This window comes from Cololabis saira, chromosome 19 (genome assembly GCF_033807715.1).
Source record: "Cololabis saira isolate AMF1-May2022 chromosome 19, fColSai1.1, whole genome shotgun sequence".
In the NCBI taxonomy this organism is placed as follows: domain Eukaryota; kingdom Metazoa; phylum Chordata; class Actinopteri; order Beloniformes; family Belonidae; genus Cololabis; species Cololabis saira.
Genome location: NC_084605.1, coordinates 3,797,610 through 3,869,698, shown reverse-complemented (window position 1 = coordinate 3,869,698; position 72,089 = coordinate 3,797,610). Strand labels below are relative to the sequence as shown.

The 72,089-nt window shown below is 40.0% G+C and overlaps 3 protein-coding genes across 6 annotated transcripts; all 3 read left to right on the top strand.

The window, feature by feature from the left end:
- Positions 1–3,338: 3,338 nt before the first annotated feature.
- On the top strand, positions 3,339–13,119 carry gpr142 (G protein-coupled receptor 142). Its single transcript, XM_061708326.1, has 3 exons — positions 3,339–3,486; positions 10,709–10,862; positions 11,986–13,119. The coding sequence occupies exons 2-3, from the start codon at positions 10,724–10,726 to the stop codon at positions 12,990–12,992; spliced, it is 1,146 nt and encodes a 381-aa protein (XP_061564310.1). The 5' UTR covers positions 3,339–3,486; positions 10,709–10,723; the 3' UTR covers positions 12,993–13,119.
- A 14,230-nt stretch (positions 13,120–27,349) lies between these two features.
- LOC133419525 (G-protein coupled receptor family C group 5 member C-like) lies at positions 27,350–54,094 on the top strand. 4 transcript variants are annotated; one of them, XM_061708739.1, is made up of 6 exons: positions 27,350–27,509; positions 35,584–36,089; positions 37,449–38,001; positions 44,671–44,771; positions 48,676–48,795; positions 51,744–54,094. In XM_061708739.1, the coding sequence occupies exons 2-6, from the start codon at positions 35,619–35,621 to the stop codon at positions 51,774–51,776; spliced, it is 1,278 nt and encodes a 425-aa protein (XP_061564723.1). In that variant the 5' UTR covers positions 27,350–27,509; positions 35,584–35,618; the 3' UTR covers positions 51,777–54,094. The 4 variants fall into 4 exon arrangements, with proteins under 4 accessions (XP_061564723.1, XP_061564722.1, XP_061564724.1 ...); XM_061708738.1 differs by having other exon boundaries at positions 27,350–27,612; positions 35,611–36,089; XM_061708740.1 differs by having other exon boundaries at positions 27,350–27,612; positions 48,679–48,795.
- Positions 54,095–62,298: 8,204 nt separating this feature from the next.
- On the top strand, positions 62,299–70,790 carry LOC133419220 (oxidoreductase-like domain-containing protein 1). Its single transcript, XM_061708263.1, has 2 exons — positions 62,299–62,533; positions 69,881–70,790. Exons 1-2 carry the CDS (start codon positions 62,483–62,485, stop codon positions 70,343–70,345), a joined length of 516 nt encoding a protein of 171 aa, XP_061564247.1. The 5' UTR covers positions 62,299–62,482; the 3' UTR covers positions 70,346–70,790.
- Positions 70,791–72,089: the final 1,299 nt, after the last annotated feature.

Sequence of the window (72,089 nt, the reverse complement as noted above, 5' to 3'; positions counted from 1 at the left end):
GAACATGTAGGAACATGCAGGAACACGTACAAACATGTAGGAACACGTACGAACACGTACGAACACGTACAAACATGTAGGAACATGCAGGAACACGTACAAACATGTAGGAACATGCAGGATCACGTACGGACATGTACGAACACATACGAACACGTACGGACATGTACGAACACGTACGGACACGTAGGAACAGGTACGAACACGTACGGATACGTACAGACACGTACAAACACGTACGGACACGTACGGACATGTACGAACACGTACGAACACGTACGAACACGTACGAACACGTACGAACATTTAAGAACACGTACGGACATGTACGGAAACGTACAATCATGTATGAACACGTATGAACGTGTACGAACACGTACCAACATGCAGGAACATGTACGAACACGTACGAACATGTACGAACAGATGAACACGTACGAACGTGTACAAACACGTACAAACACGTACGGACACGTACAAACACGTACGAACACGTACGGACACGTACGGACACGTACGAACACGTACGAACACGTACGGACACGTACGAACCCGTAGGAACATGTAGGAACACGTACGGACACGTACGGACATGTATGAACGTGTACGAACATTTACGAACGTGTACAAACGGGTACGAACATGTACGAACACGTACTAACTTTGAAATGACTTTAGTTCAGTCAGGGGCGGATCTAGGGGTGGGGCCATGGGGGCCGAGGCCCCGCCTGTAATCTGATTGGCCCCTGAAGTGCCCCTGTTCTGTCAATCAACGGGCAAGCTGAGAATTTGATGATCATTACTGCAGTTCCACCCCCAAACTAGTGGTGACGCCTGTTGCGTCAATACAAGTGAATAGAAGAAGAAACAGCTCGGTGCACTCTAGGTGGGACAAACCAAACATGTGTGTGCTGCCGCGGCACAAGAGACTCGCGGTCCACTCTTTTAAGAGCGGACCGCTCTGCCGCCGAGCTCCGCGGCGCGCAAGAGGGCGCCTGCCACGGGGTTTGTGCTGCACTTGCCTGCCCAAATTGAAAATTTTTTGATTTCACCGCTTAGAGCTGCTTTGTTTGCGCCGCGCACACGGCCGGGTGGGCGCAGAATCAACACAGAGTTGGCGCAGAGCAAGGCGTGCATATTTGTTGCCAGTACTCAAGTTGTAAAAAAAAAATCAGGGGGGATGGTGGATTTTATCATATGGGGACAGATAATTTGTGCTGATTACAAATAATATATTACAAACAATAGCAGTGACCAAAACACCTGCAGAAATACTGCAGGAATGACATAGCAGCAGTTAAATGCAGCCTTCTGTAAGCTTTAAATATCCACTGGGCTTACATCAAATACATCAAAACACAACAATAAAAAACACTTTTCTGAACTTATCAATATGACTCTGTCCTTCACAGGATAAGTAAAATGGATCACTGCAAAAACTCACAATCTTAACAAGAATATTTGTCTTATTTCTAGTTAAAATGTCTCATTTTAGTAAAAAAATCTCATTAGACTTAAAACAAGACTCATCACTGGAAAAAACTACAATTTTTCTCCTGTTTCAAGTAGATTTTCACTTGAAATAAGTAGAAAAATCTGCCAGTGGAAATCTGCTTGTTCCACTGGCAGATTTTTCTACTTATTTCAAGTGAAAATTTACTTGAAACAGGTGAAAATTGTCAAATAAGTTATTTTTCTGGTGTTATTTTTCTGGTGATGACTCTAAATGTTGAAATAGCAGTAAAACCACATTCATTGATGAAATGACATAAGGGATGGAAAGGAGGGATGGCAGTTTTACAGGGGGGATGATTTGGACCGTTTTTATTTCAGGGGGGAGTTTTTCCGAACTGGCGCCCTTTTCCCACTGGTTTGGACGTACAGTAGCTACAGCTCAATTTGCAAAATGTATTTGTCCCTGCTTCAAAGAAAAGCCCTGGCTTTAGTTCTTCTGAGGAGGAGACGAGCAGCAGCAGCAAGGAGGGTCCATGAAATCCTCATGAGAAGACGGGATTTGGGGGAATCCAGGCTCGTTGGAGCTACAGCTCCATGATGACCAGGTCTACTTCAGATTGAACAGGGAGCAGTTTGACAGCCTGTTGGGGAGTGGGTCCTCAGCAGGATGACAACCACCTTCTCTCCTATTGGTCGCACCGAGATGCCCTCACAGCGCGGTGAAATTAAAAAATGTTCAATTCAGGCGCAGGCAGGTGAAACGCCCGTGTCAGGTGGCCTCTCCTGCGCTGCCAAGCTCGCCAGCAGAGCGGCCCACTCTTGCGCTGCGGCAGCACATACACGATGAATGGGAAAGCCGGCGGCGGTCCCGCTTTGCGCCCTCTATGTGAAAGGGACTTAATACTGTTGGCCCCTGAAGGTTACATTTGGCCCCATAATGGCCCCTGTTTCAGAAAAATCCTAGAACCGCCAGTGAGTTCAGTTATTCTGCTCCTCACCGGTGGAACAAACTTCCTGTAGACCTGAGGTCTGCTCCAACTGTAGATCCTTTAAATCAGGGTTAAAAACATTACTGTTTACTGAAGCGTACTCCTGCTGTATTCTACTGCCCTTATTTTTAACAGCTTGTGCTTTTTATTATTTTACTTCTTTTCTTATCATCTTATTCATAATTTTATTCAATCTTATTTGTTATTTACTGTCTAATTATGTATTGCCGCTTTTAATGTCAATGTAAAGCACTTTGAATTACCTTGTGTTGAACTGTGCTCTATAAATAAACTTGCCTTGCCTTGCCTTTAGATCAAATATATTTCTCGATAACAAACCGGGCTGTGAAATAACTTTGTGCAATATTACACAACACTTTTTTTATCCTTATTATTCTTTTTATAGCACCGCAGTTTCTATTTTATTTTTATTTTTTTAATTTTATTTTTACCTTTTACTTTATTTTGAATTTTCTTATCTTTTTTATCTTTATATGTTTATATGTGTTTGGCTTTTTGTGTGTGATGGATGGAGATATACGTAAATATATATTTTATGATAATGTGACGTTCCAATCGTTCAAAAAGTTATTTATTTATCTATTAGGTGACATCTTTTTAGAGAATAACTGTATATACACCCCGAACCCCGAGGTGGGGGGCCCCTCCTCATCGTGTCCCTTCTGTCTGTTTTCTCATGTTCACATATTTCAGGCTGACCTCCCCCTCAGATCCTCAGATCCTCCCCCGACCAGGATTCACCCCCCGTCAGACTCCCAGCATGCACTCTGCTCCTCCTCCTCCCTGATCTACACCAGTCTCCTCCCCCAGCCCATCCCTCGTTTCTCCCTCTCCTCCTCCTCTCCTCTTCTCTCCTCTGTTCCTGCAGGATGAGCCGGCGGTCTGGAGGGTCCGGTCTCCCTCTCTTCTCCTCCTCTTCTTCTGGGTGGGTGTCCAGGATAATGACCCCCCCCCCCAGCCCGGGGGCAGCTGGGGGCAGAACCGCTGAACTGGACCTGCTGACCCGGGTCTGGATGTGAAGGTGAGACCTGACCAGAGCTGCTAGAGGAGCCAAAGATTGTACTCCAGTAAAAGTACTGTTACTTCAGAATAATATGAATCTAGTACAGGGATCAGCAACCCAACATGTTTTAGAGCCATATTGGACCAAAAACAAAAAACAAATATGTCTGGAGCCGCAAAAAATGTCTTGTATCAGCCTTAGAATGAAGGCAACACATGCTGCATGTATCTAGTTATAACTGGGGGGAGATTTTTTTTTCATTATGCACTCGAGATTAATGTTGAAGTACAATCAACAGAGAGAAAAAAGTCAAAATGTTGAGAAAAAAAAGTCGAAATTTCGAGAAAAAAGTCAAAATGTTGAGAAAAAAGTCGAAATGTCGAGAAAAAGTCGAAATGTCGAGATTAATGTTGAAGTACAATCTCGAGAAAAAAGTCGAAATGTGGAGAAAAAAGTCGAAATGTGGAGAAAAAAGTTGAAATGTCGAGATTAAAAAGGAAGAAAATCTCATGGATCTCAGATCCAGCTGCAGATCCAGCTGCAGATCCAGATCCAGCTGCAGATCCAGATCCAGCTGCAGATCCAGCTGCAGATCCAGCTGCAGATCCAGCTGCAGATCCAGCTGCAGATCCAGATCCTGGACTCTTTAACCCTTCACAGGGCGACAGTTAGGGATGGGCGGTATGGACTAAAAAATGTATCACAGTAATTTCTGGCATTTATCCTGATAACGATAAAAATGACGATTAAAAAAATACCAATTAAACTCCACCTTTGTAACTATAAATATATCACCACATTCAGTCTTTGGAGCCAAATCACTGCTCTAAAAGAATAATAAATGCTACTAAACTACAACAATTACATTTAATTAATAAAAACCAATTAAATGAGTCCACCAAGTCCAATTTATCCTTCTTTCTTTCTTTCTTTCTTTCTTTCTTTCTTTCTTTCTTTCTTTCTTTCTTTCTTTCTTTCTTTCTTTCTTTCTTTCTTTCTTTCTTTCTTTCTTTCTTTCTTTCTTTCTTTCTTTCTTTCTTTCTTTCTTTCTTTCTTTCTTTCTTTCTTTCTTTCTTTCTTTCTTTCTTTCTTTCTTTTAGGCTCATATCTTTCCATCCATCCTTCCTTCCTTCCTCCCTTCCTCCTTCCTTCCTCCTTCCTTCCTTCCTTCCTTCTTTCCTTCCATCATTCCTTCCTTCCTTCCATCTTTCCTTCCTTCCTTCCTTCCTTCCTTCCTTCCTTCCTTCCTTCCTTCCTTCCTTCCTTCCTTCCTTCCTTCCTTCCTTCCTTCCTTCTTTCCTTCCATCATTCCTTCCTTCCTTCCATCTTTCCTTCCTTCCTTCCTTCCTTCCTTCCTTCCTTCCTTCCTTCCTTCCTTCCTTCCTTCCTTCCTTCCTTCCTTCCTTCCTTCCTTCCTTCCTTCACGTACGTTGTGCGTGGATTTAACACAGAATCATAAATCAGTTTTACACAAAAACATCATCAACAGGAATTTATCATTTTTACCGTGAGATACAAATTCTTACTGTGGGGAATTTTTTTGACGGTTTATCGTGAACGGTAAAATATCACCCATTCCTAGCGATAGTCCATATCAGGGGGTTATTGCATAAGTTTTAGTCAGAGGTCGGTCCAGTATTTGATTGACTGCCCTGAAGCGGGCGACGCCTCACACGGGTCCTTGGCCGGTCCGATATCTGCAGGACAAACATGCTAAAGAACAAAAAACAAAGTTCTTTATGCGTTTAGAAATGCCAATTTTTTTTCTTCTTAATTTTTCTTCTCAGCCTCTCTTGACTCTGAATAGTTTTGACTATTGACATAAATACTCAGTTAAGATAAAGTTTAACACCAGATCTCACCCCTGAACACACCAGAGGACGTATTAATGCCTGTTAGGATCTGCTGCTTCAGCATGTGGAGCTCTGTTACCCAGGAAGAGCGAAATATTAGAAGAGTTTTATCGATAAACAAAGTTTTTTTTAAGGACAGAAAGCTCCCGTTTCCTTCAAAGTCAAAGGATTTGATTTCTAGGCTGAATAACAGTCTCTGAAGGTCCAGTCGTGATCTCGTCTCAGGTGACACAGCGGCCGGTTCATAGAGCCGCTTCTCTTGTTTTCAAGCAGTTTTGCCCAAGGATTTATACCTTTTTCTGTTTTTGACTGCTGATGAGCGTAAAAGGATTTAAAAGTTGAGAGTAATAACTGTATTTTAGTGTATCTTAAAGTCTTCAGACGACAGGATATCTGTGGTGGGGTTTGAAACTGCTCCAAGGTCAAAGCCGAGTCACCCCCGAAGGTTTGTGAGAGAATCCTCTGTCATGGTGGCTCCTACAAAACCGCAGGATTCGGCTCAGCGATACTATTGTCACGGGTGTGGTTTGTTGAGAACCCAAATGCAGGAGAGCAGGAGCCAGGAGTAGCAAAAAACTGGGTTTATTAATCAAAAAAACAAGAACCCAGGCCAACACACGGCCAAAGTTCCGGGGGACGCCCACGGGGCCGGGCCGACCGGCGAGGCTTGGGCTGTGGCGTGGGACTTGGCTGTGGCGTGGGACTTGGAACTTGGCTGTGGTGTGGGACGTGGAACTTGGCTGTGGCGTGGAACTTAACTGTGGCGTGGGACTTGGCTGTGGCGTGGGACGTGGAACTTGGCTGTGGTGTGGAACTTGGCTGTGGCGTGGAACTTGGAACTTGGCTGTGGTGTGGAACTTGGCTGTGGCGTGGGACTTGGAACTTGGCTGTGGTGTGGAACTTGGCTGTGGCGTGGAACTTGGAACTTGACTGTGGTGTGGGACGTGGAACTTGGCTGTTGTGTGGAACTTGGCTGTGGCGTGGGACGTGGAACTTGGCTGTGGTGTGGGACTTGGAACTTGGCTGTGGCGTGGAACTTGGACTTAGCTGTGGCGTGGAACTTGGCTGTGGCGTGGGACGTGGAACTTGGCTGTGGCGTGGAACTTGGCTGTGGCGTGGGACTTGGCTGTGGCGTGGAACTTGGCTGTGGCGTGGGACGTGGAACTTGGCTGTGGCGTGGAACTTGGCTGTGGCGTGGGACTTGGCTGTGGCGTGGAACTTGGCTGTGGCGTGGGACGTGGAACTTGGCTGTGGCGTGGAACTTGGCTGTGGCGTGGGACTTGGCTGTGGCGTGGGACTTGGGACTTGGCTGTGGCGTGGGACGTGGAACTTGGCTGTGGCGTGGAACTTGGCTGTGGCGTGGGACGTGGAACTTGGCTGTGGCGTGGAACTTGGCTGTGGCGTGGGACGTGGAACTTGGCTGTGGCGTGGAACTTGGCTGTGGCGTGGGACGTGGAACTTGGCTGTGGTGTGAGACTTGGAACTTGGCTGTGGCGTGGAACTTGGCTGTGGCATGGGACGTGGAACTTGGCTGTGGCGTGGGACGTGGAACTTGGCAGTGGTGTGGGACTTGGCTGTGGCGTGGAACTTGGAACTTGGCTGTGGTGTGGGACTTGGCTGTGGCGTGGGACGTGGAACTTGGCAGTGGCGTGGGACGTGGAACTTGGCTGTGGCGTGGGACTTGGCTATGGCGTGGGACTTGGACTTGGCTGTGGTGTGGGACTTGGCTGTGGCGTGGGACTTGGAACTTGGTTGTGGCGTGGGACGTGGAACTTGGCTGTGGCGTGGGACGTGGAACTTGGCTGTGGCGTGGAACTTGGCTGTGGCGTGGAATTTGGCTTGGGGGCAGACAGGATACGAGGAGCAGGTTTCGGGAGGCAAAGGCTCCTCGGAGCTGGCTGAGGGGGAACCCGGGGCCTTGGCGCTGGCTGCGGGGGGTCCGGGACCATCACCGGAGCAGGGGCTGATGCGTCCGGGACCACCGCCGGGACAGGAGCAAGCTGGGGCTTCTCCGCCTCCCGGCAGAGAAACTCCCAGAGGGAAATGAGCTCTCCCGCTGGGTCCATCTTGGTCGGTCCGTTCTGTCACGGGTGTGGTGAGGACCCAAACGCAGGAGAGCAGGAGGCAGGAGTTACAAAAAAACTGGGTTTATTAATCAAAAAAACAAGAACAAAAAACGCTGCAGAGCAGGGTTAACAAAACACGAGAGCAGAAACCATAAACCTGACATGGAGGAAGCAAACAGTACTGGATCATAGCGGTCTCTGTGAAACCCTCCGGTAACGTTAGAGGTTCCCGTTAAAACTGAACCGTCTGAATCGTATCATCAGATACTTCACGTTTCTTCTTCCCCCAGGTGTTTATTCTCCTTCATGCTGCACAGGTGACCTAAACAAACTAAGCTCTGAGCTCTGTGATGCTTCTCCGTCTCATAATCGAGTCCCTACAGACCATAATATGTCATTCTAACCACAAGGTGACTGAAATAATGTAACTGCACTCTAAAAAAGAGACTTGGCAGTGCGACCCGACCTCATTAATTATTTATTTATCTTTGGCATTTACACGGCCGGACGGACGGCTCAAGTTTCACTGCAGCAGTGACAGTTTTCGGTGGAGCAGCTTTGCAGGACCGAGCCTGGGGGCGTGTGGGGGGACGGGGGCTTTTGGGGGGGGTTTAGTTCTCATAACATCTGTGCAGCTGCGTGAGGCGGCTAACATCGGTTTAGCCCAGGGGTCGGCAAACCAAAATGTTTTAGATCCTTATTGGACCAAAAACACAAAAACAAATATGTCTGGATCCGCAAAAAAATGAGTCTTGTATCAGCCTTAGAATGAATTAGTTATAACTGGGGGAGATTTATTTTTTCATTATGCACTTAGAGAAAAAAGTCGAAATGTTGAGAAAAAAGTCAAAATGTCGAGAAAAAAGTCGAAAAGTCGAGATTAATGTTGAAGTACAATCTTGAGAAAAAAGTCGAAATGTCGAGAAATAAGTCCAAATCTCGAGAAAAAAGTTGAAATGTCAAGAAAAAAGTTGAAATGTCGAGAAAAAAGTCAAAATTTCGGAGAAAAAAGTCAAAATGTCGAGATTAAAAAAGGAAAAACGAAGAAAAGAAGAAAAACAGGAAAAAAAGAGAAAAAAAGAAAAAAGAAGAATAAAAGAAAAAAAAGAAGAAGAAAAGAGAAAAAAAGAAAACGAAAAGGAAAAAAGAAGAAAATAGTAAAAAAAAAAAAAGTAAAAAAAAGGTGAAACATTTTTGAAAAAGCTCCAGGAGCCACTAGGGCGGCGCTAAAGAGCCGCATGCGGCTCTAGAGCCGCAGGTTGTTGACAGCCGGTTTAGCCTGAGTGGACTCACCGCGACCCCCTCAGGGGGTCGGAGAGTTTCCATCACAGATCCACTAACGCGTCGCTGAAGGCCGGAGTCATAAGAGTTCCACAAACACGGCCGGCGTGATGGAGGGAGCGAGGAGGGAGGGAGGGAGGGGTGGAGGAGGGAGGAGGGAAGGGTGGAGGAGGAGAGGAGGAGGGACGGCACCCAGGTGAAGCAGGAGGAGGATAAGTGCGTGGAGGTCGACTGGGTCGCGGCTGTTGTTGACCCATCTGTTGTTGTGAACCTTCGGTTTAATCAACTGAGTTTCAGCAGGACGGACGGATGGATGGATGGTTGATGGATGGATGGATGGATGGATGATGGATGGATGGATGGATGGATGGATGGATGGATGGATGGACGGACAGATGGACGGACGGACGGACGGACGGACGGATGGATGGATGGTTGATGGATGGATGGATGGATGGATGATGGATGGATGGATGGATGCATGATGGATGGATGGATGGATGGACGGACGGACGGACGGACGGATGGACGGATGGATGGATGGATGCATGATGGATGCATGGATGGATGAATGGATGCATGATGGATGAATGGATGGGTGAATGGATGGATGGATGGATGGATGGATGAATGATGGATGGATGGATGGATGCATGATGGATGGATGGATGGATGGATGGATGGATGGATGGATGAACGGACGGACAGACGGATGGATGAATGAATGTCAGAATGGATGGATGGATGGATGGATGGTTGATGGGTGGATGGATGCATGATGGATGGATGGATGGATGGATGGATGGATGGATGGATGGATGGATGGATGAACGGACGGACGGACGGACAGACGGATGGATGAATGAATGTCAGAATGGATGGATGGATGGATGGATGGACCTTCTTCCGGCTCTCGACGAATGCGGACGCTTTTTCTGCTCCTCTCCCTTATCAATCTGCCTGCTGCTGCTTTTTGTCTTCAGAGTCTCTCCTTTTCACTCCTCCGAAATTCTACAATCATGGAATTGATTAACTGGTCTCTCAGCACAATTGACCAAATTTTTGCGACGAGAAGTGAGGGGGTAAGGGAGCCCTCCTGCCCCGATGGGACATTTTTTGCTGGATACACAATGGATTCCTACAAATATTGGAAACCGTTGTGTTTGGTGATCCTGTCTGTCGAGGACGTTGAAGATGCTTCATAATTGGATTTCTGATAGCAGGATTTCTCCTAATTGGAGGGGGGGGATTCCTGGTCTACCGACAAACACGTAAGTCGTCGACAGCTGTTTTGGCCCTTTCAGAGCTGCCGGACGTGGCTGAGGGGATAAGCACGGCTACCAACACTCAGACTTTAACGCTGGGGGAGCAAAGCCGAAAGCTGGATGCGATTCTCGAACAGAATTGCAGGCTAGCGGCGGTGTTTGAGCTCATTGGCAAGATGGAGAAGACCTTGGAGAAGTTGGAAGCTCGGCTTGGCAGGAATTGATCGCAAATTCGTCTGTTTGGAGTCGCCATTGATGAACCAGAGACTAAAGGCAAGATGGAAAATTACTGAGTCTGTCTGTTTGCAATATAATTGTTGATTCTATAATCTGGCCTTGACAGAGCGACTTGGCCGATCGCTCCAGTCACAATCTCCCTGGTGGAATGTAAACAAGGGACTCTGCCCCCACTAACCCTCCCCTCTCCAGGAACATCTGTGGACCTGTTTTCAGAACTGACCGAGCCGCCTGATAACATCAAGGATATGGGCTGAGGAGCAGCTCTGAGCGAAGTTCACGGACGCTTACACACACACAATGATAAATACACCTCCCTCATTCTCAACGCCTTCCTCGGCTCCCCCTCTTATCGGCCCCCCCAACGCAGTCTCTGGGTTTCGAGCGCCACGAAGTCGCGGCCCTCACTTGGCTGAACTGTGCATCATCCTCGCCTGTCTCACACGTCTTTACTCAGACCTTTCCTAAACAGCTGAACAAAAGTTCTTTATTTGACCACTACCAACCTTTTCCCATCTCTTCTCCGTTGGTCCCCCAGATCAGGCGCCGGGTCATGACCGACTGGCCCAACGTGACGGGGGCCGGGCCCCTGGAGCTGGTTCTGAGGCGGGAGGAGCTGCAGAAGTCCAGGTGTGTCCTGGGCTTCTTCCCGGTGGTCTACTACAGCATCCTGCTCTGCGTGGGAGTCCCAGGTACCACCAACACCTGCCATGACCTCCCAGAATCCCTCTGGTTGCTCTGGCAACCACATCCCCCGTCTGGCTGCAGTGCTGAAATGCTGTGACCCACCAATGTTTTACCCCCCCCTTCCGGAGCAATAACAGGCTTTTTGTGGAGTATTGTGTTGTTTCACTTTTTCTTGTACTGCAGAAACATTAAGAGTCAGACTATTGATCCTGCTGCCACCATATTTATGTCTCTTTGGTAGATAGATAGATAGATAGATAGATAGATAGATAGATAGATAGATAGATAGATAGATAGATAGATAGATAGATAGATAGATAGATAGATAGATAGATAGATAGATAGATAGATAGATAGATAGATAGATAGATAGATAGATAGATAGATAGATAGATAGATAGATAGATAGATAGATAGATGAAGTTGTAAATTACCCCATAGGGCAGGGGTCGGCAACCCAAAATGTTGAAAGAGCCATATTGGACCAAAAACGCAAAAAAACAAATGTCTGGAGCCGCAAAAAATGAAAAGTCTTTTATAAGCCTTAGAATGAAGAAACACATGCTGCATGTATCTAGTTATAACTGAGGGAAGATTTTTTTTCATTATGCACTTATGCAAAAAGTTGAAATGTTGAGAAAAAAGTCGAAATGTCGAGATTAATGTTGAAGTACAATCTCGAGAAAAAAGTCGAAATATTGAGAAAAAAGTCGAAATTTCGAGAAAAAAGTCAAAATTTCGTGAAAAAAGTCGAAATGTTGAGAAAAAAGTCGAAATGTCGAGAAAAGTCGAAATTTCGAGAAAAAAGTCAAAATGTTGAGAAAAAAGTTGAAATGTCGAGAAAAAAGATGAAATGTCGAGATTAAAAAGGAAGAAAAAAAGAAGAAAAAAAGGGAAAAAAGGTCAAACATTCTTGAAAAAGCTCCAGGGAGCCACTAGGGCGGCGCTAAAGAGTTAGTTAGTTAGTTAGTTAGTTAGTTAGTTAGTTAGTTAGTTAGTTAGTTAGTTAGTGGTAGGTAGGTAAGTAGGTAGGTAGGTAGTTGGTAAAAGGTAAAGGTACACTGAACATCGTGACTTGCAGCCCTGTTGCATTCTGGGAGTAACGGCGGTCCTTGTTCTGGTCCCCAGTGAACATCCTGACGGCGGTGGCGTTGACCCGGCTGGCGTCCCGCACCAAGAAGGCGCTGTACTACTACCTCCTGGCGGTGACGGGCTCGGACCTGCTGTCGCAGCTCTTCATCATCCTGGTCGGCTTCCTCCTGGAGACGGCCGTCTTCCACCGGGACGTCCCCGCGCCGCTGCTGCGCGCCGTCAGCGCCGCCGAGTTCGCCGCCAACCACGCCTCCATCTGGTCGGCCGTGCCCCTCACCGTGGACCGCTACGTGGCGCTGTGCCACCCGCTGCTCCACCGGCAGATCAGCTACCCGGCGCGGGCCCGGAGGACCATCGCCGCGGTGCTGGCGGTGTCCCTGGCGTCGGGGGTGCCCTTCTTCTGGTGGTCGGACGTGTGGAGGAGCGCCGACCCCCCCACGGCGCTGGACGCCGTCCTTATCTGGACCCACGTGGTGATCATCTACTTCCTGCCCTGCGGCATCTTCCTGGTGCTGAACTCGCTGATCATCCGCACCTTGAGGGGGCGGCGGCCGCACCACCCCACCCAAGGGGAGCGTGGGCACCCGCGGCGGCCGCGGCGGGGGAAGACCACGGCCATGCTGCTGGCCATCACCTCGGTGTTCTCGGTGCTGTGGGCCCCCAGGACCGTGGTGGTGGTGTACCACCTGTACGTGTCCTCGGTCCACCGCGACTGGCGCGTCCACCTGGCCTTCGACCTGTCCAACATGCTGGCCATGCTCAACACCGCCGTCAACTTCTTCCTCTACTGCTTCGTCAGCAAGCCCTTCCGCCGCGCCGTGCGGGACGTGGTGCTGCTCCGGGGCGGGGGGCCCCTGGACCCGTGCCGGGGCCTCCCCCTCCAACCGCAGGGCTCCGCCAACGCCTCCAACTCTTCCCTGGACAGCAGGAACAAGGACCAGGCGGGGCTCCACCCCCTCGTTACCTCGTCACGCCCTCCAGAAGCCCCCAGGGGCCCCGGAGACCCCGTGTCCCCGGCCTCCCATGGTCCTGGTGCCCTTTGACCCCCAGGCCGGGGGCCCCGGGGGCCTCAGGGGCCTCGGGGGCTTCAAACGAGCTGGACTCCCAAATAGTTTGTGTTTCTGTGACTTTGAGTTGTTTGTCCGTGTAAATCTACAGATGGATGGATGGATGGATGAATGAATGAATGAATGAATGAATGAATGAATGAATGAATGAATGAACGAACGGACGGACGGACGGACGGACGGACGGACGGACGGACGGACGGACGGACGGACGGACGGACAGATGATGGATGGATGGATGGATGGATGGATGGATGGATGGATGGATGGATGGATGGATGGATGATGGATGGATAAATGAATGAATGAATCAATGAACGGAGGGAGGGAGGAATGAATGAATGAATGAATGAACGGACGGACGGACGGACGGACAGATGATGGATGGATGGATGGATGGATGGATAGATGGATGGATGGATGGATGGATGGATGATGGATGGATGGATGATGGATGAATGGATGGATGATGGACGGACAGATGATGGATGGATGGATGGATGGATGGATGGATAAATGAATGAATGAATGAATGAACGGAGGGAGGGACAGATGATGGATGGATGGATGATGGATGGATGGATGGATGATGGATGGATGGATGATGGATGGATGATGGATGGATGGATGGATAGATGGATGGATGGATGATGGATGGATGATGGATGGATGGATGGATGGATGGATGATGGATGGATGGATGGATGGATGATGGATGGATGGATGATGGATGGATGGATGGATGGATGGATGATGGATGGATGGATGATGGATGGATGATGGATGGATGGATGGATGATGGATGGATGGATGATGGATGGATGGATGGATGGATGATGGATGGATGATGGATGGATGGATGGATGGATGGATGGATGATGGATGGATGGATGATGGATGGATGATGGATGGATGATGGATGGATGGATGGATGGATGATGGATGGATGGATGATGGATGGATGGATGGATGGATGGATGGATAGATGGATGGATGATGGATGGATGATGGATGGATGATGGATGGATGGATGATGGATGGATGGATGATGGATGATGGATGGATGGATGATGGATGGATGGATGGATGGATGAAATGATGGATGGATGGATGAATGAATGAATGAATGAATGAACGGAGGGACGGATGAATGGATGGATGGATGGATGGATGGATGGATTGATGGATGGATGGATGATGGATGATGGATGGATGGATGATGGATGGATGGATGGATGGATGATGGATGGATGGATGGATGGATGATGGATGGATGATGGATGGATGGATGAATGAATGAATGAATGAATGAATGAATGAATGAATGAATGAATGAATGAATGAATGAATGAACGGAGGGACGGATGAATGGATGGATGGATGGATGGATGGATGGATTGATGGATGGATGGATGGATGGATGGATGGATGGATGGATGGATGGATGATGGATGGATGGATAGATGGATAAATGGATGGATGGATGGATGAAATGATGGATGGATGGATGGATGGATAAATGGATGGATGGATGGATGAAATGAAGCCCCGACGACGTGCCCTTTGACCCCCAGGATTTGTTCTGCGTTCCAGCGATGGACCCGGCTCTCACGGAGCTTCAGACCAGCCGGATTCCCAAGCTGTTTGTGTTTCTGTGACCTCGACTTGTTTTTCCGTGTAAATCTACAGATCCAACGATGACTTGTGCTTATTTATTTGACTTCAGAAGAATTGGAAGAAATAAAAATAGCTTTTCTTCTCCGAACGCGGTGGTAACATGACACCAGTTCCTGTACTGTCTTTGTAAAGGGGATCTTATCTTCTCTATTTCATCTGAGATTCTGTCCATTCTGGAAGAGCAAGGGAAAAGAAGAGTTAGAAAGATGAATCTGTTGTTTAATCACAGACCACAACTGTTTTTTTTTTTGGGTGAAATGTAACTGATACCCCTTTTCCACCAAACCGTTTCCAGTGCTGGTTCTGGTTCACAACTCGTTCAACTAGGAACCAGCTGGAACCGGTTTGTTTTTCCACAGCTCGGGTGCTAAGAGGAGCCACGTCAGTTACGTCTCTGCAAACGTCAGTTACATCTCTACTAACGTCAGTTACATCTCTGCAAACGTCAGTTACGTCTCTGCAAACGTCAGTTACGTCTCTGCTAACGTCAGTTACGTCTCTGCAAACGTCAGTTACATCTCTGCAAACGTCAGTTACGTCTCTGCAAACGTCAGTTACGTCTCTGCTAACGTCAGTTACGTCTCTGCAAACGTCAGTTACATCTCTGCAAACGTCAGTTACGTCTCTGCAAACGTCAGTTACGTCTCTGCAAACGTCAGTTATGTCTCTGCGTTTGCGTGAAAGTTGCAGCAACAACCAGGTATCTGCTCTAACAGGACTTGGTCCACGTAGCTCCTCCGTGGACACATCTCTAAAAGACAGGTTGTCTCCTCCTCCCATGATGCTTTGCTGCATCCAGATTCATTCTTATTTGAAAATGTCTCCGTCTCCGGCGGGGCGCCCCTCTGGTCTTGGAGGGCCACTTTCGTGGGGGCGGGTGCGCCTGCCCGCGTCGGCGGCCGGGGCGGCTCTGTCTCTCCGGGCAGGCTGGCCTCCTGCCGGGTGGGGGTCGTTGGCCTGGAGGGTGAGGGCCTCCTGGCCACGTGTCCGGCTCGGACCGGGTGGCCGGGGATTGTCTGGGTCGCGGCCCACCACCGCGGGATCCCTGGCTGCTTCTTCCTGTGTCGTGGGGGCTGCCGCCGGGGGGGGGGGGGCCTCGCAGGCGGTGGGTTGCCTCCCTCCTACTTCTCCCCTCTATGGGGTTGCCGGTGGCCTGGGTTCCGGGCTCTTCCGTGTCGGTCTCTGGTCTCGCGGGTGGCGGGGTTGCTCCCCCCCCTCCCCCACTATAGATACACTTCAGGCGGAGCTTTGATAGGACTATTACACACACACAGCTGGGCCCCCCGACCCGTACGTACCAGCACCAAAAGAGTAAAGTTATTCGTTACAAACCTTTAATTGAAAAAATTAACATTAATTATGTTTTTTTGATACATTTCTCTTTGGTTTACCCTGTATACAGGTGACTTTATTTTTCTCGCCTTCATTTTGTGTCACCAATGTATAAAATACGCACAAAAAATAATTGCAAGGACATAAAATAATTTCTGAAAAATGTCTCTCTTAATATGAGAGCAAAAATTTTTTTTTTTTTTTCTTTTAACAACCTGTCGGAGTAATAGTATGATTAAATGTTGAATAATATACGTATGTGATATAATATGATATATGATATATGTATATACTGTATATATATATATATATATATATATATATATATATATATATATATATATATATATATATATATATATATATACATATATATATATATATATATATATACACATATATTATATATATATATATATATATATATATATATATATATATATATATATATATATATATATATATATATGATTATATATATATATATATATATATATATATATATATATATATATATATATGATATAACAATACGTTTTTAAGTTTGTATCCTGCTAAATAATTTAGAAATATATTTTGGTCATTTAAAATACTACGTGGGTTTATACAGACTTGGATTAAAGTAATCCATTAGGTGTGTTATTATGATTTTTTATTTATTTAACATGCGCAAATATAATTTTTACAACTGCATATCCTCAAAGCAGACAAAGTTTCGCGCCCCCCCAGACATCTCTGGCGCCTGTGGACCCCAGGTTGGGAGACACTGATCTAAACCAGCAAAGAGTTGGTGCTACCTTGGAACCGGTTCTTCTGGACCGGAGCCAGTTCTTTGTCAGTGGAAACAGAAAGCCCGGTTCCAAACTCAGCACTGGCCCAGAACCAGAACCAGAACCATCCTGGAACCGGTTTGGTGGAAAGGGGCTAATAGTACGGTTCTCATTGCAGCGACTCGGCTTCAGCAGCTTCAGCAGCTTCAACACCAACTAAACAAACCACACATGAGCCTGATCGAGTGCTAAAAACACACAAACACACTCGTGCATGGTTGAGCATGTTAGCATCAGCTAGTACATTTCCACTGGTGAAACCTGAACGCGGATGAAGTGACTCTGATCTCACTTTACTGCGTTTTAGATACAGTTCCTTGCAAAAGTAGCCTTTAGTTCCATGTTTTCTTATCTGAATTTTACGTCATGGATCAGAACACAATAGTTGATGGAGTGAAATGAGAGAAATTTTTATTTTTAGAAGCTAAAAAAAACGAAAATTGGCACGTGCATTTGTTTTTTCTTTTTTAAGGTAAGCCAAGGTAAGTTTATTTGTATAGCACAATTTAACACAATTCAAAGTGCTTTACATCAACATTAAAAGCGGCAAGGCATTTAAACAGTAAATAACAAATAAAATGAAATAAAATGATAAGAAAAGGAGGTAAAATAATAAAACGCACAAGTGGTTAAAAAGTAAGGGCTACGAAAGAGTATCAGGGCCATGCAGGAGAAAAAATATTTGAGAGGGAAAGATTTTTTTTTATCATGCACTTCGAGAAAAAAGTAAATGTCGACAATAATCTTGAAATACAATTTCGAGAAAAAAGTTGAAATTTTGTGAATAAAGTCGAAATTTTGCCTTTTTTCTCAACATTTAGATTTTTTTCTCGAAGTGCATAATGAGGTAATGAGAAAGTAGAAATGTCGAGAATAATCAACTTTTTTTCTCAACATTTCGACTTCTTTCTCCATATTTTGACTTTTTTCTCCAATTTTCGAACTTTTTCTCCACATTTCGACTTTTTTCTCAAAGTGCATAATGAAAAAAAAATCTTCCTCTTCTAAAATATTTTTATTTTTCTCCTGCCTGGCCCTGATACTCTTCCGTACACATCTCATTCTTAAAATGGCAAAATTACGTTTCTATACGGTCAAAACGTACAAAGACCGGGTCAAATACAGGATTACAAAGGTAATCTGTAACAATTCGTCCAGTGAATCAAACCAATTTGACAATTCTATGCTGCAATGCCTTTTTCCAGGTCTTATTTCACACGAGAATTACGTTTCTATACTCATTTTCTGTATACACCCTGTGTCCTCCGGGTCAAAATGACCCGTCTTCACTAAACCCTCTAATATAAGCAGCTTAATTGAATTATAAACACCAAATTTCATTTGCTTGAAGAAACACCTTGTCCTTCACCACAATATGTGTGAATACCTGAGTTTTCCCTCTTCACTTGTATTTATGCAAGTGCATATGCATGCCTGCCGTGTTGGTTATACGCTACTGAGGACCATGTTATTTAGCCATTTTCTGAAAGGAAAGTCTCTCTTTCAGCTTCATAGTTTTCTTCTTCTTCTGAAGACGATTGATCATGCTCCGGGTTACATTCCTCCTCATCTTCTTTTTCTGATACATCCTCCATTTCCACTCATGGCGTCAGCACAGAGACAATCGGGGTCCTGTCATCTGCAGCACCTTTATAACCCCTTGAAATCCACAAAAAAGAGCTCTGCAGGCTGCAAGAACGCCACCTGTCTTGTGTTGGTTATGTCTGCTACTGTCTTGTTCACGTTTACTACTAATTGATCTGAGACTGATTTGACCCGAAGACCACCTTTGTACTTTTTTTTGTACAGCTTACATGGAAATGTGACTAAAAACAACATTTCATTTTTTCTACTGTTGGGGCCAATCTAGGAAAAGTCATAAAATTTAAAGGTAAAAAATATATTTTAATATAGTTTAGGGGATTTTTGGGTGGTTTTTAACACAGTGGCGGGTCATTTTGACCCGAGGACAACAGGAAAAGCTAGAAAAGACAGAAAGATGAGTGGATGGACACAGACGGCGTTTCTATCCTCGACCAGCGTGATTAAAGGTGACAGGTGAGGACGATATCTCAGGAATCGCAGGTGAAGCTCGGCAGAGACTCGTCCTCCGTCTGCTCGACACCTGGACTCTGTTTCCTCTGTTTCTGTTCAAACACCTCGTGATGCTTATCAGCTCCGTCCATCACTTCCTGTTGAAGAGACAAAGAACCCGGGCCGACACGTTCACCCCACACAGTCAGCGCTATTTACATCACACACGCAGCTTTGTCTTTTAGGTTCATTCACATTTACAATCACTGCAAAAGGAGATGATTTCATTAAACCCCAAAACTACAGACGGCTGGAGGCGACAGAAGATTGATTTTCCTACAGTTTTATCTCAAACCTTCAAACTACTAAAAAACTATGTGTCAAAAACTCAAGTCAAGTACGACCAGAATGGTAGAATATACTAAACTCACTACGAAACTCGCATATGATATGATATGATATGATATGATCGTAATTTGTTTAAAATATCTCCACAGTCTCACAGAAGAGTATCAGGGCCAAGCAGGAGAAAAATAAAAATAATATTTTAGAGGAGGAAGATTTTTTTTTCATTATGCACTTGGAGAAAAAAGTGGAAATGTGGAGAAAAAAGTTGAAATGTGGAGAAAAAAGTTGAAATGTGGAGAAAAAAGTTGAAATGTCGAGATAAAAGTCAAAATGTCAAGATTAATGTTGAAATACAACTTCAAGAATAAAGTCGAAATGTCGAGAAAAAAAGTTGATTATTAACAAAATTTTCGACTTTATTCTCGAAATTTCAACTTTATTCTTGAAATTGTATTTCAACATTAATCTCGACATTTCGACTTTTTTTTCATTATGCACTTCGAGAAAAAAGTCGAAATGTCAAGAAAAAAGTGGAAATATCGAGATTAATGTTGAAGTACAATTTTGAAAAAAAAGTGGAAATGTCGAGAAAAAAGTCGATTATTCTCAAAATTTCGACTTTATTCACGAAATTTCGACTTTATTCTCGAAATTTCAACTTTATTCTTGAAATTGTATTTCAACATTAATCTTGACATTTCAACCTTTTTTTCATTATGCACTTCGAGAAAAAGTCGAAATGTCGAGATTAATAAGTGATTAAGATTAAGTACAATTTTACACTTTGTCTTTTAGTTTCAATCACATTTCAATCACTGCAAGAGGAGATCATTTAATTAAACCCAAAAACTGCAGACCGTTGGAAGCTTGATTTTCCTGCAGGACAGTTTTATCTCAAACATTCAAACTACTAAAAAACTATCTGTTGAAAACTTTCAAAGTACGACCAGAACGGTAGAATACTAAACACACTATGGAAACTCTCATATGATGAGTGATAACCTTTGTATTTTGTTAAAAAAAATCCTCACGGTTTCACATATACGGAAGAGTATCAGGGCCAGGCAGGAGAAACATAAAAATAATATTTTAGAGGAGGAAGTTATTTTTTCATTATGCACTTTGAGAAAAAAGTGGAAATGTGGAGAAAAAAGTTGAAATGTGGAGAAAAAAGTTGAAATGTCGAGATTAATGTTGAAGTAGAATTTCAAGAAAAAAGTTGAAATGTTGAGAAAAAAGTCGCAATGTCAAGAAAAAAGTCGATTATTCTCAAAATTTCGACTTTATTCACGAAATTTCGACTTTATTCTTGAAATTGTATTTCAACATTAATCATTTTAACCTTTTTCTCAGATTGTACTTCAACATTAATCATACGGAAGAGTATCAGGGCCAGGCAGGAGAAAAATAAAAATAATATTTTAGAGGAGGAAGTTTTTTTTTTCATTATGCACTTCGAGAAAAAAGTCGAAATGTCGAGAAAAAAGTAAATTATTCTCGACATTTAGACTTTTTTCTCGAAGTGCATAATGAAAAAAAAATCTTGGCCCTAATACTCTTCCGTACACATTTTTTTTTTTTGCTCGTTATACTGTATAGTTATTTTATTGTTTCCGTATTACAGTATTACTTTTGTCATAAAAATGCTAATTTATTCTTGATTATATTCAGATTTAAATATCATTATATGTCTTTTTTCATTTTATTAGGGCCCGAGCACTTACAGTGCGAAGGCCCTATTGTATCTGTAGGAATTCTTTCTTTCTTTCTTTTTTTATTTTTATTCTTCTGACAAAAGGAGGGCCTTTTTGCCCCCCTAAACGTGCCCAAAAATGTGATATTTAATGGTTTGCATTAATGGGCGTGGCCTAATGGCTCAACAGCGCCCCCTAGAAAACTTTGTGCCTCAAGCCCCACAGTACGGTTTGACGTACATGCACGAAAATCGGTACACACCTGTATCATGTCACAACTTAAAGAAAAGTCTCTTGGTGTCATGGCCAAAACCCAACAGGATGTCGGCCATTTTGAATTAATCGTGTCATTTTGGGGAAATTTATGCCATTCCTTCGGCAATTAATACGGCCCGAACCGTAACGTGCACCCAAGTGTGTTATACATCAAAATGTGCGTCTCCATCCTGCGACAACACGCATTACTTTTCTCTTTCAAAAGCGTTACCGTGGCGACGCTAGATGCCAAAAAGCGCGCCCCCCTTCATCTGATTGGTTAAGACAGAGAAAACTTTGTGCCTCAAGCCCCATAATACGGTGTGACGTACATGCACAAAATCAGTACACACCTGTATCATGTCGCACCTTAAAGAAAAGTCTCTTGGCGCCATGGCCCAAACCCAACAGGAAGTCGGCCATTTTGAACATTCTGAATTAATCGCGTAATTTTGGAGCAATATATGCCGTTCCTTCGAGAATTAATACGGCCCGAACCGTAACGTACACCCAGATGTGTTATACATCAAAATGTGCGTCTCTATCCTGCGACTACGCGCATTACTTTTCTCTTTCAAAAGTGTTACCGTGGCGACGCTAGACGCCAAAAAGCGCGCCCCCCCTTCATCTGATTGGTCCATATTTGATAGTTCCCCAAAAGTCACCAAATTTTGCATGCAAGCCAGGCCTGGTGATACATTTGATATTTCATGGTTTGTATTAATGGGCGTGGCCTAACGGCTCAACAGCGCCCCCTAGAATACTATTTTCTGCCATAACATTTGAATGTTTTGACATAAAGAGTCGTGGGTGGTGTCATGGGACTCAGTATTGAGTCCATGACCATTAATTGGTGAAAATTAGCCCCGCCCCTTCTTCTGATTGGTTGTCCCTTTTTTCTGCTATAACTTTTGAATGGTTTGACATAGGAAGTCGTGGGTGCTGTCATTTCTGATATGCTTATGGGGGCGGTAGCCGTGAGTGCGAGGGCCCGTTCATCGCTGCTTGCAGCTTTAAATTTTACTTATTTTTTCTTTAAATAAAGAAAATAAAAGAGTACCTTTTAAAAAGCAGGAAACAGATCATGTGGCGGCGATGGTTTCAGCCTCAGCTGGAGCTGCGATGCCTGAACAAACTTATCAGAGTCCAAACTAAACACACGGGGAGTCGGTGGGCGGCTGGAGATCTAAACTAAATAAAAGTGTTAAATATTTAGAAGGAGGGATGACGAACCCCAGCTCGTCCACCCCAGAAAAAAAGGGGGAATGTGTCTCGGCTGTCTCGGGTGATTAGATTAAATTATTATGAGATTTTATGAGATTCTCAAGCTGGTGTCCGCGGACCCCGAATGGTCCGTGGTTTAACTCAAAGGGGTCGGTGATAATAAAATGAGCGTTATTGAGCTGCAAATATTTCACAATAAAAGCATTTTCAAGATTAACCAGTGTATATTCCCACTGAAATGCTGGGGGGCTCTTATTTTGAAAAGGATGCGGATCGTGTTACATTTGTATTGTTAGTGTCAGGTGCAAGATTTCTTATTAAAATACAACAAATGACACTTGTAAAGAGTAAAAGAAGGTCATGTCTGTCATGTTTCTGTAGTTTAGGTAGATAAAGGTCTCGGTCACATTTAAGTAAAACTGTCTATCTATTTCTTTAATGTCATTTTATTATCCCCCTAGCAATTACACCACGGACCACTAGGGGGCCGAATCACTGCTTTAAAAAGATACAAAAGAGCCTCAATATAAAAAAACACATCCTTAAAACAGGATTGGTAACATTTATTTAACCCTTGTGCTGTCTTTGGGTCAAAATGACCCAATTCTTCTTTCCTTCTTTCCTCCTGCTCTCTCCTTCCTTCTTCCTTTCCTCCTTTACTCCTTTTTCTTCCTACCTCCCTTTCGTCATTCGTTCCTTTATTACCTTCTTTGCTTTTCCTTCCTTCTTCCTTTCCTTTTCTCCATTCCTTCCTTCCTTTCTCCCTCCCTTCCATCTTTTCTCCCTTCCTTACTCCCTTTCCTACTTCCTTCCTTCTTTCCTTCTTTTCTCCTTTTTTCCTTACTTCCTTCTTTCCTTCCTTCCATCTTTTCTCCCTTCCTTCCTTCCTTCTTTTCTCCCTTCACCCTCCCTTGACCCAAGGACAGCACAAGGGTTTTAATATAATAGAATATCATGAGGCCTGAAAGACGTCTGAGAGAAAGGAGGATTTAACGACGGAGGATGGAGAAGCGAGGGATGGAGGAGGGATGGAGGAGGGAAGGAGACGACAAATGAAGCAGCAAATGTTTGTGTTTCCTGATCCTTCAATCATTGACGGGAGTTTACGCTCGTCTGAGTTGTCATTGGTGCGACGGGTCTTCAACTGTTTGATTCCAGATAACTGAGCTACTCTCTTGTGACCGCGGTGACCCCCAGGCCTCGTTTACATCCTGATAATCACAACAGATTCACCTCCGTCTCAATTCATTAACGTAACTTGATTTAATCTGAAAACATCATCAACGGTAAGTTAGACTCTCACGAATAATAACATAATAGTATGTACTATGTACGTGTCCTTGTGTTTTGTTTTGAAACCCGTATCCTTGTGTTTTATTGCAACTAACGACTATTTTAATAGTCGACTAGTCACCGACTATTGAAACGATTAGTCGACTAATCGGATAATTAGTCATTTTTTCTTAAATTTAGTATGAGGTTGCTTTAATTATGTGGCAAATGATAATAAACACAAGAAAGATGGGTACGTCAATGAAAAATAGATATTTTATTCAACTTTGCTGCTGTTCATACAAAAAATAAATAAAATGTTCTATCTAAAACCAAGGACAGGCACAGTAATCAGTCAGTATAGATATAAATCCATAAATAAATAAACCTCTGTCCATTATTTTTTCATTTTTTAAGGACAGGCAATCGTGTTATATAAAAAATAAATTATAAAAAAAAATAAAATAAAACGTCTCGTATTTTTTCTTTATCAAGTGGGTAAATGGGTTCTGGATGGCAGGACGATCTCTGGGTTGAACTGGTATCATTTGTTGAAACCTGTCACCATCAACCGTGGAGAGCTGCTCATATCACAGATCAGCTGCAGTATTGATCAGTTATTGATCAGTGAGCGCAGTCGTCTGGTGCGGGAACACATCTGCTTCTTTTGCAGAAAGGGGTCCATGGTGGCTCTTTTTCGGACTGCATGCATTTCATTTAAAATAATTTTGTCTGGCACAGTCAGGCATAACATTAAAGGAGCATGAGGCTCCTTTTAAGAAATGAGACTCTCTAGCGCCACCCTTCACCACGACGGCCGTCGGGGGTACTGCAGCCAACAGTGAAGCCGGCACGGGAGAACGGGGAGAAAGTGCATGCAGCGTCATGTGACGTCACATCCACAGGACAGCGCGGTGTTTTATTTTGAAACCTGTATCCTTGTGTTTTATTTTGAAACCTGTTTCCTTGTCTTTTATTTTGAAACCCGTGTCCTTGTCCTTTATTTTGAAACCCGTGTCCTTGTGTTTTATTTTGAAACCCGTGTCCTTGTCCTTTATTTTGAAACCCGTGTCCTTGTGTTTTATTTTGAAACCCGTGTCCTTGTGCTTTATTTTGAAACCCGTGTCCTTTTGTTTTATTTTGAAACCCGTGTCCTTGTGCTTTATTTTGAAACCCGTGTCCTTGTCTTTTATTTTGAAACCTGTGTCCTTGTGCTTTATTTTGAAAAGCTTCATTCAAAAATGAATTCAGAAATATCATGTTTTTTTTCAAGGCCAAGGGGAGCCGCTACAATAAGGATGAGGAAACGCAGGCGGGTCCGGAACCGCAGGTTGCAGAACCCTGATTTAGAAGGTCATGACTACAGGTCTCCTGCAGGTCACATGGTGCTCTGCTGCCCCCTGCAGGATCATCTGGTCCTGTTCCTCCTCCATGTTTTGCAGGACAGACAGACGTCTGAACATGTTGACACCAACATAAATTATTTGATTTGATTTGATTTGAAGATTTTATTTCGAACATGCATGTTAAAAAAGAGTACAAAAAAGTAAAAAAAACAGAATACAAATATATATATATGTATATGTAAAGCACTTGGTCAGACCTCACGGATCCACCAACATGTTTGAAACAGAGTATAGAAAACTTTATTGATCCCCAAGGGGAAACTGCTTTGCCACGCAATAAAAACACAAACATCCACTTAACAAACAATACAAACATTTCCATACCATTGCACAAAGCTTATCAACATGATTGGATACTTCATACAACAGAGTAGGCTGCTCAAAGCAAGTGATTTAAATTGATATGAATATAGGCAAGGATAAATAAATAAATAAATAAATATAAGAAAAGAGTAGGATTGAAGTAAACACTTATCCAGAGAAAAAAGGCAAAACACGAAGAAACTCGTGCTTCACTTGAAGGTGGGGATGTTGTTGAAATAAAACTTTGTAGCACAAACACCTGAGCTGCCACTCAGATATAAATCTGTCTCCATCTCTGTCTTGACTGGAGATTTGTGTTTTCCCAGCAGCCTTGATGAACATTTATTGAACGTCTTGTTAACGCCCCATGCAGTCACCTGTTGAAAAAGAGTCATAAAATGACCAGATGGTTGTTTATATAAGCTACAAACTTAATATATAATAAATTGGCTATAGTTTTATGTCAATACTGTTAAGAAGTGTTACTATATTTAATGAGATAAATGTGCATCTGTTTAGTTCTGATTTCAGACCTGCTTTCAGTTTTTTGTGGGGGATTGATGTGGTGGAAGTAAATTTCTTTTGATGAGTAATTGATCGCTATTTGTGACTCAGATTTGTTTATTTCAGTTTCAAGTTTTTTATTTAATATTCATTTATTTCAGGCTGATTTTTATTTTTTTTCTTTTTGACTCATACAGGACTGTCTCAGAAAATTAGAATATTGTGATAAAGTTCTTTATTTTCTGTAATGCAATTAAAAAAAAAAAAAAATGTCATCCATTCTGGATTCATTACAAATCAACTGAAATATTGCAAGCCTTTTATTATTTTAATATTGCTGATCATGGTTTACAGATTAAGATTAGAATCAGAATCAGAACCAGCTTTATTGGCCAGGTTCTAACATTGTCCAACAAGGAATTTGACTCCGGTAATTTCACTCTTTGGTATTAAAAATAAACAATAAACAATGTGGTATTTGTATGTACTGTTCAAACTGTTAAAACATACAAAAGCAATGTGATGTTTTTAATTCCATGGGACATTATACTTACATTTGTGGGTTTTCTTAGGGAACAAAAGGAGGGCGATGGGGAGTATTGGGACGCAGCCTAAGATTCCCAGAATATTCAAATTTTTTGAGATAGGATATTTGAGTTTTCTTAAGCTGTAAACCATGATCAGCAATATTAAAATAATAAAAGGCTTGCAATATTTCAGTTGATTTGTAATGAATTCAGATTGTATGACATTTTTGCATTACAGAAAATAAAGGACTTTATCACAATATTCTAATTTTCTGAGACAGTCCTGTAGAGTCAAACTACTTTATGTATATATGTATATATACAGGGGTGCACACAAGCCGGGACTCCAGGGATAGTCTACTGCACGTTTTAGATGTTTCCCTGCCTCAACAGTTTTAAGAGAGAACTTAAAACATATCTCTTTAGACAGGCTTTCCCCTGATGTTGATGTTTCCCTGGGCATCTGTGAAGTTACCTGTTGTTGTGCTATTGCGTGTTTTATATTCTACTGCATTTTATCCCTGATGTAAAGCACTTTGTGATTGTATCTACGAAAAGTGCTCTATAAATAAATTTTACTTACTTACTTACTTACTTACTTACAACACAACTCTGATAGACAAGGCTGTGTCACCAACAGAGTTGTGTAAACCTTTCTGACATGTTGATGACGACCAGTGATTAGAATCAGGTGTGTTGAAGACAGGGAACATCTAAAACATGCAGTAGACTAGCCCTGGAGCCCCGGCTTGTGTGCACCCCTGTATATATAACATATCTCTTAGGGCCCCAGTTCGATCAGGGGCGGCCCTGTTTGGTCCCTGTTTGGTCCCTGTTTGTGGGAACTGTTTGGTCCCTGCGGGCGCGTCATTGCGCGTTCCCGAGGACTCGAGAGCGAGAGCGCGCTTGGAACTGTCGTCACGCCCGTGAAACGGTCCAGGAACTCCAGATCCGTGTCTGCAGATCCGGACTGGTCTGTCTCCATTCTCTTGAGTCCGGGGGATCCTTCAGGTCCGGGAACTAAAGGGGGACCTGCGCTCCGGGTCCGAGTCCAGGATCCAGGTCCAGGTCCGGCTCTGCGCTCCAGGTAAATCCAGGTTCCAGCTCCACTTGCGCGTCTCCAGCCTGGAAATGCTCGGATTCTCCTGCTGCTCCGACACACCAGAGTAACCTGCAGTTATTCAGGGAAAGTAAGTCCCAGTTAAACGTTAACTTTCATTCAAATAAACACTTTTAATGTCACAGCGTCGACTTGTGCGCAACAAACTTGTTTCTTATAAATTAAGTCCAGATCTGGAACTTATAATTCAATTTTAGCCTTTTTTTTCTCTCTTTTTGGATGATATTTACGTTTGCTTTATTAAAAGAGTCCATGTTCTGTTCTTTAAAGGTTCGTCAAGGCTTATCCGTATTTTTCTAATGCTGTTTATCCTTCAAATAACATCATTTCCCCCAGTTATCTTCATATATATTAATAGTTAATACCACATTTAACCAAATCTGAATATTTGTTGTAGATTTGCATTAGAAATGAAGTCAGCATTGGAGGTAAACACCGTTTAGTTGATATTGTTTAGTTATTGATCGAAATTAATTTGTAAAGTTTGGGAAAAAATTTATGGTGATTAGAAATTGTGGTTTGTTCTGAAATCAACGGTAGAAGTTTGAAGTTTGGAGTTTGGCAGTTAAACGTTAACTTTGATTAAAATAAAGACTTTTAATGTCACAGCGTCGACTTGTGCGAAACAAACTTGTTTCTTATAAATTAGATCTGGAACTTAGTTAATGATAATAATTCAATTTTAACGTTTTTTCCTCTCTTTTTGGATGATATATACGTTTGCTTAATTAAAAAGGTAAATGTTCTGTCCTTTAAAGGTTCATCAAGGCTAATCTGCATTTTTTTATTCGGTTTATCCTTCAAATAACATAATTTCCCCCAGTTATCTTCATAACGCACCTCCCAAATCTAATATCTACCTCATTCTGCTGCAACTCTCACTTTAAAAAAAATGTGTTATTAAGAGCTATCATTACCATGTCTACCTCAGTACTTCTGCACCTTTCGCTTTTTTAATTGTATATATGTTAATAAGTGCCACATTTGTTTTTTACTGTTGCTATTTTTAAATCTGGGTACAGTGAGCGAAATAACCGGAGTCAAATTCCTTGTCGTGCAATGTTCAAACTTGGCCAATAAAGCTGATTCTGATTCTGATATATTAATAGTTAATACCACATTTGACTAAATCTGAATATATATTTGTTGTAGATTTGCATTAGAAATGAAGTCAGCATTGGAGGTAAACACCGTTTGATATTGTTAAGTTATTGATCAAAATTAATTTGTAATAAGTTTTGAAAAACTTTGTGGTGATTAGAAATTTGTGTTGGTTCTGAAATTGACGGTGGAAGTTTGACGTTTGGTGTTTGGCTGTTTATTTCAGAAAATTTGATTTGATGTAATTTTTTCTGGACGCAATAGTTGGATAACAAAGTTATTTCAATTCAATGTAATCTGAAGATATTCTAGACGAGACCTCTGTTCCAGGTGAGAGAAGGAACCAGAGTGTTTTCATAAATATATGTTCAAGGTCTTGATGATCCGTGATGATCCGTGGTTTCCTGTTCAGCAGGAAGTCCGGATTATTCCGGATTATTCCAGGTGGGAGTTTGTTTATCAGGTGAAACTTGGTTATTTGGGGAAAATCCCACAAGGTTGTCGGATTTGAGGCTGTTATTGGGTTTTTGAGAAATAGATACTGATATATTTACAACAAAAACCCCCAAAAAGTGTTAGCAAAGAAGCGATGAAGGAAGTTTGGAAACTCCACACCTCATTTTAACCCTCGTGCTGTCTACGGGTCAAGGAAGGAAGGAAGGAAGGAAGGAAGGAAGGAAGGAAGGAAGGAAGGAAGGAAGGAAGGAAGGAAGGAAGAAGGAAGGAAGAAGGAAGGAAGGAAGGAAGGAAGGAAGGAAGGAAGGAAGGAAGGAAGGAAGGAAGGAAGGAAGGAAGGAAGGAAGGAAGGAAGGAAGGAAGGAAGGAAGGAAGGAAGGAAGGAAGGAAGGAAGGAAGGAAGAAGGAAGGAAGGAAGGAAGGAAGGAAGGAAGGAAGGAAAGAGGAAGGAAGAAGGAAGGAAGGAAGGAAGGAAGGAAGGAAGGAAGGAAGGAAGGAAGGAAGGAAGGAAGGAAGGAAGGAAAGAGGAAGGAAGAAGGAAGGAAGGAAGGAAGGAAGGAAGGAAGGAAGGAAGGAAGGAAGGAAGCAAGCAAGCAAGGAAGGAAGGAAGGAAGGAAGGAAGGGAGGGAGGGAGGGAGGGAGGGAGGGAGGGAAAAAAGAATGAAGGAAGGAAGGAATGGAGAAAACAAGGAAAGAATGTACGAGGGGAGAAAGGAAGGAAGAAAAGGAGTAAAGAAGGAAGGAAGGAAGGAAGGTTTATTATGCCTACCCTTTTATGAATTTCAACTCAGGAGGTTTTATACAAAACAAAACTAGTCATTTAGATTCAAACATTGAAAAAGAATAGATATATTGGACAAGTAACAGAGGAATCTAGACAAGAAGCAAAGACAAAAAAACTAAGAGAAAAACGAAAAAAAAAACATACTATAAAAAAAACATACTATAAATTACAAGATATATTCAGTGCGCCTTAAATATGAAGAGAGTTTTAAAATATGCCATTTATTGAAGGTGCGCCTTATAATACGATGCGCTTTACTGTGCGGAAATACGGTAAACTGATTTTATGGGTTGTATCTCCAGTCTTGATTCCAGTCTTGATTCTAAATACAGGAGGATATCATCAGCATATAAACTGATTTTATGGCTTGTATCGACGGCAAGATCTCTTTATAATCTTTCCGTCTGGATGCTGCGAGATGTTCTGTAAAAGTGGCAAATAGAGATGGGGAAGGTGGACGTCCTCGGCTGTGAAGAGCTGTGATATGAATCTGTGTGTGGTGACCGTTGCCATCGGTGACGTGTAAAGAATGCTAGGGAACCGGCCAGTTGGAGTGTTTGTTTGCAATGAATGATTCATTCAATTAGATGTGCAGGTTATTGGAGGAGCCTTTTAATAAAGCCTGTTTGGTGGATGATAAGCAGTTACCTTCAGTGGCGGAACGTTATGTCTACGGGCCCCAGTGCAAGACCGATGTACGGGCCCTTTAGTATGTCGCACTGTACATTGAGACGCAAACTGCAGGACAACGTCTTTAACTGAATAGACCTACTCACTCACGGTGCTTAGACTAGACTTTAATATCATCAGCGTGCGGTGACTCTTATCCACTGAAACCTTCCCTTGCTGAGTAAAAGTTTATATCAACATTAATACATCGCTGCACATTCACTTTACAATCAGTAGAAAACAAAAAGTAATATAAAATAAAACCTCATTCAATTACCCGTTGCATGCTGGGAGCTCCGCCTCTCCACCTTCAATACATTATAGGCTACAGCTGTGCTGTATTGACCAGCGTCTCTGCTGCTGTAAGAAGTGATTCTTACAGATATATATATTTTTAACTTTAAATTAGTTCTGAGTTCTCGTTCTCCAATTGATATTTGTCTTTCTCTCTCTCTATCACTCTTTCTGTCTGTTTCGCTCTCGTCTCTCGCTCCGCTCTGTTTACATTTCAAATTTCTGAATTTCCCGCCGGTTAATCTCGTCTTGTCACATGATCAATCCTGATTGGTCGACTCGACATGCAGCATACACATATTACCCATAATTCATCTCTGCATAACGTGATATATCTTTTTTCATCACGTTTTGAGTTTGTTTTGAGTGTTATTATATTTTCTCTATATAAAATAACATAAAGTACACTAATACTGTGATTCATTGACTTTTTCTCCAACCGAAGTGGTGACACCATGACCCAGATGAACGTGTACTGTACATATTAGAGGAGACGAGTGCGGGCTGTCCTCCCATTGAGGCGGTTACGTTAATGACGTGTGAATGGGGCTCATGTAGGACTTCTCTAGTCACCAGTTATTTACGGGGCCCGCTCGCACTCATCATGGCCCGTGACGGGCCCCCTGGCGTGCCGGGCCCCAGTGCAGCTGCACTGCCTGCACTGTCTATAGCTACGCCGCTGATTACCTGCTAACGGTTCGTGTCTGCTTCAATCAAAGACAACCTTGCCAGGTTTTACCTTCGCTCTGAAAGGTTTGTTTTAGCTTCTGTCTCTTTAAAACCTCCTCCTAAAACGGCCATTTTGCTCTGAATGGTTTGTTTGCCATTGAAAACAAGACAGGATACGTAATACTTGTCAGTATTGCACCACATAGTTGAAGTACTTTCCAAATGTGCAGTAGGAATTCAGTACATCAAACTCTGTTGACCCCCATGTTCAAATATCCAGTCATCCCTTTAGCTAATTATAGCACTTTTTGTTATTGATCCAAAAGTTTGAACCCTCCCTTCTTGGTTTCTCTTCTTTAAACATCACCAGGATTCAGGTTGAATTCAGCTTGTTTGTTTGGATCAGATTCCTGGTATTTGGCTGTTTTTTCACGTCTCATTTTAGCTTTGGACAAAGTTGAAGAGTTTAATTAAACAACATTTTTATGTGAAATAGTATAAAAATTCTTGAAAACCCACAGCGATAAGGCAAAAAGTCAAGAATGAGCCCCGAGTTCAGGGTTTTACAGATAATTGAGATTAATGTTGAAGTACAATTTCTAGAAAAAAGTCAAAATGTCGAGAAAAAAGGCGAAATTTTGACTTTATTCACGAAATTTCGACTTTATTCACGAAATTTCGACTTTATTCACAAAATTTTGACTTTTTCTTGAAATTTTATTTCAACATTAATCTCGACATTTCGACTTTTTTCTCGAAGTGCACAATAAAAAAAAAATCTTCCTCCTCTCAAATATTTTTTCTCCTGCCTGGCCCTAATACTCTTCCTAGCCCTTACTTTTTAACAACTTGTGCTTTGTATTATTTCACCTCTTTTCTTATCATTTTATTTGTTATTTACTGTTTAATTGTGGCTTGCCTTTGGTTTCACTTCTTTAAACATCACCAGATTCCTGGTATTTGGCTGTTTTGAATGTCTAATTTTAGCTTTAGACAAAGTTGAAGAGTTTACTCAAACAACATTTTTATGTGAAATAGTATAAAAATTCTTGAAAACCCACCCAGGCAAAAAGTCAAGAATGAGCCCTGAGTTCAAACTCAAACTCAAACTTTATTTATTTATATAGCACCAAATCATACAATATAAATGCAACACATGGTGCTTTACATGCAGAATAAAATAACAATCAAAAACACAATTTAAAACATTCCATACGACCCCACCCCCCACGCGTACACACACCCTCACTCACACTCATACACAGTAAGTGGACTGGTGACATGGCTTAGCACTAACGATCCAGGTGAGGAAAACACTACCTATGGGTGGCCGTCCACACTGAGAGGCTCCAACGACCACGACCACAAGGAGCATCGCCACAGAGACCCCCCCAACCCGGACAGACCGGGGCAGACCCCACACAGAAGGTGGAGTCCCTCCCCCAGCTACCCAGGCCTGAGGGACCCCCATGACGACACCCCCATGGGCGGAGCAGGCACACCTCCCAGTGTGGACGACCCCCCTGAGGAAACACTGGAGCTAAAAACTAAAAGATGAAAAGAAAGTAAAAAATGCCTAAAAGTGTAACATTTTAGAGAAATCTATACAAAACTGAAAGGAGCTTGAGGCTCCTTTTAAGAAATGAGACTCTCTAGCGCCACCCTTCACCACGACGGCCGTTGGGGGTACTGCAGCCAACAGTGAAGCCGGCACGGGAGAACGGGGAGAATGTGCATGCAGCGTCATGTGACATCACATCCACAGGACAGCGCGGGAAATTCGGGCCCGAATTGCAGCACATTTTGCAGCAACAGCCTGTTCAAGGCAACGGAGAGATACGCTAGAGGAATCATTCTTTTGGGTTTGGAACGCTTCATCTGACATTATTACTAGAAAACTTAAAACGTATACAAATTTTTTTCATAAATTCTGCCTCAATCCGGCCTCATGCTCCTTTAAGATGAATAATAAATAACATAAAATAAAAAGTCACTAAAATGGATTAAAGTCCATCCATCCATCCATTATCTATACCCGCTTAATCCCTTGTGGGGTCACGGGGGTCTGCTGGAGCCTATCCCAGCTCATTTTAGGTGAGAGGCATGGATTAAAGTGTTAAAGATAATAAAAAAGCTAAAGAAGTGAACACAATAAATAGCTGAAAAGACTAGGTAAAGTTCAGGGTTTTACAGATAATCGAGATTAATGTTGAAGTACAATTTTGACAAAAAAGTCGAAATGTCAAAGAAAAAAGTCAAAACGTTGAGAAAAAAGTCAAAATGTTAAAGAAAAAAGTCAAAATGTTGAGAAAAAAGTCGAGATGTTAAAGAAAAAAGGCGAGATTTCGACTTTATTGGCGAAATTTTGACTTTATTCACGAAATTTCGACTTCATTCACAAAATTTTGACTTTTTCTTGAAATTTTATTTCATTTTATTTGTTATTTAATGTTTAATTGTGGCTTGCCTTTGGTTTCCCTTCTTTAAACATCACCAGATTCCTGGTATTTGGCTGTTTTTGAATGTCTCATTTTAGCTTTGGGCAAAGTTGAAGAGTTTAATTAAACAACATTTTTATGTGAAATAGTATAAAAATTCTTGAAAACCCACAGCGATAAGGCAAAAAGTCAAGAATGAGGTCCTTGCTCTAATCTTTAGACATCTTTCTAAGGGGAGAAATATGTCAGATATTTGAAGCCTCGAGTTTCCACCTTGAGTTTTCAGCAATGTCAAATTTCAGAAACGCCATGAAACACCTTGAGCTCCCGGTGGTTGCTACGGCAACCAGGGGGGGACAAATGGGTTGAAATGAGACTCATACACAAATAATGTCCTGTAATTAATATTCCTGTTCACCTTTATACTCCGGGACGCGCCACATTCTCTCTGCAGACTCTTTTGTGTTGAGTTTAATCACAGTTACACCCAAACTTCACTCACAACAATGTTTACGCACATTTACACCCGTGTGTTTGAGTTGTTAAGGTAACAAATGAAGGGTTTTTTCTGTGGCTGGATGCTTTTATAACAGTTAAATTGCTCTTTGCTGTGTCAGATTTTCCTGGTAAACATTACGTTATGTTCTGGTTGGTTTGTGTTTACTCATGCGGGCGTAATATTTGCTGAGTTGGGTGTTGATAAGAGATATCTGCTGTACTTTACTGTGTACTCTGAAATACTTATGATCTCTGAGAACGTATGCAAAGTTATGGATAAGCCCTGAATGCAGGCATTGTGACGTAGAATTGTCAAATTGGTTTAATTCACCACATGAATTGTTACAAATTACTTTGTAATCCTGTATTTGACCCGGTCTTTGTACGTTTTGACCGTATAGAAACGTAATTATTGCCATTTTAACAATGAGATGAACCTGATGGATCTACTGCCCTTTACGGAAGAGTATAATAAAAATAATATTTTAGAGGAAGATTTTTTTTTTCATTATGCACTTCGAGAAAAAAGTCGAAATGTCGAGAAAAAAGTAGAAATGTTGAGAGAAAAAAAGTCGGAATGTCGACATTAATTTTGAAGAACAATATTGAGAAAAAAGGCGAAATTTTGACTTTTTTCTCGAAATTTGGACTTTTTTCTCGAAATTGTATTAAATTTTTCCCACATTCCGTTTTAATTTTCTCCATTTTCTGTTTTTAGGGTTTTTACATTTTTGAGAATTTGGTTTTTTAGCATTTTTTGCAAATGTAACCCCAAGACAGTATATAAAGTAATGAAATATAGACAATTTATGCAATTATAACTGAAAACTTTAATATTTTCATACTTTTAAACATATTTAAAGGCAAAAACATGGCGCCAGTTATTCTCGTGTCCAACAAAACATTCCTTTTTTGGGCATAAACAAAAAAATACCAAAAGTTGTAATGTAATGATGAAAAAAAAAATCGATCTTTAGACATACAAATCGATTTTTAGGAATTAATATCTATTTAGAATCGGAAAATCAATTTTTTTTTTTCAACACAGGCCTAGCATGCAGGTGTAATTTTTGCTTTGCTGAGATTTGGTGTTGATAAGTGCGCTGAGATATCTTATATCTTCCCTCCTCAGAGTTGACCCGTCGGTCCATCCCAACAGGCGTCGTCATGGCGACCAACGCCATCGTCATGGCGACCAACGCCACAGCCCCCAAGGGCTGCGGCTCCAAGGTCGACTCCCTTTACTACAACCTGTGCGACTCCGGCGCGGTGTGGGGCATCGCGGTGGAGGCGGCGGCGGGCGCCGGCGTCGTTTTCTGCTTCGTCCTCTTCGTGATGCTGCTAGCTAACCTTCCCCTGACGAAGAACCACGACCAGAAGAGCTCGGCTGTTCTCCACGCCGCCTTCCTGCTCTGCACCGCCGGCCTGTTCGGCCTGGCCTTCGCCTTCATCGTGGGGAAGGACTTCTCCACCTGCAGCGCTAGGCGGTTTCTGTTCGGGGTTCTGTTCGCCGGGTGTTTCTCCTGCCTGCTGGTTCAGGCCGTGAGGCTCAACGTGCTGGTCCGGCGTAGCGACGACAGCGCCGCGCCGCGGATCTGGCCCTTCTGCCTGGTGGCGCTGGCTCTCTGGCTGGTGGAGGTTTGTTTTTATTAAGGATCCCCGTTAGCATTAGCAACAGCGTTAGCTATTCTTCATCATGCACTTTGAGAAAAAAGCTGAAATTTCGAGAAAAAAGTCGAAATGTTGAGAAAAAAGGCGAAATTTCGACTTTATTCTTGAAATTGTATTTCAACATTAATCCCAACATTTCGACTTTTTTCTGGACATTTCAACTTTATTCTCGAAATTTTTGACTTTTTTCTCTACTTCTTTCACGAAATTTTGACTTTTTTCTCGACTTTTTTCACGAAATTTTGACTTTTTTCTCGACATTTCGACTTTTTTCACGAAATTTTGAGTTTTTTCTCGACATTTTGACTTTATTCACGAAATTTTGACTTTTTTCTCGAAATTGTACTTCAACATTAATGTCAACATTTCAACTTTTTTCTCGACATTTCAACTTTTTTTGTCAAAATTTTGACTTTTTTCTCAACGTTTCGACTTTTTTCTCGAAAATGTACTTCAACATTAATCTCGACATTTCAACTTTTTTCTCAAAATTTTGACTTTTCTCGACGTTTCGACTTTATTCACAAAATTTTCACTTATTTCTCGACATTTTTACTTTTTTCTCGAAATTGTATTTCAACATTAATCTCAACATTTCGACTTTTTTCTCAACATTTCAACTTTTTTTTCGACATTTCAACTTTTCTCAACATTTCAACTTTAACTTTATTCACGAAATTTTCACTTATTTCCCAACATTTCAACTTTTTTTGTCAAAATTTTGACTTTTTTCTCAACGTTTTGACTTTTTTTCGAAAATGTACTTCAACATTAATCTCGACATTTCAACTTTTTTCTCAAAATTTTGACTTTTCTCGACGTTTCGACTTTATTCACAAAATTTTCACTTATTTCTCGACATTTTTACTTTTTTCTCGAAATTGTATTTCAACATTAATCTCAACATTTCGACTTTTTTCTCAACATTTCAACTTTTTTTTCGACATTTCAACTTTTCTCAACATTTCAACTTTAACTTTATTCACGAAATTTTCACTTATTTCCCAACATTTCAACTTTTTTTGTCAAAATTTTGACTTTTTTCTCAACGTTTTGACTTTTTTTCGAAAATGTACTTCAACATTAATCTCGACATTTCAACTTTTTTTCTCAAAATCTTGACTTTTCTCAAAATTTCAACTTAATTCACGAAATTTTGACTTTTTTCTCAAAATTGTATTTCAACATTAATCTCGACATTTCGACTTTTTTCTCAACATTTCGACTTTTTTCTCAACATTTTGACTTTTTTCTCAAAATTTCGCCTTTTTTCCTCAACATTTTGACTAATTACTACAATTAATTTATCATAACTGATCCATTCAGGTTGTGATCAACGTGGAGTGGCTGATCATCACGGTGGTCCGGCACCCGCAGGGTCCCCCCAACGCCTCGGCCGACACTAGCAGAGCCACGGCGACACCCTGCAACGTGGCCAACCAGGACTTCGTCATGGCCCTGATCTACGTGATGGCGCTGATGTTGGCGGCGTTGGCGGCGAGTCTCGCCGTTCTGGCCGGCAGATCCGGCCGGTGGAAGAAGGAGGGCGGCCTGATCCTCCTAGCTAGCCTGCTCTCCGTCGGCGTGTGGGTGGCCTGGATCGTCATGTACGTCTACGGCAACGAGAGGACCGGCGGGCCGGCGTGGGACGACCCCACCCTGGCCATCGCCCTGGCGGCCAACGCCTGGCTGTTCCTCGTCAGCTACACCATCCCTAACGTCTGCTGCCTGAGCGGCGGTGGCGCCGAGGACCAGCTAGCCTACGAGCAGAACCTGTACGCCGGCCGGGGAGTCGGGTACGAGACCATCCTGAAGCAGCAGAGCCAGACCAACCTGTATGTGGAGAACAAGGCCTTCTCCATGGACGAGCCCAACCAAGGTACGACTTTATCTAGAGATGCACCGGTCAGGAGATGAGGGAAGGAAGGAAAGAAGGAAGGAAGGAAGGAAGGGAAAAAATAAGGAAGGAAGGAAGGAAGGAAGGAAGGAAGGAAGGAAGGAAGGAAGGAAGGATGGAAGGAAGGAAGGAAGGAAGGAAGGAAGGAAGGAAGGAAGGAAGGAAGGAAGAAAAGGAAGGGAGAAAAGAAGGAAGGAAACAAGGAAAGAAGGAAGGAAGGGAAAAAATAAGGAAGGAAGGAAGGAAGGAAGGAAGGAAGGAAGGAAGGAAGGAAGGAAGGAAGGAAGGAAGGAAGGAAGGAAGGAAGGAAGGAAGGAAGGAAGGAAGGAAGAAAAGGAAGGGAGAAAAGAAGGAAGGAAACAAGGAAAGAAGGAAGGAAGGGAAAAAATAAGGAAGGAAGGAAGGAAGGAAGGAAGGAAGGAAGGAAGGAAGGAAGGAAGGAAGGAAGGAAGGAAGGGAGAAAATAAGGAAGGAAGGAAGAAAAGAAGGATGGAAGGAAGGGAGAATAGAGGAAGGGAAGAAGGAAGGAGAGAGCAGGAGGAAAGAAGGAAGAAAGGGAAAAAAGAAGGAGGAAAGGAAGGAAGGGAGGATGGGAGAAAAGGAAGGGAGAAAAGAAGAAAGGGAGGAAGGAAGGAAGGAAAGGAAGGGAGAAAAGAAGGATGGAAGGAAGGAAGAGAAAAAATAGGAAGGGAAGAAGGAAGGAGAGAGCAGGAGGAAAGAAGGAAGGAAGGGAACAAAGAAGGAAGGAAGGAAAGAAAGAAGGAAAGAAAGAAAGGAAGGGAGCAAAGAAGGAAGGAAGGAAGGAAGGAAGGAAGGAAGGAAGGAAGGAAGGAAGGAAGGAAGGAAGGAAGGAAGGAAGGAAGGAAGGAAGGAAGGAAGGAAGGAAGGAAGGAAGGAAGGAGGATAGAAGGACATGAGAATGAGGTAATTTTGACCCGAAGACAGTACAAGGGTTAAATCTGGCTGTATAAACTTCGGCGCGTAACTAGTCCCACAGCTTTGAGAAAACGCGAAAAGTAAAAACGTAGAAACGTGCGCCTTAAGTGGGAATCGAGTGGTATGACTTTTATTAGCGATTGGTGGGCACGTTTTTGCCCAACATGCGAAAACGTGCGCTTTTTGGGCCATCCGGAACGCATTGGGAGAACTTTGGGGCCTCACCACTCGCACACCGTTACTCGAAGAATTCTGAACCGATTTAGAAAGTTGTAGGCCCTGAATTTAACTACAGTCCTGTGAATTTTCAAAGCGATAGCACAAATAGTTTTCGAACGAAGTGCAAAAACATTTCCACATTTCCAAACTAATGGGGAGATTTTCCCATGATGGGTGTGGCGCGGAATGTCACACTGTGGATGGGAGAAGGTAAAAAAAAAAAGCCAAAATTCACCTTTTTTCTGAGTCACCTAGCTTTCTCATACCTTCACGTAGAAATGTCATTCAAACTTCAAAACGGAGGAAGACTTCTCTTCTCTGCAAAACACCAAACTGTTTTTTCCTAGGATATACACTTTTCAAAATATGAGCACACAAGTGAGGACTGGAAATCACTTTTTCGTCAAATCTAGAGTGCGGAATTCAGTTGGTCGAGTGTGAGAAACAGCAAAAAATAACCCAAATTTTTATTTGTAACTCGAGCTCACGGCCAAACCGTAAAAAGGAGACAAATAATTTTTGGTCAGAATGTAGACATATGTGTTGGGATTCATAAAATGTGACTTGACGGGCGGGGTATGCACAAAATTTAAACGGGGGGGGGGGGGGCTAGAGCGGCGCCAATACCTGACTCAGTCCCCATTCACTTTAATGTAATCAAACGTTTTCTTCAAAAGAATCTCACTCTGTCTTTGCACTGACCTTACTCACTCATTTTAAGGAATATCTGAATAAAGATTGTCAGAATCTGCCAGCTTCTGTGTCTCTCACGGTGTTTTCGTTTTTCTGCTACGAGCTACGGTTTTATCACAAATCTGAGTTATTTAAGACCTTGTCAGAAGGCAGAACTTTTGAATTGTTTGACATAGGGTGGTGTCATTGGACTCGGTTTCGAGTCCTTGACCATAATCGGTGCAAATTAGCCCCGCCCCTTCTTCTGATTGGTCGATATATGATAGTTCCTATTTTCTGCAATAACTTTTGATTGGTTTGATATAGGAAATGTCATCAAAAAAAGTTTATTCAAAGCATCCGGTGCTGAAAACCTAAAAGTTTTCTTCCCAAATTCCCTTCTTATTTTTGGAAACAACCAAATGCCAAATGTCCGTTGAGCGGAGATTGTAACCTCCTTGTTTCCATGTTAAAAGAGAAGATACATAAGAAAGAATTTTACCCAGAATGGCTTTATAAATGAACATATACCATGATACACACTAGTATCCAACATGTGAAGACGAAGAACAGATGCTTCATATCCAGCACATCTCCGTAGTCAGTTACAGGTAAAAAGTTCTTTCAATAGTTTCTGTTTTACATCAAAAGAAAAGCAGGACTTGTTTCTATAATAGAATCCTTTGACCGGCCCAGGGCGGGACCAGGACCGGCTTTGTCCTTCCTGAAAGAATAAAACACACAACACACACACAACAATGTTCAAAGTGGCTCTTTTGTCATCAAAAAATATATAATGTAAAGGTATATATATGTATATACAATTTAGAATAAAAGCCAAGGGCAAAAATGTTAGCTTTTATAAACTAGTGCATTTAGGATTTAGAGAATGAAACAAAATACATAAATAAATCCATATGAGAAGTTGCCCGAGTTTAAACAAAAGAACTGTACACAAACATACAGCATATTCCACATGACATTACTAAATATCATTCCATACAGTATTTATATATAAGTACATACAGACAGGGGCGAAAATCCCGTTTCATAGTTGGGGGGGACAATAAACAGTAAAATTTTAGAGAATAAATCCAGTGGGGGACAAGGAATAAAAGTTTTAGCCTTCCTTTAATACAGCATTTTGACATTTTCATCTCTATCTCAAACAGGCAGAAGAGCTTTCTTAGAGCAATACAAAACAATGGTATTAGGTGGAAGGTGGAAATAATACACACATCTGACATAATACACTGATACAAAAACCCACAACCTTAACAAGAATATTTGTCTTATTTCTAGTTAAAATGTCTCATTTTTAGTTAAAAAAAATCTCATTACACTTAAAACAAGACTCATCACTCGAAAAAAAAAACAATTTTCACCTGTTTCAAGTAGATTTTCACTTGAAATAAGTAGAAAAATCTGCCTGTGGAACAAGATTGTTTTGCTTATTAGATAAATCTTGTCCCACTGGCAGATTTTTCTACTTATTTCAAGTGAAAATTTACTTGAAACAGGTGAAAATTGTCAAATAACAAGTTATTTTTCTGGTGATGACTCTTGTTTTAAGTGTAATGAGATTTTACTGTTTATTATTATTTTCGATTTCGGTTTCGGCCACAAATGTTCATGTTGGTGCATCACTACTAAATACTACTGCATTGTTCCAAAATTATTAATTCTGTCTCAAATTATTCTAGGGGGGGACAGCTTTACTAATGGGGGGGACTTGTCCCCCCTGTCCCCCCCGGGATTTTCGCCCCTGCATACATACATATATATATATACATACACACATACATTACCACAGGTACATGTCTATGTGTATTATACCTTAGTTTTGTATTAATCATTTTGTATTTAAAGGTGCTTTTAAATTGTAATAACGTGCTCCACATTTTCATTTCTGTATCTAAAATGTTCCACTATGGAGGATTTTTAGTGCCAAAATTAAATAAAGAAATACATCATTAATTAATTAAAATGGGAATTAAATATATCATTAATGAATTAAATGTGTAATTAATTAATTAAAATGGGAATGAAATATATCATTCATTAATTAAATTTAACAATAATTAAAATTGGAATTAAATATGTCATTAATTAAAATACAATTCATTTTAAGTAAAAAATATGTTTAATTTCAGTATTTAATTAAATATTTCAGTATTTAAGTAATTAATGACATATTTAATTAATTAATTAATTAATTATTTTATCCCTATTTTAATTAATTAATGAGTCATTTAATTAATGAATTATGTATTTATTTATTTATTTATTTAATTTTGGCACTAAAATCCTCCATGTTCCACAGATTAATCCTGTCACTGATTCATCGTTGTTTAACGTTGGTTCTTTGTTTTCTGAACATAAATGTTCCTCTTAGTTCATATTTCTAACTCTGCTTTGGAAAAGCTTCTGAATGCTGCCAGGAAGTGTTTTATTGTTGATTTGAAACATAAATTGCGCTGTTTTAAGGTTTAGGTTAACGGGGAAGTGAGACGTTGAGCGTTTTTCCAGAGGCATGGAGGCTGAAGTGATGGTATCTTTACAGAATTAAATGAGTTTAGTTCAGAATCTGAACTAGCCGGTTTCTCTGAGGGAACAAGGAAAGATAGAACAGACGTTACATCAAACTATGCAAAGCGGCTCATTTCCATTTGGCCGTTTCCTGTTAATTTGATCATCTGATCTGCAGTTAATGTAAATCTTTAAGGTCAGGGGTTCAATTTTGGTTTTGTTTTTTTGTTTTTTTGTTTTTGTTTCTTTTTTAAATTACGTTTATTGGAAAGTGGGTTTTTTTATTGCGTAATTTGTAATTAGTTTTATTTTTTTATTATTACATTAATTGAAATTTGATTTCTTAGGAAAAAGGGACAAATAAAATAAGCTTAGTCTTCTTTCTGTTCCCTTTCATTCAAGGAAAGAGATTTGTTGTAATTGTTTGTAATTATATTGAACTGTTTCGTTTTTCTTTTAATGAATGAAATAATAATAATGAAATTAATAATAATAATAATAATAATAATAATAATAATAATAATAATAATAATAATAATAATAATAATAATGATAATAATAATAATAATAATAATAATAATAATAGTAATAATAATAATAATAATAATAATAATAATCTAACACGAGTTACATTTGGATGTTGTTGAGTAAAAAAGCTTTTCCTTCTCGGTTTGGTTTTAGGGTTTTAAAACTGAATTCTGCTCCAGGTTTTTTACTAGACGGCGACGAGGTCTTAGACTTGAATATCGAAAAAAATTGAAATAAATAAATATATATAAATAATTTTTTTTTTTTAATTGTGCCCCTCGAGAAAAAAAGTTGAAATACAATTTCAAGAATAAAGTCGAGATTTCGCCTTTTTTCCTCAACATTTCAACTTTATTCACGAAATTTTGACTTTTGTTCAAGTTGAAATGTTGAGAAAAAAGTCAAAATTTTGTGAGTAAAGTTGAAATGTTGAGAAAAAAGTAAAAATTTCGTGAGTAAAGTTGAAATGTTGAGAAAAAAGTCAAAATTTCGTGAGTAAAGTTGAAATGTTGAGAAAAAAGGCGAAATTTCGGAAAAAAAAAGTCGATATGTTATTTTCGAAGTGCATAATGAAAAAAAAATCTTCCTCCTCTAAAATATTATTTTTATTTTCTCCTGCCTGGCCCTGATACTCCTCCGTAGCATTGCATTGTGGGAGTTAAAAGTGCTAAAGTCAATAGCTCTGATTTCTGCCGTAACCATTAACCCACAAGGTCCAGAGGAAACGTCCGTGACCGGTGACCTAAACCGAGGAGAAACTCCTGCACACGGAACTTTCAGAGTTTCAGAGTTTCGGTCGATGCCTGTTAATCAGTTTCCAAAATCCCAGAACCGCTGCAGCACCGTTCCCACGGAGACCGTTCCCACGGAGACCGAGGTGTGACGGCGGTTTCAGCTCGTGGACAATTACCTGAAGTTAGGAATGTAGCACCCTATAATGTAATAATTTCACCCTATAATGTAATAAATTCATCCTATAATGTAATAATTTCACCCTAAAATGTAATAATTTCACCCTATAATGTAATAATTTCACCCTATAATGTAATAATTTCACCCTATAATGTAATAATTTCACCCTATAATGTAATAATTTCACCCTATAATGTAATAATTTCCTGAAAATGTAATAAAATTAGCACTTAACTTAATTGAAAATGTAATAAAACCCAATAATGTAATAACTTCACCAATAATGTAATAAAATATCCTGACTGACGGATATTGTAATAACATTTTTACCAATAATGTAATACCTTATTACATTATTGGGAATTTATTACTTGATACTCAAAGTCTGCAATTTAACCCAATAGTCATTCTGATGTTTCAAATCCAGCGTATATAACATTCTTAGATACACACAAAACACAAAATGTAGAACTCTGGACTGAAAATTAACATATATATTACATTATTTGTCAACATTAACTTGACTTTTCGTCTTTTTTCTCGAAATTTCAACATTTTTCTCGACATTTCAACTTTTGTCTCGACATTTCGACTTTTTTCTTGAAGTGCATAATGAAAAAAAGAATCTCCCCACAGTTCTAACTAATATAGATTCATGCAGCATGTGTTTCTTCATTCTAAGGTTTATACAAGACCTTTCATTTTTTGTGGCTCCAGACATATTTGTGTTTTTTGTGTTTTTGGTCCAATATGGCTCTAAAACATTTTGGGTTGCCGACCCCTGCTTTAGGGGCTCCGTACTAAATAAATAATAAATAAATAAATGAAGTAAATGTGTGTGATTTCCCCCTGCAGGCTCCAAGCCGGTGTCTCCGTACAGCGGCTACACCGGGCAGCTCCGCAGCTCCGTCTACCAGCCCACGGAGCTGGCCCTCATCTCCAAGGCGGTGGGAAATGTGAGTGTGAACGCACATTTGAATACGTAGCGCATTTTGAATACCCCTTTTCTGCTGTAGGCAAATTGGTATTCAAATGAAGCGGCGTTGACGAGCCAAACACACGAGGGACGTGACAGAGGAAAGAGTGTTTGCTGTGATTCACTGCAGTAAAACGGCAGCCCTGGGGTTAACTTCCTCCTGGCCACATACGTTAGCATACCTTCCTTTCAAAATGTTTCAGAGCCATATTGGACCAAAAACACAAAAAACTAATGTTTGGAGCTGCAAAAAATGAAAAGTCTTGTATCATCCTTAGAATGAAGACAACACATGCTGCATGTAGCTATATTAGTTAGAACTGGGGGAAGATTATTTTTTTCATTATGCACTTCGAGAAAAAAGTTGAAATTTCGAGAAAAAAGTTGAAATGTTAAGAAAAAAGTCAGTATTTCGAGAAAAAAATCAAAATTTCGAGAAAAAATGTTGAGATTAATGTTAAGTACAATCTTGAGAAAAAAGTCGAAATGCCGAGAAAAATTCGAAATGTGGAGAAAAAAGTCAGTATTTTGAGAAAAAAGTCAAAATTTTGAGAAAAAAGTCGAAATGTCGAGATCAATGTTGAAGTACAATCTTCAAAAAAAAGTCGAAATGTCGAGAAAAAAGTCGAAATGTCAAGGAAATAGTCAAAATTTCGAGAGAAAAGTTGAAATGTTAAAATGAATGTTGAAGTACAATCTCGAGAAAAAAGTCGAAATGTCGAGAAAAAAGTCGAAATGTTGAGAAAAAATTCGAAATGTCGACAAAAAAGTCAAAATTTCGAGAAAAAAGTCGAAATGTCGAGATTAAAAAGGGGTTAACTTCCTCTTGGCCACATACCTTAGCATACCTGCTCATCTCAGACCTACATGTAAAGTTATGAACCCGCCCCCCCTCTCTGGAAGTCGCTCAGTGAGCAAACCCTCTCTTGAAATATGATGGGGGTTGTAAGTACACGAGGATTTCATCAGCATATAAACTGAATTTATGGGTTGTTTTCTTTATTGTTGTAATCTGTGCTTTAAATAAATCTGACATTGTTTATTATAAAACAGACTGATTTATTGCTTGTGTAGCTGAAAAATACATGAGAACAGGACCTTGAAAAAATAATCGCATATTAAATCGCAATATTGAGGAAAAAAATTGCAATTACATTATTTTCAAAAATCGTTCAGTCCTAGTATTAATATGTTGCAGAACTACAGTCATATAATTCATACAACAGCTCAAAAAACAGTTTTAATAACACTAACCCAAATCAATATCGGAATCGGATCAAATCAATTCTTGATAATCGATTCTGAATCTTAAAAATCGGAATCTAATCGATTCTTGGCATTTAAAGGAGCTGTGTGTAAGAGCAATAATAAAACGAATCATAAAATGACCCCGATATGTCAACAGACATTTAAAAATCATGTTCATTTCAAATACTTATGTCACTGACAACAGCACTCAAGCCAGGATATTCCAGTTTAAAAAGAGGAGTTGCAGCCCTCAACTGATGCTCCCAATCACCAAGTCAGTATTGTTTCTGAAGCTCCACCCTCCACCTATCTCCCAATCACCAAGTCAGTATTGTTTCTGAAGCTCCACCCTCCACCTATCTCCCAATCACCAAGTCAGTATTGTTTCTGAAGCTCCACCCTCCACCTATCTCCCAATCACCAAGTCAGTATTGTTTCAGAAGCTCCACCCTCCACCTATCTCCCAATCACCAAGTCAGTATTGTTTCTGAAGCTCCACCCTCCACCTATCTCCCGATCACCAAGTCAGTATTGTTTCTGAAGCTCCACCCTCCACCTATCTCCCAATCACCAAGTCAGTATTGTTTCAGAAGCTCCACCCTCCACCTATCTCCCAATCACCAAGTCAATATTGTTTCTGAAGCTCCACCCTCCACCTATCTCCCAATCACCAAGTCAGTATTGTTTCTGAAGCTCCACCCTCCACCTATCTCCCAATCACCAAGTCAGTATTGTTTCTGAAGCTCCACCCTCCACCTATCTCCCAATCACCAAGTCAGTATTGTTTCTGAAGCTCCACCCTCCACCTATCTCCCAATCACCAAGTCAGTATTGTTTCTGAAGCTCCACCCTCCACCTATCTCCCAATCACCAAGTCAGTATTGTTTCGGCATCCGCGTTGCCAGCTCGGCTCTAATTATCGCAGCCATGGCAGCCTACGTTCCTGCTGCATTCTGCAGCCAACCTGGCAACCTCTGGTCGGGGGGAGGAGGGGGAGGGTACACGCCGCTCAACAATATTTTGAAAGTGACTGCAGTACCAGTTTTGGACATTTCTTACAGACGGCTCCTTTAAATCGATCCCCAGCCACATACCCCAATTCAAACCGTACTTCTTTCTGTTATCCACCTTCAAATATGCCACTAAATTCCTGGGGGTCCATATTGATGACCCTCTAAATTTTAAATGTCATATTGACCATATTGTAAACAAACTGTCCAAGTATGTTGGTTTGTTCTATAAGATCAGACACTTCCTTCCTCTGTCTGCCCTTCTGACGTTGTACTAAACTCTCTGTGAACCTCATCTCAACTACTGTAATGTGATATGGTGCAACACCTTCACATGCCATCTTAAAAAACTAGTATCTTTGCAAAAGAAAGTCATACGGGCCCTGTCTTGGTCAGAGATAAATTCCCCCACCCACCCTCTATTTCACCGCTTTGAGTTACTAAGACTGGCTGAGTTAAACAATTATCATAATGCTTTTCTTATGTTTCAAATTGTCAAAAGGCTCAACCCTAGACTTAGTAGTCTTGTGCCAATCTCCAGTCCTCAGCACACGTACCAAACAAGAATCAGTATGAGTGTTGTTTGCAGGGGGCCGCAGATTTGGAATAGGATTGACGATCGTGGCCTCAAGGTGTTGCGTTCTATCTCCAAGTTTAAAAGACAACTAAAAAATTATCTTTTACTAACCTATATATGATATAAAAATGCTTCTTCATGGACTGCTGGGGTGTATGTGTGTAATTGTATGTGTATGTAATGTTAAGTATGTACCGTATTTTCTGGACTATAAGCCGCACCTGTATATAAGCCGCACCCGCTCTATTTAAAAAAAAAACAATAAAAAAAAGATATACAAGCCGCGCCTGTATATAAGCCGCACCCACTTTTATTTTGAAAAAAAAGATATGCAAGCCGCAGATATTTATGTTGTTAGATTAGATATTTACTACATGTACAGAAGGATTTTGAACTGTAAATGATGTACATGTTTGTACCTAAATAGATCTTTCCTAACAGTGTCTTTTAACACGGCAGCAACTTTGCTGATTAAAACTGGACAGAACCAAGAGAAAATAACCGGTATTTATTTATCTATTTATCTGTTTGAAATCTGCTTCTACTTCTATCTGCTAAAGAAGAAGTAACGTATTCTTCTTTGCATTTATTTTGTCTTAGTTTTGATTCTAATTCCGGTTAGAGCGCCCCGAGCGGTGGAAGAAAAATCCACAGAATAGCCGCACCTTTGTATAAGCCGCACGGTTCAAAACCTATGAAAAAAGTAGCTGTTTATAGTCCAGAAAATACGTTAAGTGTTTTTTTGTGTACTTTGTATGCATTTGTCCATCACCACCTCTTTACGGATGGTAACTGCTTGTACCATTGACTGTACCCTCACCCTTATATGAACTATGGGCCCCCACCTAGAAGCTTTCCTAGCTCCTTGGTGGACCCATTCACTCTACCCGTTTAATTCAACTGTATTATTATAACTATTATTATGGTATTGTGAATAAATTCCAACTTCAAACTTCAAACACCTTGTGGGTGGAGTCTGTGAGGAATAGTTCTGTTATTTAAAAAAAAGCGATCCTCTTCTGACACTGATGTTCATGTCTCTCCTGCAGCAGCACCAACCGGAGCGTTCCTACGACATGATCATCCCCAGGGCGTCCACGGGCTCCGCGGGCCCCCCCGGAGGGCCCGGTACCGGCACCGGCGAGGCCGGGAACTCTGCACAAACACATGTAGGTCCAACTCCCTCCTCCTCCGCATCATTATCACCCGCTCTCGTCTCCAGACGCTTCCCTGTCCCCTCTGGCTTCCTGCCGTTTCCATAGCAACCGCTACTAACTACCCGCTCCCTTTGTCTGGCTTCTTTTCTTTTCTCTCTTCATTTGTCAAATTGGTTTAATTCACAAATTGGCACAGATTTCTTTTGTAATACTGTGTTTGACCCGGTCTTTGTTCGTTTTGACCGTATAGAAACGTAATTCTTGCCATTTTTTTAAGTGAAATTGAAATTTTTATTTCGAACATGAAACGGTCCATCATAAACATGCTCGAAAAGGAGTAGGGAAAAGTAAAAACTTATTAAATCCTACCCCCAAACTCTATTTCATTATAATCAAAATTAATTTGATTTCTATACAAAAACAAAAGATATCTATATATACACATATATAACACATACACAAACATATATATATATATTTTTTGTGTATATATATATATATACACACACATACATACATATATACACATGCACTTTTTGGATTTGACATACATATATATAAATACATACAGTATATATTATTATACATATATATTATTATTATATATATTTATATATAAGAATGAGATGTACCAGCTGTACTCTACTGCTTTTACTTTTTAACAACTTGTGCTTTGTATTATTTTATCTCTTTTCTTATCACTTTATTTCATTTTGATTGATTCATTGATTGATTGATTGTCCCCTCTGGGGAAAATCAGTTATCAAACAGCTCATGACATTTAAAAAGAGGAAAACAAACTGAAAAAAGTGCAACATGTGCAGATAACAACATTTGCATGTGTTAAAGTGCAACATGTGTCAATAAAAAGTCCAAGTCAGCCTAACAAGTTAGCCTAACAACTCCAGGTCTCCCTGGGCCTGCAGGGCCTGGTTGGAGACTCAGAGTGCAGCTGGAATAAAAGACTGTCCAAATCTCTCTGTGCTCTGACGGGGGAGAACAAATCTGTGGCTGAATTTGCTCCTCATCCCCGTCAGCTCCATGTACAGTGGATGAGAGGGATTGGCCAACATGGCCGCCAGTTTTTTCCCTATCCTCTGTTCAGCCTTGCCTTGCCTAATTTGTGGCATTCACTACCTCAAGCCCTCGTTTTCTGCAACATTCTTGGATGTATTATATTCTTGGGTTGGGCACCGAGAACCGGTTCCAAATAGGGACCGGTTCCTTACGTCCGGTTCCGGAACTGTTAAGAAGATGTTTGCATTTCAATTCTTTTATTCGGTTCCCAAATGTCCGCACTAGTTGGTTTACGAAGTTTGTATTACTCCGCCCGCCGCGCTCGGTTTATTTTATATTACTCCGCCTGCCGCGCACCGTTTATTTTGTATTACTCCGCCTGCCGCGCTCCGTTTGTTTTATATTACTCCGCCTGCCGCGCTCCGTTTATTTTGTATTACTCCACCTGCCGCACTCCGTGTATTTTGTATTACTCCACCTGCCGCACTCCGTTTATTTTGTATTACTCCACCTGCCGCACTCCGTTTATTTTGTATTACTCCGCCTGCCGCGCTCCGTTTATTTTGTATTACTCCACCTGCCGCACTCCGTTTATTTTGTATTACTCCGCCTGCCGCGCTCCGTTTATTTTGTATTACTCCACCTGCCGCACTCCGTTTATTTTGTATTACTCCGCCTGCCGCACTCCGTTTATTTTGTATTACTCCGACTGCCGCACTCCGTTTATTTTGTATTACTCCGCCTGCCGCACTCCGTTTATTTTGTATTACTCCGCCTGCCGCACTCCGTTTATTTTGTATTACTCCACCTGCCGCACTCCGTGTATTTTGTATTACTCCACCTGCCGCACTCCGTTTATTTTGTATTACTCCGCCTGCCGCGCTCCGTTTATTTTGTATTACTCCACCTGCCGCACTCCGTTTATTTTGTATTACTCCGCCTGCCGCGCTCCGTTTATTTTGTATTACTCCACCTGCCGCACTCCGTTTATTTTGTATTACTCCACCTGCCGCACTCCGTTTATTTTGTATTACTCCGCCTGCCGCGCTCCGTTTATTTTGTATTACTCCACCTGCCGCGCTCCGTTTATTTTGTATTACTCCGCCTGCCGCGCTCGGTTTATTTTGTATTACTCCGCCTGCTGCGCTCCGTTTATTTTGTATTACTCCGCCCGGCGTGCATCGTTTGAACGAAGCCACTACTCTGTGCGGAGCGCTCTCGCTTGCTGCCTGAGAAGGCAGACATGATAATCTTCCTGAACAAGGATTGTTTTTGAACTGTCACATGACATTGTCAAAGCTCCAGGGTTTGTTTTATTTTATTTTTCACCTGGGGTGCAGCTCTTTGTTTTTAGACTGCTACCAACTTGTGTGTTTCAGCAATTCAGCAGTTAGTTAGGGACCCTCCTTGTATTTGAATACCGTAGTTAGAGTACAGCAACCAAATTAAACTGTATCAAGTCAACTGGCAGTGTGAATAAATAAAAATGGCCTGTGTAAAGGTGTTATGGCTACTCTTGCATTAAATAACCGCTAGCTACCACTAAATAAATTCAGTTTTTGTGATTATTGTAAAGTCAACCACGGAGAATATTTAAGTTGAGAAATTAAATTCTAAGTTTTTTTAATCTGATCTCCGCGAGTGCTTAATCCATTTAGCGAGTCATAAACCTCCTCCTCAGACTACTTTGCTATTTAAACATTTTTTATTTAATGCAAGAGTAGCCATAACAAAAGGCTTTTTCAAATGAAAAAAAATTATCTTGTGAAATATTTGTGACCTGTTGACCTGCACCTCAAAGAATCGGAACAGGAATCGAAATTGAGAATCGGAATCGGAATCGTTAAAATCCAAACAATGCCCATCCCTAATTACGGCTGTGAACACGCAGGATTCCTCGGGCGGTTTAGATTCTGACGTTTCTCTGTCTGCTTGTCCTGCAGGGTCACGGCCTCCAGAGGACGCCTCAGTGGTGACCCGTCCTCAGACCCGTCCTCAGACCGGACCAGAACCGCTTCACTTTACGTCCTTTTCCCTCCTCGTTCTCGTCCAGGGGTCACTGAGACACACGACCCTCTAACCGGCAGCAGATAAACCTCCCGTTGACGGATCGTCGGCGTGACGCCGGAGCACCCGGACAGAGAAGAGTTTAGTCTGTAACCGACACCCAGAGGTGAAGCTGCAGAACGAAGGCTTCCTGCAGCCGCCGCCATCGCTGAGCTCAGAGCTCAGAGCTGGACAGACGGATATATTTATATATTTACCGTATTTTCTGGACTATAAGCCGCTACTTTTTTCATAGGTTTTCAACCGTGCGGCTTATACAAAGGTGCAGCTTATACGAAGGTTTTTCTTCCACCGCTCGGGGCGCTCTAACCGGAATTAGAATCAAAACTAAGACAAAATATATGCAAAGAAGAATACGCTACTTCTTCTTTAGCAGATAGAAGTAGGTAGAAGCAGATTTCAAACAGATAAATGGATAACTTTCTCGACACTTTGACTTTTTTCTCAAAATTTCGACTTTTTTTCTCAAAATTTCGACTTTTTTCTCAAAATTTCGACACATTTCGGCGCTCTAACCGGAATTAGATAAGAAAACTAAGACAAAATAAATGCAAAGAAGAATACGCTACTTCTTCTTTAGCAGATAGAAGTAGAAGCAGATTTCAAACAGATAAATGGATAACTTTCTCGACATTTCGACTTTTTTTTCTGAACATTTAGACTTTTTTTCTCGACATTTCGACTTTTTTTCTCGACATTTCGACTTTTTTTCTTGACATTTCGACTTTTTTTTCAACATTTTGACTTTTTTTCTGGACATTTCAACTTTTTTTCTCGAAATTTCGACTTTATTTCTCGACATTTCGACTTTTTTTTCAACATTTTGACTTTTTTTTTCGACATTTTGACTTTTTTTCTCGAAATTTCGACTTTATTTCTTGACATTTCGACTTTTTTTTCAACATTTTGACTTTTTTTCTGGACATTTCAACTTTATTTCTCGACATTTCGACTTTTTTTTTTTCAACATTTTGACTTTTTTTGTGGACATTTCGATAAACGCTCGAGGCGCTCTAACCGGAATTAGAATCAACACTAAGACAAAATAAATGCAAAGAAGAATACGCTACTTCTTCTTTAGCAGATAGAAGTAGAAGCAGATTTCAAACAGATAAATAGATAAATAAATATCGGTTATTTTCTCTTGGTTCTGTCACGTTTTAATCAGCAAAGTTGCTGCCGTGTTAAAAGACACTGTTAGGAAAGATCTATTTAGGTACAAACATGTACATCATTTACAGTTCAAAATCCTTCTGTACATGTAGTAAATATCTAATCTAACAACAGAAATATCTGCAGCTTGCATATCTTTTTTTTAAATAGAACGGATGCATCTTATATGCAGGTGCAGCTTATAGTCCAGAAAATACGGTAATTATGGAGAGTGATGATGCTGACAAACTGTTGGATATGGACTCTGGTCACATGATTCAAATATAATATAAATATATCTAATATGATATATATTATATATAAAAAATGCATATACGCCATAGGTTTTTACTACCTTGGTATTAACCATTAATATTTATGCAAACCAAAAAAAATGTATGTACATAAATGTGTTAAAGTGTCACTGATTCATCCCTGCCATGAATGATTGTATTAATGTGTATGTTTAATACTTTTTAAATTCCATTTCAATTACATTTTTTTTATTTATATAGAAGCTATTACAGCACAGATTGTCTAGGAATGACGTCCTCATGGCAACAGAGCTTCTTTCACGTTTCTGCACGCTTTTAAAAGTCTTTTTTTGCTGTTATGTGAATGTTGTTAATGTAAAAACAAGAGTTAAAACGTTCTCCCAAATAGCCAAAGATGTATAAATATGAACTGTACTTCATGAATGTTGAATAAAAACTGATTCTAGGGACTAAAGAAATTCTTCTATCAACAGTGTTTGTGATAGAAAACAGTCGGGTGGTAAAACATAACTAGACACGTTTATTTAGGACTGAAGTTAGATTTTACAACATTAAAACGGTTCTGGAGGGATTTTTAACTGCTGTTTTTTTTTTATGATGCACTTTCACAACTTGATTGTACTTTATTTCTATCAAAATTATAAACAAAACAACAACCAAAACTGTCCTACAACTTAAATGAAAACAAAAGTTTACTTTATCTGATATTACAAGTTCAAAGAAGTTGTCAAAAAAATCATTTCAGGGTCTAAAAGTTACCAGAGTTATAGTTGTATTGTGTTCATTATGTCTTAAGATGCCTTCAGTTACTAAAGTTATATTAAACACTTCTAAATACAAATATTATTGACAGATTGTGTATATATTTGTATATAAATATATATATTTTTGTATATTTCGTATACAGATAGTCAGATATACAGATAATGGCAGTATTCTAGTCCTGATTTAGTTTTATGGACCTGGACTGGTTGTTGTTTGTGTCTCTATGTTCCTGTTTCTGTTTGTTTGTTTTCTCTCTTGCAGATTCCAAAGGCTTGTTGTGTTTTCCTGTTTCTCTCATTTCAGACTTGCAGCGGATGCCAACCCCAACTCCCCACCCCCCTCTGATCCCCTTCATATATTATAGCATTTATTGTATTGAGAAGAAAAGAACAACTTTTAACTCTCTTCATGGTGAGTGTAAAGTGCTTTTCCCACTTGTTTTGTTACTGGATTACCAGGTTGTGTTTGTGCTGCAAACACTGACGGACAGCAGAGTAAACTCCAGCGGCCTTCGCTCTGTAGATGTTTGCACCAGAGCAAACAGGCCAGCGACCTCCGGGGCTGCTGGGTAATCGATTGAAGAGCAGGTGACGAAATTCCCAGAGAAGAGATACGATCCAAACCTGGACCAGTCTCTCCTCAAACATGGGAACTGTTGCCATTTTCTTTTTTTTTTATAACTTTATTTATAAGATTTTCAATATTTTTTAAGACAAACAGCCCCACATACATCTCACCCTCCACGTTTCCCACGTACAAAGAAGATAATAGCAATAAAACAGAATACATAAACAAGGAAATAAAGAAAGAAAGAAAGAAAGAAAGAAAGAAAGAAAGAAAGAAAGAAAGAAAGAAAGAAAGAAAGAAAGAAAGAAAGAAAGAAAGAAAGAAAGAAAGAAATACATAAAATAATAGTAATAATTAAAGCTGCAAGCAGCGATGAACAGGCCCTTGCGTGTGTAATTTTCACCAATTATGGTCCAGGACTCAATACCGAGTCCGATGACACCACCCATGACTCTTTATGTCAAACCATTCAAAAGTTATGGCAGAAAGTAGGAACTATCAAATATGGACCAATCAGATGAAGGGGGGGCACGCTTTTTGGCGCCTAGCGTCGCCACGGTAACGCTTTTGACTGAGAAAAGTAAAGCGCGTCGTCGCAGGATGGAGACGCACATTTTGATGTATAACACACCTGGGTGCACGTTACGGTTCGGGCCGTATTAACGGCCGAAGAAATGGCATAAATTGCGCCAAAATTACTCAAGAGACTTTTCTTTAAGTTGTGACATGATACAGGTATGTACCGATTTTCGTGCATGTACGTCAAACCGTATCGTGGGGCTTGAGGCACAAAGTTTTCTAGGGGGCGCTGTTGAGCCATTAGGCCACACCCATTAATACAAACACTTAAATATCAAATTTATCACCAGGCCTGGCTTGGTGCAAAATTTGGTGACTTTTGGGGCACGTTTAGGGGGGCAAAAAGCCCTTATTTCATCGGAAAAATTTAAATGAGAAAAAAAAAACGAGAAAAAAAAATTCCTACAGAATTTAACAGCTTTTAAAACGGTACACAAAGACACTTAACTCACAAATGTTAAAATCAGGTTAAAAAAAACAATAACAGGATTAAAATATGCAAGAGGAGATTTGTTTATAATGATAGGGCGTACAGAGTTATTTATATAAAATCAGTTTTAAAAAGGTGTGTTTTTAGTTTTGAAAGTGGACAGATTGGTGCATCCCCAACTATAATATCATCATTCCATGGAAATTAAACCAGATTTTATTCCCAGTGGAACTAAATTCCCATTCATCCATGCAAACCGATGAGCACATGAGGAAAATAAATGGTTCAGTATCAAAGATGATGATTTGGGATCTTCCAGCTGATGGATGAGAACCTGAACCAAGTCTTTACAAACATACTTCCTCAAAGAAGAAATCATAACTTTGTAAATGTAAATGTAGTTTTATATAGATATTATTGTTTTCGTCCCATTTAAAGGGAGAGACGTATGTTGAGCCGCATTTTGTAATAACGGTGCATTTTGTAATAAACGTCCAAAATGTAATAACTTTGTCATTTCATTTTGTAATAAACTACCCCAACGCATTTTGTAATAAATTTTGCCGCATTATGTAATAAGTTATTAAATTTTGAGAAGATTATTACAAAATGCAATTGTAACTTTTTTATTCTCTAGAAAATGTAATAACATGGTGCATTATGTAATAACAATTCTAAAGTATAGTTTATTTGTTTGTTATTGGCCTATATAATCCCAAACTTCAAATAGGAAACTAATGTTATATTTGGAGTTTTATACATAGATTTATTGGGCTACATGGCTCTGAGGGAAATTGCATAAAAAACAACAAAAGTCACTCTTGTATAAATTCATGGTTAAACAAACAACAATAATAGTTATTATTACATAATGCACCATGTTATTGCATTTCCTAGAAAATAAAAAAGTTGCAAGTGCATTTTATAATAATCTTCTCAAAATGTAATAACTTATTACATAATGTGGCAAAATGTATTACAAAATGTGGCATTATTACAAAATGAAATGAAAAAGTTATTACATTTTGGACGTTTATTATAAAATGCACCGTTTTTACAGAATGCCGCTCAACAGACGTATCAGCCTGGTTTGTAGCAGATCTCCACCTCCTCCTGGCTCGTATTTCTCTTGGAGAGGCTGCAGATGTTGTGATTTATGAGCAGCTGCAGAGCTCTGATAACCTGCAGGTTCTGGGGTTAAATCAGGCCTTTGTCCCGGTTTTATCAGCAGCTCTCGCTCTTCACATACAGAACGCTGGAAAAATGATCAAATAAATGAAAGAAACTTCTGTTCTGGACCAGATAAATGTTCTTTTCCACCTTTTATGTCCAGTTGAAGGACCTCAATATTTTTTTTTATTTATTTCATTCATTAAAAAACAAAAACAGTTCAATATAATTACAACAAATCTCTTTCCTTGAATGAAAGGCAACAGAAAGAAGATTAAGCTTATTTTATCTGTCCCTTTTTCCTAAGAAATCCAATTTCAATTAATGTAATAATAAAAAAACTAAAAAACTCATTAAAAATTACACAAAAAGACTACAACAAAGTTATAAAATACCAAAAAATAGCTGTGGTCAAACGTTTTTTTCGATTCAAAGAAAACAAATATGACAATATTGCTAAAAAGAGAGAGAGAAAAAAAGAAAACCCACATAACTTAACAATTATCATGATATTTCTTCATCAAACTGGCTTTTATTATTCTTTTATTCTTTGGCTTCTGTATCCAGATTGTTCCATAAACTGATTCCTTTTACAGAAACACAATTTCTTTCCATTAATCTTTTTTTTTAAAGATCTCTGTTCCTTTTAAGTTTTTATTTATTATTATTTTCTCTTTTTTTCAATAATCAGTTCTGCAGAAGGAAGTATTTGCAAAACAAACTAACTAAAAACACTAGGTAATCTTTACAACATTACCAGAAGACGTACTTCTCCAATTTAAAGCTCCAAAAAGTCATTTTGCCTCAATATTTTTATTTCCAACACCAAAATATTTCAGAATTTCAAGGAAAAAGTCAAAATTTCGTGAATAACATTCTCAACATTTCAACTTTTTTCACGAAATTTTGACTTTTTTCTCAACATTTCGACTTTTTTCTTGAAGTTGTAAACCTTTGTGGGGAAAAAAATCATGAAATTTTACCAAAAAAAGTACAAATTTTCCAAAAAAAGTCATACAGTTTTTGAGAAAAATGGTGAGTTCCCACGCATTTTTACAAACCCACGTGCCATCGGTTGCCGACCCCTGCACTGTACAACGTCTGGGTCGTCGGGCACATTTTGACATTCTCCACAGCAGGTGCTGTTACTTCAGAATAATATGACTCAAGTAGAAGTAAAAAGTAGTCATCCAAATAGTTACTGGAGTAAAAGTAAAAAAGTATTAACCCTTGTGCTGTCTTCAGGTCAAGGAAGGAGGAAGGTAAGAAGGGAGGAAAGAAGGAAAAAGAAAAGAAGGAATGGAGAAAAGAAGGAAGGAAGGAAGGAAAGAAGGAAGGAAGGAAGGAAGGAAGGAAGGAAGGAAGGAAGGAAGGAAGGAAGGAAGGAAGGAAGGAAGGAAGGAAGGAAGGAAGGAAGGAAGGAAGGAAGGAAGGAAGGGAGGAAAGAAGGAATGGAGAAAAGAAGGAAGGAAGGAAGGAAGGAAGGAAGGAAGGAAGGAAGGAAGGAAGGAAGGAAGGAAGGAAGGAAGGAAAGATGGAAGGGAGGAAAGATGGAAGGGAGGAAAGAAGGAAGGAAGGAAGGAAGGAAGGAAGGAAGGAAGGAAGGAAGGAAGGAAGGAAGGAAGGAAGGAAGGAAGGAAGGAAGGAAGGAAGGAAGGAAGGAAGGAAGGAAGGAAGGAAGGAAGGAAGGAAAGGAGAAAAGAAGGAAGGGAGAAAGAAAAGAAGGATGGAAGGAAGGAAAGAAGGAAGGAAGGAAGGAAGGAAAGAAGGAAGGAAGGGAAAAAAGAAGGAAGAAAGGATGGAAAGAAGGGAGGAAAGAAGGAATGGAGAAAGGAAGGAAGGAAGGAAGGAAGGAAGGAAGGAAGGAAGGAAGGAAGGAAGGAAGGAAAGGAGAAAAGAAGGAAGGGAGAAAGAAAAGAAGGATGGAAGGAAGGAAAGAAGGAATGGAGAAAAGAAGGAAGGGAGAAAGAAAAGAAGGAAGGAAGGAAGGAAAGAAGGAATGGAGAAAAGAAGGAAGGGAGAAAGAAAAGAAGGAAGGAAGGGAAAAAAGAAGGAAGAAAGGAAGGAAAGAAGGGAGGAAAGAAGGAAGGAAGAAAAGAAGGAATGGAGAAAAGAAGGAAGGAAGGAAGGAAGGAAGGAAGGAAGGAAGGAAGGAAGGAAGGAAGGAAGGAAGGAAGGAAGGAAGGAAGGAAGGAAGGAAGGAAGGAAGGAAGGAAGGAAGGAAGGAAGGAAGGAAGGAAGGAAGGAAGGAAGGAAGGAAGGAAGAAGGAACAGGAGAATTAGGTTATTTTGACCCAAATACAGTACAAGGGTTAAGCACAAGTAGCACAAAATTTCCAGCCTTTGTACTTTTCTTTTTTAACCAGCAGAACTAGAACAAACATGAACTCATAGAAACTCTGTGTGTGTTTGAGTCTGTGTAAATGTGACAAAACATGCAAAAACTAACATTTTCCCCAAAGAATCACCCAGTGATGTCATGAGATTGACGCGTACGTGGATAAAAGGGATAAAAGGAAAGTAACAGCTCAACGTAGCCTAATGTAGCGGAGGAAGAGGAACAGTTTCTTCTTCACAAATCTACTCAAGTAAAAGTAAAAAGTATAGTGATTCAAAACTACTCCTAAAAGTACAACATTTCCCAAAACTTACTCAAGTAAATGTAACGGAGTAAATGGAACTCTTTACTCTGTCCAAATCTGAGGGCCATTGTTCCTAGAGTATGTTTGCATGTCTCACTATAATGTCACGGCCGTTCTCCGGAGACGCCAGCTTCCTCCCGGAGTCCGATAACACGCATGTTGGGCTAATTAGTCGATTGTAAATTGGTCCTGGGAGGGAGAATCGGTGGGGGGGGGCGAGACGCTGAGTGGTTTCTCTGCTGACACACAAACAAAGACAGGGATGGAGATAAAAGCAGAATCAGGAGAGAGAAACACGAAGAGGTGTTTACTCAGGATGGAAGCACTTAGATTTAAAAGGTTGTGTAACGAGAACAAACATCACCTCTGGACCAGAGCAGGAGGAGTCACACCTGGAAACACCTGGAAACGCATAGAAACACCTAGAAACAACTAGAATCGCTCACACAAACACACAAACCTGTGTGCTTCTACTGTGTCGCTGAGACACCTGGATGCAGGTCAGGACTTAAAAAATGTTTTGCCAGCGAAAAAAGGTGAAAAAGGTGAAAAAAGGGTATCAGATGGTTGTTTGGAAGTCAGGTTAAAAACTGTGAGAAACTGTGATTCCCAGATCACACAGGACTGTTTTGAACCAACGCAATGGGATGCTTTCTACCACGAGGACCTGGCAACATTCACAGACACAGTGCTATCCTACATACTGACACGAATCAGCAGGAGAGACCACGTCTCTCCAGTGTTAGCGTCGCTCCATTGGTTACCCGTAAAATTCAGAATCCAATTTAAAATTTTATTACTTGCGTATAAAGCCCAAAACGGCTTAGCTCCGCATTATTTACAAGACCTGATAGTGCCTTATGTTCCTGGCAGAGCTCTCCGCTCTCCACCTCCACCTTTAAAACTAAACTTAAAACCTTTCTGTTTAGTAAAGCCTATAGTTAGTGTTTAGTAAACCTCTAGCTGGTGTTGGTAAATCTCTAGGTAGTGTAAACTCTAGTGTGTTAGAGTCAGTAGTCATAGTTGCAGCTATAGAACAAGACTATAATAGTTAGTCTCAAATATAGCTTGGTGGTAGATATGCTGCTATAGGCTTATGCTGCAGGGGGGACCGACATGATCCGCTGGGCGGTGCCTCTCACCCTTCTTCTCCTCTCCTCTTCCCTTCCTCTCTTCTCCATTTCCATTTTTATTTATTATAAACATCTCATAGCTATCATTTTTGTCCATCACTCCTGTAGTCTCTTGTGCTGGCCCCCCTTTTTTCTCTTTTGTGCATGTTTGCAGGCCGGAGCTTCGGGAGCTGCGTGCTGGCCTGCGGTCCCGGTTCATATAAATGAACACACACCTTCTACCTTCTCCATACGGACCCAAACAAACAGACTCAGGGACAGATTCTTCCCCAAAGCTGGGAACTTTCTAAACCAATAAGCTCCTCATATGTGCGTGCAATATCCTCTACCCATTATGTGCAATATTCTTTACTCATCTACATGCAATATTCTTCCATCCATTCAAGTGCATTATTATTCTCTCATTCACTAATTTTTACAGTGTATATTTATGTTTCCTGTGTCTCATTTTGTTGTTTACACAGTCTTTGCATGTGTGCACTTTTACGGAGCTGCTGCCTAATGTCATTGTACCAGTATAATGATAATAAAGGCTTTCTATTCTATTCTATTCTATTCTATTCTATCTGTTTATTTCAAACATTATCATAAAGTTACAGCCGACACACAAGTGTTTTAGCTTCTCAGGTTTAGTTTTTTAAAGCAGAAACAGCTAAAGAATAAAGACTGATTCCAGTAACTTCTCCTCAAAGAAGAGCTTGATTTCTCGGCGGCTGCAGGTTCTGCAGATTCTGCAGGTGAGGGAACAGAGAGTCTTTGTTTGTTCAGGACAAAGACGCCGCTGTCGGACCTGGAACCTGGAGGAGGATTCTAACCCACGCCCCACTTTATCCTTAGATACGCCGAGGAGCACCTTAGAACAGGTCCCCCAGAACTGCGTCCCAGAAGGGGCCTTCTGGAAGGGCCCCCCGCAACAGGCCCCTCAGAAGAGCCCCCCCCCCCCACACACACACACACATATGCTCTGTGTGTGTGTGTGTGTGTGTGTGTGTCGGTTCCTCCAAACTTTGCTGTTGCATGATGGGACATTTTATTGTTGTTCCTTTTTTTCATCGTTGGTTTTCAGGTCACATTCATGTCCGTGTTACTGTTAGTTACATATAAAGTTAGTTCCAGTTAACTAATCGATGAATAATAGAAACTAATAGATGAGTTATAGAAACTAATAGACAAATAATATAAATAATAGAAACCAATATATGAATAATATAAAATAATAATAGAAACTAATAAAAGAATAATAGAAACTAATACATTAATAATATAAATCAATAGATGAGTTATAGAAACTAATAGACAAATAATAGAAATAATAAAAACTAATAGATGAATTAATAATAATAGAAAATAATAATAGAAACTGATAACAGAATAATAGAAACTAATAGATCAACAATTGAAAACTAATAGACAAATAATAGAAACTAATACATGAATAATAGAAACTATTTTATTTCATTTATTTCCATGTCAGTAGCAACAACAGTAGTCTGGGCTTCACTCCCTAATAATAGTTAAATATTCCAGCAAATGAAACAAGCTGGTATTTGAACACACCGTTTTGTGCTGATTTTGTGAAACTTTTTTATTTATTCTATTCATTTTTTAATTATTTCATGAGAAGATTTTGTTCATAAAGATCAGATTGAGGATAAAGTCAGAGGTCCTGCAGGTTTTATAGTTATTTTATATTTAAATACCGTCTCTGATCGGCAGGTGGCGCTAGTGCGCAGCCGCAGACCCGCGGTCCTCCAGTCCTCCAGCCGCAAAGAAGAAGCAGAAGAAGAAAGATGGCGGCCGGAGAAGAAGAAGAGACTTAAGCAGCTCCGGAGAGCCGTTGCCAATAACATGAGTGTTAAAGACGCTTAAACGCGTCGTTTCCGCCTCTTTTCCGCCCTGAAGATGTTGTGTCTGGGCGTCAGGTCCGCCAGGTCCACACTTTCCTCGGCAAAGGTGAAGAAAACCGCCGTTTTTATGTAATATTTACACTAAATCCTGAAAACAGTGAAGTAGGTTTGAGGTTGATATCCCACTGACGTCACTGGTCTCTTAGGGACCGACAATAAATTACACACTGGACCTGTTTTATTTATTAATGTATTTATTTTATTCTCTATTTATTTACTTATCTTTATTATAATAATAATAATAATAATAATTATTATTATTATTATTATTATTATTATTATTATTATTATTATTATTATTATTATTATTATTATTATTAATACAATTTTCACCTGTTACCTTCATTATCTATATTATGACTTCTTATTCATACTAGATATTTTTATAATTTACTCCATTGTATGTGCTGTTCCACACTATTATATACCTTTTTGGTGTTTGTACAGCAAGATTTCCGAATAAAGTTTAAATATATATATATATATATATATATATATATATATATATATATATATATATATATATATATATATATATATATATATATATATATATACATATATATATATATATATATATATATTAATTACACACTGGATGGAATAATGGAAATTTTATTTTATTCACTTCAAACCAAAACTGAATTATTGTACGAAAAAGTACTTGAGTAAAAACACTTATCTATATAATATTTAAGGCTTTTTATATATATATATATATATATATATATATATATATATATATATATATATAAATATTTAATGTTGTTCTCCTGTTTTTATTTTATCAATAGCTTTTACTAACCTTAGGACTCCAAATATATCCCAAATTGTTGCAATCAAATACCGAAATGAGACACACCTCTTGGTTTTTAATTTATAAATTTTATGTATTTTGGAAAATGCATAATGCTCCTCTGTCAGGACATTAATAGATGAATAAAAGAAACCAATAAAATAATAGAAAAACGAATGAAATAATAATAGAAAAACGAATAAAATAATAGAAAAACTAATAAAATAATAATAGAAAACTAATAAAATAATAATAGAAAAGCTAATAAAATAATAATAGAAACTAATAGATGAATAGTAAAAACCGTCAATATATTACACACTGGGTGAAATAATGCAAATGTTATTTTATTCGCTTCAAAACGATACTGAATTACTGTAAGAAAGGATTTGAGTAAAAACTAGTGATGCACCGATTGTTCGGTAACCGAAATTGTTCGGCCGAAAATGGCAAAAAAACACTTTGGGTGTTCGGTGGAATAAGTGGGAAAAAAACGAACAATTAATAACGGCGTTGTAAAATAAATAGACTGGCCGCTCCGTAACTGTTGCGCACCACATAAATAGTTGGCCAATAAAAAACTAACCACATAAGAATTTAACTAACATTCACCAGCAGGTGGAACCAAAACAACATAAATCAATCTATTACAGGTGCGTTTAGATGAGGAAATCAAACGTGGAAGAGCGTGGAGTGAAATGGTGCAAACATGTCAGCAGTGTGGAAGTATTTTAGAGTGGCAAAGAATAATACAAGAATGGCTGTTTGCAATGAATGTTCTGCTCAAATATCTAGAGGGGAAACATCTGCAAAGTCTTTCAGCTACAAGTTTGATTTATGATTTGAAATGATAAAAAACCCTGAGCGCTTTAATGCATTTTTATTGTTTTAAGGCCTATGTTACAATGTTCAGTCAGTTAAGCCTAACATAAGCTCAAAGATGGCCAAAAAATGTATTTTGCTAATTTATTTATTTTAAGTTATTGTTCTTTGCTGGTATAATGTCTGCTGGAATATTTAAGAAATGCTGGGAAATTAAAAAATGTTCAGTTTTTTATGTTCAACAAATGTTTTCTACCTTGTAATTTTGCAAAAGATTTTTTTCTTTTAAAAGCATGCCTAAATCAAATTTATTTGATTTATGCAATGGTGAAAAAATTGGCAAAATAAATGAAAAACTGCGAAGAACCATGTTCGATATTGTTCGGTATTCGGCCAAGTGTTTATTATTATTTTCGGTTTCGGTTTCGGCCACAAATTTTCATTTCGGTGCATCACTAGTAAAAACACTTATTTACTTTTCTTTTTTCTTCTTTTTCAATTTTCTTCTATGATACCTGGCTACATTGTATGTAATTTCCGGTAAAGAAACATAATTATAAGAAATAAGAATAAGATAATGGGATAAGATAATAAGATAATATTTCTTTCTGCCACTTTATTGAGGTTTTTGTAGTGAAATGAGGTATCATATTTAAGGTCTATTTTTTTTTAATTTTATTAATATATCTAATGTTGTTTTCCTGATTTTATTTTATCAATAGCTTTTACTAACCTTAGGACTCATATATATATATATATATATATATATATATATATATATATATATGTATATATCCCAAATTGTTGAACTCAAATACCGAGATGAGACACACCTCCTTTTTTCCGTTCGGTCTCTGTTTTTCATTTATAAACTTTTATGTATTTTAGAAAATGCATAACGCTCATCTTGCAGGATCCTTCATGTGTCATCAGTCCAAATGAACTTCAATCACTCAAATAGTTTAGTTTGTTGCCTTTAGATAATGTGAAAGTAACTGAAGACCATTTCTCAGAAGTTTAAACTAAAACCTTGAATTACAAATGACTCCAGATATTTGCTAAAGTTTGGTTGGTTTATGCCCTTTTTTGTAGCGGCCCATTTTCGTCAATATTTGAGTTACTCAACGAACGACCTGGCTACCTGATCTTGGCTATTTTGACAATCAAGTTGAAGTTTTTTATCATAACTGCTCCACAGAAAACACACACCTGATATTGTATCAAGCTATTCAATTTTTGTTTGTTTCTTTATAAAAGAAAATGTGAATTTTTGAACATAAAATGTATGTTAATGGAAATGTTACTTTTTAAGGAAAAATAAAGGTGTGTCTTTTCTGTTGGGGAAATTCGGATAGATTTTAAATCATCAGATGAAGTGAAAGCTTTTGGAAAAATATCACAAGATCAATGTTTTATATTTTTAAATATAAAAAATAATATAAAATACATAACATTTATGAATGTAAAACGAGGTGTGTCTCATTTTGGTGTTTGAGTGCAACAATTAAATATTTGGAGTCCAAATATAACGGTTAGTAAAAGCTATTGAAAATAAACACAGGAAAGCGATCTTAGATTATTTTTTTTTTTTCGTTAAATATTATGTAAAAAAATTTTTTTATTCAAGTCCTTTTAGTACAGTGATTCGGTTTAGCTTTGAAGTGAATCGGACAGATGTTGAAGGATATTGAAAGTAAAATGTGCATTATTTCATCCAGCCGGTAATTTAGTGACAGTCCCTAAGAGAGGCCGTCAATAAATATCCAACCTGAAACTAACTTCACTGCTACTGCGTCTATTCCCTGGTATAATATCTCTTTTTTACATCTTTGGTCTCTGAGAAACACAACAAAGTCATCCTTAGACATTTGTGCCGTAATTTAATTATTATTTAAACATTATTAAAGTCTGTTAAGACTAAGACTAATTAAGACTAATTAGTTAAAGAGAAACTTCATATACAAGGGTGTTTTTCTCACTTCAGCAAACCTTAGACAGAATTGCCACAGTTAATAAAACGCATCTGGAATTACTTAGTTTATAATATAAATATATATAAAATCTATTAATATAATATTAGTCTAAGAAGATATAAAATCTCTTTGTTTTTTGTTGTTTTTTATGAATCACAATAAAGGAGGTTCCAGTGCTAGAGGGAACGTTTAAGGCGGTATTTAGTGTTTGGGTCTCATCCAGATATTAGTCAGGGGCCCGTAGAACCTCCGGTCCGGCCGGGTTTGGGGGGAAATTAATTAATGTATCCTAGCAAAGGTTTGCTGATGTTTGATGTGAGAAAAACACACTTGTATCTAGGGCTGCCAACTGCATAGAAATTTGTTTATTTTATATGAAAAAACAAAATGCTTTGATTTCAAGTTTAAAGTGCTTTAATAGCGTTGAACTTGCATGACTGTAGAGACAGACAACAATATAGCAACTGAAATAGGTCCACATCAGCCCAGATGTAGAATATAGCTACAGGTGAAGAATATGGTGTGGAAGTTGATTTATTTCAATAATTCAACTAGAATATGGTGTAAAAGTTAATTTATTTCAATAATTCAACTAGAATATGGTGTAAAAGTTAATTTATTTCAATAATTCAACTAGAATATGGTTTAAAAGTTAATTTATTTCAATAATTCAACTAGAATATGGTGTAAAAGTTAACTTATTTCAATAATTCAACTTAAAAGGTGAAAAGTAATATATTACCTATTCTTATTACATGCAAAGCAAGATATGTTAAACCTTTATTTGTTATAATTTTGATGATGGAATTGTTTATTGATTTCATAAAATATTCTCTAATTTATTTTTTATTTGGGGTTTTTATAAACTGTGAGCCATAATCATCAAAATCATAACAAATAAAGGCTTGAAATATCTCACTTTGAATGTAGTGGGAAATAATATATTTGTTTCACCTTTAGTTAAATTTACTACGAATGACGTTTTGCAATTTATTCAAATTTTCCGACCTTCACCTGTAGATTATGACATCAATAAATAAGAGCAGAATATATGTCCGTATTGGTTCAATACGGAACGCAACTTTTAATTCAAGATTTTGCTGGCCTTAATGTTTCCTGTGTTTTATTTTGTTCATTATTGATAAATGTAGTGTTGATGTGTGTGTGAGAGACGTGTGTTTGGGGCGTTAATGAAAATACGGGACAAATCGCGTCCCGTATTAGTTCAATACGGGACGCAACATTTTTTTCTCAAATAAAGGACAATTCCGTATTTTACGGAACCGTACTTGTATCTGAAGCTTCTCTTTAACTAATTAATCCTAAGAGCCTTTAACAACGTTTAAATCATAATTACGGCAGAAATGTCTAAGGATGACTTTGTTGTGTTTTTCAGAGTCCAATGATGTAAACAAAAGATATTACATCAGGCAATAGACGCAGTACAGTGGTAATGTTAGTTTCAGGTTGGATGTTTATTGACGGTCTCTCTTCGGGATCGTCAATAAATTACCGACTGGATGAAATAATGCACATTTTATTTTCAATATCTATCGTCAAAACTAAACCGAATTACTGTACGATAGGAGAGATGTTTTCTTGGGGTTTTTTTTAGTAGCTTTTACTAACCGTGATCTTAGGACTCCAAATACAGGACTGTCTCAGAAAATTAGAATATTTTCTGTAATGCAATTACAAAAACAAAAATGTCATACATTCTGGATTCATTACAAATCAACTTAAATATTGCAAGCCTTTTATTATATTTATTATATATTATATTGTTGAGCGGCGTGTACCCTCCCCCTCCTCCCCCGACCAGAGGTTGCCAGGTAGGCTGCAGAATGCAGCAGGAACGTAGGCTGCCATGGCTGCGAAAATTAGAGCCGAGCTGGCAACCCGGATGCCGAAACAATACTGACTTGGTGATTGGGAGATAGGTGGAGGGTGGAGCTTCAGAAACAATACTGACTTGGTGATTGGGAGATAGGTGGAGGGTGGAGCTTCAGAAACAATACTGACTTGGTGATTGGGAGATAGGTGGAGGGTGGAGCTTCAGAAACAATACTGACTTGGTGATTGGGAGATAGGTGGAGGGTGGAGCTTCAGAAACAATACTGACTTGGTGATTGGGAGATAGGTGGAGGGTGGAGCTTCAGAAACAATACTGACTTGGTGATTGGGAGATAGGTGGAGGGTGGAGCTTCAGAAACAATACTGACTTGGTGATTGGGAGATAGGTGGAGGGTGGAGCTTCAGAAACAATACTGACTTGGTGATTGGGAGATAGGTGGAGGGTGGAGCTTCAGAAACAATACTGACTTGGTGATTGGGAGATAGGTGGAGGGTGGAGCTTCAGAAACAATACTGACTTGGTGATTGGGAGATAGGTGGAGGGTGGAGCTTCAGAAACAATACTGACTTGGTGATTGGGAGATAGGTGGAGGGTGGAGCTTCAGAAACAATACTGACTTGGTGATTGGGAGATAGGTGGAGGGTGGAGCTTCAGAAACAATACTGACTTGGTGATTGGGAGATAGGTGGAGGGTGGAGCTTCAGAAACAATACTGACTTGGTGATTGGGAGATAGGTGGAGGGTGGAGCTTCAGAAACAATACTGACTTGGTGATTGGGAGATAGGTGGAGGGTGGAGCTTCAGAAACAATACTGACTTGGTGATTGGGAGCATCAGTTGAGGGCTGCAACTCCTCTTTTTAAACTGGAATATCCTGGCTTGAGTGCTGTTGTCAGTGACATAAGTATTTGAAATGAACATGATTTTTAAATGTCTGTTGACATATCGGGGTCATTTTATGATTCGTTTTATTATTGCTCTTACATACAGCTCCTTTAATATTGCTGATCATGGTTTCCCAGCAGTTTAAGGAAAACTCAAATATCCTATCTCAAAAAATTAGAATATTCTGGGAATCTTAATCTTAAACTGTAAGCCATGATCAGCAATATTAAAATAATAAAAGACTTGCAATATTTCAGTTGATTTGTAATGAATCCAGAATGTATGACATTTTGTTTTTGTAATTGCATTACAGAAAATAAAGAACTTTATCACAATATTTTAATTTTCTGAGACAGTCCTGTATAATTGTTGACATTATGTATTTTATATACATTTTTATATTCAAAAATGTATATTCACATTGACCTTATATTTGTCGAAAAGATTTCTCTTCATTTGAGGATTTAAATTCTATCCAGAATTTCCCCAACAGACAGAACACACCTTTTATTTTTGAATTAAAAAGTAACATTTCTTTAAATCATACATTTTATGTTCAAAAATTCACATTTTTTTCTTTTATATGTCATAACCCTGGCTCAAAGGCCATGACAAAAGAAGGGGAAAGGACACAACGTACTAGTAAATTTAAGATATTTATTAAGGTAAATCAATAAACACAAATAAGATAAGGAATGGGATGTGTAAAGTCAGTAAAATCAGTAGTATGCATGTGGATGTGTGTAAATGTGCTGTATGGTGTTGTGTGTGCAAAAGGCTCAACAAAACCAAAAGGAGTGCTGCCAGGATGAAAAGAGAGAGAAAGAGAGACTGAAGCCCCAGCCTTTTCTCTTCCTGAGGAGCACCCAGCCCAGGTGCTCCAGATCTAGCAATCAGCTGGCCCCACCTCGAAGAGGAAAACAGAGAGAGAGGGACTGAGACACAATATAACAGGCCATCACATATAAATAAACAAAATTGAATTTCTTGATAGAATATCAGGTGTGGGTTTTCTGTGGAGCATCAAAAACTCAGTTCATGGGTCTCTGTCTCCTCCTGCAGTTCTGGACTCGTCTCCCCGGGGGGCCCGTCTTCTGCTGCTCTACCGGGCCCAGGGCCCCCCCGGGGGGGCCGGATCCTCCGGGCCCCGCGGGGGCCTCGGCCGGACCGGAGCAACCGGAATCCAAAATCTCGGCCGGACCGGAGCAACCGGAATCCGTAGCATCTACTGGACCGGAGCAGCCGGAGCCTCTGGCGCTGACCCAGGAGGCCCTGGTGGCTTCTGGGTCGGTACCGGAACCTCCGGGGGAACCCTGGGACCCGGCCCGGGGCCCCCCGGCCCCCCCCGCCCACTGCTGCATGAGCGGCTGCCACAACTGCGTGTGGATCGAACACGCCGAGCAGCTGCTAGCTTACTACCAGGACGGGGGGGACCGGGCCCTCGCCGCCATCGAGGAGAACGTCCTGGACCAGAACCTGAGGGCCTACCTGCAGATGGAGGTCCGGATGCTCAAGAAGAACCCCTGAGGGCCCGTCCAGCCAGGTGGCTTCTGGGTAATTTTATAGACGTGAAGAGGACGAACCGCCGGCTGATTGGACGTCGATGTACGTCGGATGTCAACGTGTGTTTTGTGGATTTCCAGAGAAAATGACTCAGAGTTGGACTGAAATTTACAAAGTGGTGAACCGGGGCCGAACCACGGTTTGGGACTAAATCCTGGTTCCTGGACTGGATCCTGGTTTTGGGACCGAACCCCAGTTTTTGGACTAAAACCCGGTTTATGGACCGAACCTCCGTTTCAGGAATGAACCCCAGGTCGTCCTGGTCGTCGCTCCAAGAAAACACTTTTACTTCTGATTAAACAAGTGTTTTATTGGGTTTATTCTGCACTTTAATATATTTTAGTATTATATTTATTTTAAGGATTTGTTGTTCTGTGTGTAAATGATGTATTTGATCTTTTTGGATCTTAAAAGTTGATTATTTAATAAAGAATCCGTCTTCAAATCAAGAAAACTTTAATGTCCTTATTGAAGTTAAGTTAAAAATATAAACTATTATTATTTTATTATCATTATTATTCTCATTATTTTTATTATTATCATCATTATTATTATATTATTATTATCTTGTACCGAGCCTCAGTCTCCTGGTGACACTAATATAAACCAGTGTGTCGTCTGCATATTGTGGTTGTGGGTTTGACTTCAGCTCAGTCCTCGCCGTCCAGCCAGGTGGCTTCTGGGTAATTTTATAGACGTGAAGAGGACAAACCACCAGCTGATTGGACGTCGATGCTTTTGTGGATTTCATGGGAAAATTACCCCGAGTTGGACTGAAATTTACGAAGTGGTGAACCGGGCCGGACTTGTTTTCTGGTTTTTGGACTGGACCACGGTTTCAGGACTGAATCCCGGTTTCTGGACTAAATGCCAGTTTTGGGAACGAACCGCGGTTTCGGGTAGGGATGGGCATGATTAATCGACGATCGATTACTGATCGTTAAGAATTTAGTCGATCACCTGAATTTCTTATCAAAGTCTGGCATCAAAAGAGGTTGTTTTGAGCTGATTCTTCAAGCAAAGCAGTGAATTTCACTGTGTGCCTGCAGAGAGAGATCTGACCACCGGGGGGGGGGGCACTAGCTGAGAAAGCACTAACTCAGACACCGGAGTTACCGGAAACACCGGAGACACACCGGAGTTACCGGAGACATCGGAGACACCGGAGTTACCGCAGTTACCGGAGACACCGGAAACTCCGGAGACACCGGAGTTACCGGAGACACCGGAGTTACCGGAGACACCGGAGTTACTGGAGACACCGGAGACACCGGAGTTACCGGAGACACCGGAGTTACTGGAGACACCGGAGACACCGGAGTTACTGGAGACACCGGAGACACCGGAGTTACCGGAGACACCGGAGTTACTGGAGACACCGGAGACACCGGAGTTACCGGAGACACCGGAGTTACTGGAGAGACCGGAAACTCCAGAAAAGAATCATGAAGAGCCAGCGAAGTTGAGCGTGGGAGCATTTTGAATTGAAAAATAACGAAGTTCACTGCAAAGCAGCGAAGCCGTGTATAAATACAACAAGTCCACAACTCAAATGATGTACATTTAAACAACGTAAACGCGACCCTGATTAACGTCGGTGGCGGTGCGTCCTGCTCTCAGGCTAGCATCACCGCAATCTATCACAATCATATCTTTATCAACAAAAATCAGCAGCTGCTGTTGGATTTATTTTATTTACTGTTAGAAG

Bases quoted from the DNA above. Each gene is read 5' to 3' on its own strand.
- LOC133419525 (XM_061708739.1), top strand. From the start codon at position 35,619: ATGGCGACCAACGCCATCGTCATGGCGACCAACGCCACAGCCCCCAAG. The intron at 38,002-44,670 runs GTACGACTTTAT...TTCCCCCTGCAG, and splicing joins CATGGACGAGCCCAACCAAG to GCTCCAAGCCGGTGTCTCCG. The intron at 48,796-51,743 runs GTAGGTCCAACT...CTTGTCCTGCAG, and splicing joins GGAACTCTGCACAAACACAT to GGTCACGGCCTCCAGAGGAC.
- LOC133419220 (XM_061708263.1), top strand. From the start codon at position 62,483: ATGTTGTGTCTGGGCGTCAGGTCCGCCAGGTCCACACTTTCCTCGGCA. The intron at 62,534-69,880 runs GTGAAGAAAACC...CTCCTCCTGCAG, and splicing joins CCACACTTTCCTCGGCAAAG to TTCTGGACTCGTCTCCCCGG.
- gpr142 (XM_061708326.1), top strand. From the start codon at position 10,724: ATGACCGACTGGCCCAACGTGACGGGGGCCGGGCCCCTGGAGCTGGTT. The intron at 10,863-11,985 runs GTACCACCAACA...TCTGGTCCCCAG, and splicing joins GCTCTGCGTGGGAGTCCCAG to TGAACATCCTGACGGCGGTG.